The sequence below is a fragment of the Pelobates fuscus genome, chromosome 1 (genome assembly GCF_036172605.1).
Source record: "Pelobates fuscus isolate aPelFus1 chromosome 1, aPelFus1.pri, whole genome shotgun sequence".
Classification (NCBI taxonomy): Eukaryota; Metazoa; Chordata; class Amphibia; order Anura; family Pelobatidae; genus Pelobates; species Pelobates fuscus.
In genome coordinates this window covers 36,142,634-36,196,348 of record NC_086317.1, presented here as the reverse complement: position 1 = coordinate 36,196,348, position 53,715 = coordinate 36,142,634, and the positions used below count along the sequence as shown (strand labels likewise).

Sequence of the window (53,715 nt, the reverse complement as noted above, 5' to 3'; positions counted from 1 at the left end):
ACCTTCTCCTCTTTCTTCCTACCTCTCCTCTACTCCTCCTCCTACTCCTCCCTCTACTCCACCTTCTCCTCTCTCCTCTTCCTACTCCTCCCTCTATTCCTCCCACTTTCTCCTCCTACTCCTCCCTCTACTCCACCTTCTCCTCTCTCCTCCTACTTCTCCTCCTCCTACTCCTCCCTCTACTCCACCTTCTCCTCTTTCCTCCTACTTCTCATCTACTCCTTCCTCCTGCTCTTACTCCTCCCTCCTCTTCCTACTCCTCCCTCTATTCCTCCTTCTCCTCCTCCTACTCCTCCCTCTACTCCACTTTCTCCTTCTACTCCACCTTCTCCTCTCTCCTCCTACTTCTCCTCTATTCCTCCTTCTCCTCCTCCTACTCCTCCCTCTACTCCACTTTCTCCTTCTACTCCACCTTCTCCTCTCTCCTCCTACTTCTCCTCTATTCCTCCTTCTCCTTCTCCTCCTCCTACTCCTCCCTCTACTCCACCTTCTCCTCCTCCTACTCCACCTTCTTCCCCTCTCGCTCTATCCACTACTCATTCTTCCATCTCCCCACTACCATATCTATATCTATATCCTTTATATGCTTCCTCCCTTCTTATTCCTTACCAATTTCCTCCGCTCATAGACAACTCTGCCTCTACCTGACAACATTATATTTTGAAGAAAAGTTGCTCTGGCCACTCTTCCGCCACTTCCCAGGGGGGAATACCACACTACCACACATTATTCAGACTGGTGGAGGTGCACTTCATCATGAAAGAACTGTTTTGGGCACTCTCAAGGAAATAGTGCGGTCCTGACCCAGATTCCCATGGAAGTAAGACACCTGTAAGGGAGGTGGCTGTCCCTCCCCAGAAATCTCATGAAAGGAACCTGACTCATTAGAACAAAACATGAACAATCAATTTACAACTCTCTACAGAGGGGGGTCAGCAGGAGAACTGTAAATAGAAAGACAAATACCCCCCAATCTCACACAGAAATAGGTGAGGAAACCTCTTCTACTGCTCTGCATGGTTGCTTTGAACAGATGAAAGAAGAAACAAGACACCTTTCAACAGAGCATGCAGTAGCTTTACCAGATCCTGACTCCACTCTGTTTGCGGATAAAGAGGAAAGGTACCATACTGGATTTGCTGTTGCTACAGTAGATCAGGTACGTCAAGCATCTTCACTTTCCTCACCCACATCTGCTCAAGACGCTGAATTGACAGCCTTCTCAGTGGCATACAAAATGCCTGAAGGAAGACATGCCAATACCTACACTGACTCAAGATATGCCCTGGGTGCAGCACATTATTTCGGATCAATCTGGAAGATAAGAAGCACCACTCAGCTGACCAAAAGCTGCCAACCAAGCCACAAGTGCACCAAGGGAAGTGGACAGAAGGGTGTCCGCTAAAGAAACTTCTATACTCACCATGTAGGCCCTACCCACAGATCAAGCTTCTGAAAGAATGACCATGAAGAAATACAAAGCTGGAAAAACAGAAAGGGGCAACCCTTGAAGACGGGCTGTACTCCAACACTCTCAAGTTCTGTTTACCCAAAAACATGTACTGGGAAGTGGGCCCATGGAACTTTATACCTATCCAAGACCCTCATGAACTCTTTGATCCCTAAATACTCTGGAGCACCTAGAATTACTCCTCTAATCATCAGTTACTGCCGATCCTGTGTTATTTGTGCCAAGGACAGCTCAGGCAGAAGAGGAGGAGAATCTTAAGCACCTAGCTAACTCTCACCATCCCTTTCAAGAATCCAGGTGACAAAGAGCTGCTGGGTCAAATATGCACTAGTTATAATAGACATTTTGTCAGGATGGCCAGAAGCCTAGCCGGTCATCAATGTGACAACCAAGACCATATACCCAATAGTGCATTGTGAAAGTTGCAGAGATCACTCAGTGGATTCATTGTTGCAGATTCAAGACTCTCTCTCTCTCTCTCTGCAACATGAGAAGTAACATTTGTTGATTTTGACACACCTTTGACTCTAAAGAAAAAAATTACTTAAAAAAAAAAAGAAAATTCAAAAAATAAAAAGATACCAACAAGTAGGTGTTTGATGGCCATAATAATGCCTGACCACCTGCCATCGATGGAAAGCCGAGGACCCCAAAAGGAGACCTCGTGAAGCTAAGGAGATCCAAACGCCAAGCTTCCTCAGGATTATTTGCCCATCCTGAGTTTGTGGTGATATTAATATTGACTAAATGATCCGAGTCCACCTACGCTGATGTAGTGTGGGACAGGTTTAATACTACAATGCATAAGCAAATGTGCCCTAGCCAAGGTTATTATGTCCATACACATAATACATGACAAGGTACTCCTGACACACCACATTCATGCTTCAGAACATAAAGAGGAGCACCCCTCTAAAGGGAAAGTTTGACACATATATATATTGATGCCATAGGTGTGCCAAGGGGGGTACCAGATGATTTTGCAGTAAAAGGAAAGTTTGAGTCCATTTTCCCAACCGTCACTGCTAATAATAATATTTTGATTTGCATTTATTATATCTATTGCAACCAACAACGTTTACCTGTCACCATGACTTGTTGTGCCTATACTCCAGATAACACAGGTCCATATGGTAATGTAAGCTTGTCTATTTATGATGTCCCTCTGAAGAACTAAGAAGACTTTAAGAACCGTTACTTCATAGGGTTTTGTGCCTTTGGGCTAACCTGTCTTCTGAAACTAACCAATAAAGTTTATCTCTTAGAATCTAACATTTCATAGGGGGGACTGATGTAGAATTATTAAAAAATCTTTATTGAACTTGTACTGAATTATTGTACTAACTCCATTTTAACCTCACACTGTGACAAACCCTCCATTTTGTCCTCATTACCTGACAGATCCTCCATTTTAATCCATTTTAAACTACATTACATGACAGGATTTCCCAGCAACATTTAACACAATGAACAGAGACTGTATTTTCTATAAAGACATGACTAACCCAGGAACTGCTGAATTTCCTTTAACTTGCAACATAGTATAATTTGAAGGCCATGAGAACACTGTACTAATGAAATGTTCTATTCATAAGAGAACCTTGCACCTGACCACAAGACCTGACATCACTAACTGTGTAAAATGACGCTCAAGCCCCCCTTTCCACCGAGTAAACCTCATGCTGGGAAAGATGGCGCTTGAGCCTTCTGTCCACACCCGTGTCCAGAACAATACCACCTCCCGGTGGGAGGACACCTAGCTAGTCACTCAAATCCCTGAGCCAATTAATAATATTGATGGGTGGACACTGATATAGTCACTTAACATTTAATCCAATTAATGATGTTTATTTGTTATTATCTGATATTCAATGATGATGTAATTTTGCCTTTAAAAGGGTCTGCATACCCGTTTTCTAACCAGATGCCATTAAATTTTTTGAAGTGCTTTTAACCTGAACTCCATGTGTCAGTGTGAACTTACTTCTGCGTATACGCAATTTAATCATCTCAGATTTGGACAGGAACAGATAGACATTTAAACATATTTGTTTATTTCTAAATTAATCTACATCACTCTCAAGAGGTATAAAAAAACATGGCATTCCAATATCTGAACATCTCTGTTTCTATCACTACTCAATGCTATTCAGTGAGTTACTTCTAAGTTTAAAAAGTTTGCAAACTTTTTTAATTAAACATTCATTAATTCGGGGGCAGGGCCTGACTGTCATGGAGGGAAGATGTGCCTAGCTGGAGCTCCACACTAATCTTGCCAAAAATGTCTCTAAAGGCACCCCTATACCACTACAAACCACACCACAGGACCCCAAGCTAGTCCTCTACCCTCATGGTAAACCGGTGATGCGGCCCGTGAGTGGACGACAGACAGCAGAATGCACCTGCGAGGGCAAGCGGCCTGGCAAGCAGCGGGCGGGAGAGGCGGCCGATCTCCCAGCCTGGAACCAAACTGAGACCAACTGCCATGAGCGTACACCCCGCAACCCCCCCCCCCCCTTTGGACCGGTGGGGGTGATCCCAGGCCACACATGGTGGTCCCCTCCAACATGACGGAAACCACCGTGAAGAGGGCCGGAGAGCTGAGAGGCCAACCTAAAATGGCGGAGACCAAGCAGCCAGCCGAGAGATACCACTGAACCCCCTGTCCAGCATAGACAGGATTTTCCAAAACTTCTGGCTCAAGCTCGAACTCCGGCTACAACAAGGTGTTCCGCGACTACTCACGTACGCCGCCCACCTCGACCACCGCCACCCGACCCTCAGCACCAGCCCGCAGCCTCTACAGGGCCCAGAACCACGCGACGGCGAAGTAAGCATGCACCTTGCTCGCGCAGAGCGGCGAGCGGGAGGAAACCGCGCAAAACAAGCAAGTACTCACCCCCTCATGGGCGACCCTATCCAGGCCAAGTGGCACGACCAACCGACCCCAAACACACCCGCTCAATCACCGCACCACAACAAAGCTCCACAGGCGCCCACAGCAGGGCTGTGCACAGCCCCAACGCGGCATAGGGTGAACCACCTTACACGCTACGGTAAGCAGATCCCAAGATAGAGCTAGAAAGAGAGCCTGGATATGGCACGCCCGAAAAGGGACTTACACCTGGGAGACCCCAGGGGACTTTCTTAGGCTAGTTCGCTCAATCGAATATACTCTCACGTAATAGTTTTTGCCGGCTCAAAGCGAAAGGGTACAGGCAACTTGCATATTTAGGACAACACAGCTTCAACCCACACATAACATTCTAATGCAAGTCTTAACTTACTAAATGACACATAAATGTTTATCCTTCTGAAGAACGTATTGTCATATACATCTAACCCTTAGCATAACCACATCTTGTCATTTACATGTATAGCCTAGCCACTTTATTATAAACAATAGAGGAATCATTAACCTGTTATTCTCATGATACTTAAAAAAAAAAAAAAAAGTGCTGTTTTAACTGCCACACTGTGAAATGCTACAAATTGCTTGCGGCTGCGGTCGTGGCTCTGCACGCTTGTTTGTTACTATGTGCACAAGTAAAATAAAGAATTTAAAAAAAACATTCATTAATTCAGAACCTCATTGGTAATCAAATGGAAAGTTGATTGTAACAAAGCTTTCTTTGATAAAGCACTCTGTCAATACACCACCACTACCCAAAATTAGTATTTGATCAAGATAGAATCTTTATTGGGCAGACCAGATGGGCCGAATGGTTCTTATCTGCCATCACATTCTATGTTTCTCAAATACTCACATTGACTGTGCTGAAATTTCACAAAAATTCTAACCAATTAAAAAAGATATATTGAGACAAAGTACTAAAGGAGGAGTTACTTTTTGTCAACCTTGTCATCATTTCCCCAGCTGTCAACAGAAACGATTGTAGGGTTGGGGGGAGGAGGGGGCAAAGCTCTGTGTATGGAGCATTGAGGTTCTTTGCAAATTGTGCCAAGTCCCCAGAGATGCTTTAAGCTATATAATCTGTACTAGAATGTTGATCTACAATCATTGCTTGACAAGGAATAAAAAGAGCAGACATTTGGTGAAAAAAAGCAGCTGACGACAAAAAAAAAAGTTACAAACCGGGATTTCTGGAAATAGATTATTTTTCCCAACAGGTGTACAAGAATATATATATTTTTTGGTGGGGGCGGAGCCAGCACTCAACCTGAGAAGTCGCATGCCCGCATCGCTCCGACAATCGGCAGCGTTAATACAGCGACTACCGGTCGAAACCGGCTACCCACAGCCTCAGAACATCACCAAGGCACCCCAACAACAATGGGGGAAAAAAACCAAAAAACTGCGCCCGGATCGGCCGCGGCAATCCGCCGATATCGGCGATCTATTGAGGAGAACACATGGCGCAACAGGGCCCAAGATGGCGGCCGACTCAGAGGAATACTCGGACAGCTCGGACTACTTCCACCTGCACTGCCCGGAGACTCTTGGTTCTCAAGCGCCGGCAAGGCAAGTACAGCCGACAGGGGGCCAACCGGTGACCACAGAGATACTCACCTCCCTCCTAACAGGCCTGCGCCAGTCACTCGACGGAGATCTCCCAAGTGAGGGAGGATGTCAGGGAGTTTACCGCCCGCTTAACCACCGTGGAGCAACTCACTCAAACACAGACAACCCAGGTGACAGCCCTCCAGACACAGGTGAGGGTACAGCCCACACTGCACTGTCCCACCAACTGGCTGCCATGGAGGATAAGCGCAGATGGAAGCACATAAAAATCCGGGGTATCCCTGACACGGTGACCCCTGCAGAGCTACCCCATCTCCTCCACAGGCTTTTTGCAACCTTGCTGCCACCTACACAAGCAAAAGGGGTACAGCTAGACGGCATGTTTCGCCTACCCAAACCACCGCAGCTCACTGGCACCACTACCGGGGACCTCCAGTTTAACATGGACAATAAGTCACATGTTTTTATTTTCTCACGTTTCAATTTTCTGTTCGTAGGGCCCGTGGGCTTCTACTATAGACACCGGGTTAGACCCGGGACGCTGGCTCCAGTATACCCCCCAACCCCCCCAACTCCAATTGGCTCCCAGCCTTAGTTTAACGACCAGGAGTTGTATCACACGCCATTTAAATGCTATGCAACTCTCTACATAATTTACTTACTGGCCCCTCTGACGGTCAATCCATGTTGTTTCCCCAACTCCCCAACGACATACGCACACCTGCCCTACCTTGTTAACGCAGTAAAGAATAGCGTAGTAGTGGCATGCGCTAGGCTTCCTCCTAGGCACCTACAGCACCCCCAGTGCCACTACCCTCGTTAACGGCACCGACCAAGTGGAAACTAATCTCTTTTTTACATATTTACAAGCTACTGCCTTACCCTAGATTTAGCTATTTTCACTTAGCAAAATGCAACATTTATAATTGCCATACCGACGCTCTACTAATACCTGTTGCACTTGCCATAGCTGCCGAGGTTTCGTATATTTGCAAGCGGTGGTTATCTTTTATGCTTAACTATTACCACTAAAAAATGTGCAGTAAATACAATTGCCATACTGTTGTTATACATGTTACGCATGCGCTTGACCTAGCTGTTGTGGCTAACCAAGCAAGATGTACAACTCACACAACAAAAATAAAGAATTTAAAAAAAAAAAAAAAAAAAAAAAAAGAATATATATATTTTTTTTTTATTACTGAGAAACAACATAAGTTGAAATTGTGATTTTATTTTTACACTGCTCCCAGTATAGTTTTAATAAACACATTTTTGCAAATACTGTTTAACAATATTGCTAAATGTACACACCATGATCTATTGACACGTGCTAATTACTTTTTACAAGACACCAGTTTGTTTGCCACTGTGCCATTTGCATTAAAAAGAACACTTCAGGCACCATAAAAACGTAACTGTGATTAATTTGGTATGGAAGGAGGTTAAAAATAAATACATATATTTTTCACACAGTTTTGTGAATGGCAAGCTACTGATAGGCTATTCAGCCAACACTCTCAGCGGGTCAAAGGTCAAGGTCTCTCGATTCAAACCTCGGACTGCAATAGGAGAAGCTTTGCAAAACGGACAGGCACCAGATTTAAGACTGTGGGGTTTCGATTTTTCGATAACCTTAAGGTAAGTCGGCGCCTGGGAACCGCTTTATACCATAACAACTTAATTCAGAAGAAATGGTTATGGCGCCCGGAGTGTCCCTTTAAAAACACACATTTTGTTCCTTTATGGCCCATGGTTTCAGTCCACAGCTGCACAAAGCATGATGTACAAATGCAACATACAGTACACAAATATTTAATAACATTTGTCATGTTACAGGACATGTGCATAATATGAAATTGAAGAAAAACATTTCTGAGAGTCTTAGGACTTTTAGTGCCATAGCTAGTCCATTATATGAAGAAGCAATAAGGCTGTATACAGACTCCTATACAGAGTCGGTGGGCAGCCATTGCATACAGCTTTTTCAGCGAACCATTACATTTATTATTAAAATGCACCCCTTAGGTGCAGGGTCAAAATTTACAACCCCTAACAACAGAACTATAAAATAGTTATTACAACATAAAAAGAAAATATAAAATTCATTATAAACCATCCAATGTACATCATTTAGTGCAAAATCTGTAGTCATAATTCATGCTTCCAAAAGCCACAGAACATCTGCTCATTTTCGGACTAGTAACCAAGTACAAAAATATGAATATAGTGGTGTAATTATAAATAATTGAAGATGCCTAAAAAGCAGCTCTGTCACCAGAGGTTTCAGAAAGAAATAATCTTGTAATACTCCTGTTGACTGGGCTGAAATTTCAAAAAAAATTCCAAAGGAATCAGAACAAATAAGACAAAGTAGGGAGTCTTTTGCTCAACAGGACGTTGTCTAAACTTAATAAAAGTTGTAACTTCTGCAGATAATTTTGTCAATTCCTACAGTCGAGGCTAGTGATATTTGTATCAAATAGGCATCTTCTTGCACATTGCGAGATTTGGTACCGCTATCATGCGTGCACAAGAGTACAGCAGCGATGCAGGCTCCTAGTGGACGAAATAAGACCAGCACCCAAGGAAGAACTTCATGCAATTATAACCTTTAACCTCACCCCCACACCATTGCACACTCAGGAGGGATTTCACCATGACAGGCTTAGGGTTTGTTTGTTTGTTTATTTTGGCCATTCAATTTTTTGTAATCCTTCAAGTACCCACTCTAGTTGTTTGGCAACTGGTCCCCAGTTTTTACCTTTAAAATTGCCTTTGATTTCAGTGCTAGACGTGTCGCCTCTGCATTGTTCTGACCTTTCTCCGCTAATACTCGCTGGCCAACGATGAAACATTGAGAAATTTGAGAACATTGAGGAACGATTCAACATTCACTATCCTTACCTTTTTGTGTTATTTTACCCCACTCCCTCTAGCATGTAAGCTCATTGAGCAGGGCCCTCAACCCCTCTGTTCCTGTGTGTCCAACTTGTCTGGTTACAACTAAATGTCTGTTCGTCCACCCATTGTAAAGCGCTGCGGAATTTGATGGCGCTATATAAATATCATAATAATAACAACAACATTAAGAAGCTACGGGCAGGTAAGTATGCAGAGAAAATTTGAACTTGACAAAGGATGTGGAACTTGCCTTAAAGCAACACTACTGTATAGTGTTAAAAAATAGTATGTATTCCTAATGCTCTAGTGTCCTGAGACCTATGTGAATATTTGAATATGTGAAATGTATTATTGACTTCTCAGGCCTCGCTGTGCTGCTCTCCTCATTGTCGCTCTGCCTCTTTGGGTGAGATCATCAATGTTCATGTTTTCAGTCAATCACTAGGCTAGGGTACTTGTGCAGCAAAATGCTGCTCCAGACAAGTTCTGCTCTAGGAGGAGCATTTGATCTATAACAAAGTTTTACTCGTTCACAGCAGAAGAAGCGCCTCTAGTGGCTGTCATCCTGACAGCCACTAAAGGCATTTTAAACCTGCAATATAAACATTATTACTACCAAATGGTAATGTTTGACACTGCAGCCTTCAAAAGACAGGGGGCACTACACCCAGAACACGCCATTAAGATTAAGATGTTTGGGTGCCTTTAGTGTCCCTTTAAGCTTCATCGTTTGCCATTTGTGTTTTTCCTCAGCTTGACAAAGTAGCCCCAACTTTTCCTTATATATTTTGAGAAAGAAAAAAAAAAGAACAGAATTGTGGACAGGAAGAGAAGAAGAATCGAAGGAAAGTTAAGTTTGGGTAACAGAGCTTCTTTAAAATGCCTGCATAGCGACGGAAATGTTGACCATATTGCACTTTATAAATATAAAAAGCTCATATGTCTGCGGAAAGTCGGGGGTTATTTCTACAGGATGATATATTTTTTATAAAAAGCATAAAAACCGGGCGTATTTCCTCAGGCACACCGTATTTCCTCAGGCACATGGTGCTAAGTGATCCAGACTTTGGTTAGCCAATGGTAGAAGGATACATTTTGCAAAACTCAACTGAACACAGACAAGAAAAGTGGCACTGTCATATCATTTCTATGAATAATCCCATTCAAAACTGCCTACCCCTTGTATTAATGATAAAACCAACAAAAACACATACACAAAAAAACATAATGAATGGTTCATACGCAGAGATGTACCTTAGCTACATGGGGGCAGAAGTAAATCTCACCCCCCCCCAACTAGAATTTTGTCTCGCAATGCATTCCCCACCCCCAAACACCCTTTTGTTAGAAAAATTACACACACACATACTCACAATCATATAGACAAGGCCACACACAGACTCACAAATACACAGACACACATTGGTAAAAATTCACACAGACTCATACACAAACACATATGGACACATACATATACACACACATCATTTTCATTTTTTCCTCTCTTTTCTTATCTTGACAAGGATAGCTGGGAGGAACCTCATCCCTGTGGTCCAGTGGGACTATACCGATAGCCCAGCTCCAGCATCATTACAGGGTGCGCAAGAGAGATGAGAAGTCACTGCAGAGAGATCCCAGCAGACCTCTTGGTGTCCACACCACAGCCACTGACAGCACAGCGGCAGAGCAGGCCACCCCCATCAGCAATGTGCTGGTAGTCAGGTGCTTGCTTTGGCAGGAATGGGGCACTCTGTGCACCCCTTATCCCCTGGGGCTGACAGTGCCTCCTTCTTTGCCAACTTGTTCATACAGCTTTACCTTTAAATAATTAAAATATTCTCATTGACTGTTGGCACATGCTACCATCATCCTTTTAAACCTGTAACCGTCCCTTACGGTTTAAAGGCTGTGATGCAATTCCAAGGTGTCTGCCTCCATTCATGATAATCATCTGAAGTCAGAACCATTGTCTGACTTTCTCTCTTGCAGACCTAAGTTCTTTCTCACACTGATCTGTCTGTTCTGGGAGCTCAAACTGTTTGGTGTTTATGGGTGCATCAGAGATCCACAGAATGAACACGTAAACCGTAATGTGCAGTATTTGTGAGTGAGGGCCACAGTAATTAACCTAGAGTATACAGTTCTAGAGGGAAGGTTTTGGGGGGGGGGGGGGGGAGAGAGTTTCCAAAAAAAACCAAAACACTTTGGTTGAAAAAATAAATAAGGTAAGTGCATGAATAACCACCAGTGAGTGATAATGCCACTTAAAAAGTCACTCCAGTCAAACCCTCTAAAACAGACACCGTATGCATCTAGGTGCATTCAGAAGATGTCAGGTAACATTCACCTAGTGGTGTTTGAAGCAGTCTCACAGCAGGATGTTTTTCACACTGCTCCAGGCAGTCACAAGGTTAAAACAAGCACTGCTGGTCTTTTTACAAGGACAGTGGAAGAGTCTCGTCTGAGACTAGTCCAAATATACATAAACAAAATGCTTCCCTCCTTAGGTATTAGAGGTTATGTCAATCCCTCTCCAGATCAAGTGTGGCAAGTCATTCATCCTCAAAGGGATGCAAAACAGGTTCTCTACAGTCAGTTATGAACTGTAATGGTGTGCAGGATAATATTTGTAGAGCAGAGTTCAGCTAGTGCACAGATCTGGTTTCCAGTGGTTTCCTTCCTCATTCGAATAGTTTCCCGAATCTCTACAGCTCTCATCAGATATCTTTTCATATTTGTCAAACTCTTCGACCTCTTCTTCTTGTGCAGTTATGAAGCATATGTCTGTTATCTCTTCTTCATGCAATAATAAAACATTGTTCGTTGTGTTGAATGGCGAGTCAGGGATATCCTAGAAGGATACACAATTTAGCCAAGATTAAACTGTGTACATTAAACTAAACACTCTCTCAAGGTCAAGGCTGGGCAATCTTTGAAACTACAGGTAAAGCCAACTGCAACTCCCTTTAAGCCTACTCAGCCAAACGGTATCTGTAGTCCGTTAATGAACCTTTACTTAAGTGTGGTGTGAGTAACACTTCATAGGAACAAGACTTGTAGATATCTAATCTTGTACTTTAAAGGGACACTGCAGACCTCTAAGGCACCTTAGCTTGCTTTTACAAAAAGTGTAGATTTCAAAAGAAATTAAAACTTTTATAGATTAACATGGTTAAACCCCTTGACAGTCAGACAACCTGTCTAGTTACTTACTGGTTTGGATAGCTCAGTGGAGATAAACTCAAGAGGCAGGAAATTCCACAGAGCACCCGCCATGCAAAGACTTCTCATTGAGCTGTATTGGAATGTCTGTGATTGGACAGCCACAGAAAGTCTGGGCAGATAAGAAACTGCAACTTCTTGGTAGATATACCACGAATGATAAATGCATGCATATTTTCATTGAGGGTATACCTACTAAACAGTAGTTTTCATTTTTTTTGTATTTGGGCAGTGCAGTGTCCCTTTAAGTAAACTCATTTATTGTATCTGTACAGATAAATATAACCCCTTTTAATTTTTGGCATAGGTTAGCGAAGAATTATGGGAGCTGTAGTCCAAAAGCCTTGGGAAGGGACGAGTCGAATACCCCTACATTAACCACCCCTGTACTCACTACTGCTCCTGAAGTGGATGAATCACTGGAGTGAACACAAAATGCTAGTCATACAAATCAAGGCAAAATGGCTGCCACTGCTAGAAATGTCTGTAATTGGACAACCACAGAAAGTCTGGGCAGGGTTAGAAGGGGAGGGCTTGCAAAAGCAGCAGATGAGAACTGCACATTTTGCAAGCCGTTTTATATTTATCTCCCAATGAAATAAAATGCATGCAAGTTATACTTTAGCGTAAAGCTACTAAACAGTTATTTTGATTTATTTTGTATTGTGGCAGTAGAGAAGCCCTTTAAATGTGTGGACTTTTTATGCCCTTTTTTTTTTCTCTTATTTTATGTCTTTTCTTAAAGCGATTCTCTAGTGCCAGGAAAACATACCCCTTTGCCTGTCACTGTAGAATCCCACCCACCCCCTCCCCCCATCCCACATCGCTGAAGGGGTTAAAACCCCTTCAGTCACTTACCTGAATCCCTCGCTGATGTCCCTCGGCGCTGGGTAAGCCTCTGCCAACGCTCATGCCCCGCCAACATGGCGGGAAGACCTAAAGTGCATGTGCGGCAATGGCAGCGCGTGCGCATTAGACCTACCCAAAGGAAAGCATTAATCAATGCTTTCCTATAGGGATTCCGGCGACGCTGGAGGTCCTCATGCATAGCGTGAGGATGTCCAGCGTCATTTAGATGACCAAAAGTTGTCTAAGAACCCGGAAGTCCCTCTAGTGGCTGTCTAGTAGCCGTCTAGTAGACAGCCACTAGAGGAGGACTTAACCCTGCAATAAAAAAAACCTGCAATAATTACACTTGCAGGGTTAAGGGTAATGGCCACCAAGATCACTTCAATGGGCTGAAGTGGTCTGGATGCCTACAGTATCCCTTTAAATATTTGAGCTGTCAAGGTTTTGGGAGGAATTTACAGACAAATGGAGAAAGGTGGGTTTTTTGGGGGGGTGTTTTCCCTCTGTTTCTCACTGGTAGTTTATACACATTTTCCTTGGTGGGGTCTATACTTTAATTTTTTAACAAAGCATTAATAATTGTTAAAGAACTTAAAAATAAAATCCAACAGAAATATCTTAATATATAAAGCGATTTAAAATGAAGAAGGTTTTGGAATTCCCTGAAAGCTATAAAAGTTGTGATGGGTGATTGTGTTGGTCCTAAGGGGAAATTGTGTGCATTTATCAGACTTTCGTGATTTCCAAAGTCTACTCACCTTTCCAATACACAAAGGAAGTTTGCCTGAAGGGTAGAATGTATACTTAATGTATCTTTGGAAAGGGCAAATACAGACGTAAACTAAGACTGAAATGATTATTAATCCCAGGAGGATAAACAATATTCCCCACGTTTTCCAAAAAGCCAAGTAATCTAAGAAACAAAGAGATAAAACGAATGGCTTCTTTAAAATAAAATATAAAACAATAAAGTCAACATGACATGAATATCTATGAACATGTTTGTTTATTTGTTTTCAAATTACAAACAATCAAATAAAAGTCTAAAATAGTTGATTTCAAATATGCAAAACTGGGACACGTCAAACCATAATAAAAACATTATTTATACATTATTAGTATGTCCTTTTTTTCTCTATTTTGAGGGGAAAGAAAATGTAAAGCGTATAAAGGCATTGACAGGCGAATCCACCAACCTCGGTCAGATTTCCCAGTCGAGCTTTCAACTAAACACCAAATATCAAACAGTAGCTAACAGCCATTAGATTGTTACAATGTGTCTGTTTTAACTGAAGGGAACACATTTTGGAATTTACAAAAGGCAAATTAGTTAGCAATTAATTCAACCAAATGTATGCTTCTTCAAATACAGAGCAGGGGGGATTAGCTTGTCACAGATGTTAGCTAAGTCACCCTAACGGTACCCAAAACTCTTCTTAAATCTGTAATCCTATAAAGGTACCTCAAGCTAGTCTTTTCTTCCAGCAGTGACATTTGGCTGCAATTCTGTGAAGCTAGAGTAAAATAAATCTTACTGTACTAAACCAGGTGTACTGTGAAATAGAGATCCATTCGATCCACTTCAGTTATTTGGTTGATGAATGAAAAGAATACAGATAGGGGGCGCTCTAAAAAAATTATGTGATACCGAAAGTATAGCAAATATAATACATATTGATACTTGTTCTTCATATCACATATGCTCCACCTAAATATAAAAGATAATGCATAGCAGAATACTGTTTAGTGCATTCACTCTATTGGTGGTTTAAAATTGCCAACTCACAATTTTCAGAGCCACGTATAGTAGGCTCTGACTACAACACCATATTCAGATTTCCTTTCGCATGCACATCCACTCCTTCCGCTAATGCAATTTTCCCCGACTGGTACCAGGAGTCAGGAAAAGAATAATATGCAGATCCGGAGTTCCAAGATATAAAAATAAGTTTAAAGGACCACTCTAGGCACCCAGACCACTTCAGCTTAATGAAGTGGTCTAGGTGCCAGGTCCAGCTAGGGTTAACCCATTTTTTTTTTATAAACATAGCAGTTTCAGAGAAACTGCTATGTTTATTAATGGGTTAAGCCTTCCCCCTAATCCTCTAGTGGCTGTCTCATTGACAGCCGCGAGAGGCGCTTGCGTGATTCTCACTGTGAAAATCACAGTGAGAGCACGAAAGCGTCCATAGGAAAGCATTGTAAATGCTTTCCTATGCGGCCGGCTGAATGCGCGCGCAGCTCTTGCCGCGCGTGCGCATTCAGCCGACCCGGCGGAGAGGAGGAGGAGAGCTCCCCGCCCAGCGCTGGAAAAAGGTAAGTTTTAACCCTTTTCCCCTTTCCAGAGCCGGGCGGGAGGGGGTCCCTGAGGGTGGGGGCACCCTCAGTGCACTCTAGTGCCAGGAAAACGAGTATGTTTTCCTGGCACTAGAGTGGTCCTTTAATCAAACTCAATAAAAAATAAATATAACAATAAAAAGGTAACTAACACTAACGCGTTTCAACCCTATGGTCTTTTTCAAAGTGTGTCTTGTAATTGTCCATACATTCTTTAAATACCCCATCCGATCACTCCTTTTAGGCGCCAACCGGTCCTTTGCCGCCCACTTTTTTCTCGCGTCTCTTTTCATTTCCGTCTCGGATTGATGACGTGTTTCGTTTTCCGTCCGACGTCATCTCCTACATACATCCGGGACGCAGTTAATGGCAGCGCCATTTTTGAAAGTCCGGATTTGGGTTTTACTTTTACACATTAATACTCGCAAATGTCCTTCATATTAAAGTTCCAAATCATATTTGAACTATTATATATAAAAATCTTATCCATATACAAGTTACCCATATAAAAAAAAAAAAATACTTAGATCCATTCAAAACATTTTCAAACAAATTATATGATATCTAAAATAATTTCTTACGGTTATATACCTCTCAATAATTCTATTAAAAAATTATTAAGGGGCGGAGCCAGCTGCCTAAGTGAACGGACACGTCCTGCGGGAGCTCCGACTTCACAAACAGCCAAAAGAGACAAAAAAAAAAAAAAACTAGTTTTGCCCTGAAAATCTTGACCACAGACGGGCTACAGTTTGTAACCACGATTGGGCACAAGTCGAAAAAATATCGGGCAGATAAGCCCCTGACAATCGCCAATCTCCTTTGGAGGCCCCAGGGCTCCATGAGGCCTGACATGGCGCCTCTCACAGATGAGCAGTCGTGCTCATCCAGCGAAACTTCCCTCACCGATTTGAGAGACCTGGAGGCACCGGCACACAGCAAAAGACCTGACAAACGGTCTGAGCGACGACCTGGGGAACCTGTGACAGAGGACACCCTAAAGGCCCTCCTAGACGAACTACGTCGTAACATTGCCACAGACATCTCCACATTTCGGGTTGAAATTAGAGGAGTCTCAGCCCGCCTCCATAACACGGAGGTAACTACAGCATGCCACGAGACAAGACTCGCAACACTTGAGCGAGAACTCACCGACCTGAAGGGCGAACAAGCTAAGATTCAACACCGCATGGCCGCAGCAGAAGACAGGAAGCGGTGGAAGAATATAAAGATCCGCGGCCTACCTGATACAGTCACCACAGCGGAACTGCCGCATCTAATCCGGAGGCTCCTGACCCTATTTTCAGCCAAACAAGCCAAAACAATGCACTTAGACGGCAGCTACAGACTCCCAGCGCCACAGGAGGGTATAGGGACGTCATAATCCGCTTTAGAAACAGCCCTGACAAACAGGCGTTCATGGCAGCCACTCGTAACACATCAACCTACTCTTTTGAGGAACACCAACTGACTTTCTTCCCGGACCTCTCTAGAGCGACCTTAGAGTGGAGAAGATCCCTGAAACCACTAATGACAATGCTCACAAAATTCCAGGTGCCTTACAGATGGGGAACGCCAAGGAGCCTTCTGATCGCCCAAGAATTCGGGACACTGAAAGTACTGGAGGCGGAAGAAATACCCAGCGCTCTGCGGACCCTTGGGCTTCCAACCACCCTGGAGGGATCGCAGACATCCGCTCCGGTTACACGGCCGAGCATCTGGGACCCCGAGAGGGTCCGCCCGTTTGTTCCTGCTGCTCTGCGGGATGATCCTGCCACAACTGCTGTGCCCTGAACGGCCACGAACTGAAACCAGTGACTATACCTTATACTTATATATGTTGTTGCCTGCTATATGGCTTACACTGCTTTCTCCCTTTTTGTTCTATGTTTTTTGATGTTTACCTTACACACTGACGCAAATACCATACCCCTAATTACCTTCAGATGCATGCTGGCATAGGGAGTACACTCCCTCTATCACCCCTCCACTCACCTACTTCTGTCTAGCAGCACTAATATATAATTGAAGTGAGTGTCAACCTCTTGCCACTCAGACACGCAAGTATACTTACATATACCGCAAGAGGATCGAGACCCGCAATACCCCCTAGCTACTAACCATACATTCCACAGGGATCGCGAGTTCAGTCTCCACTACTCTCTGACTCCTTACCAAAATCATTCATTATATTAAACCCTCATCCACAAACACACATGACCGTCCACACATAGGATTTCGATATCCATTGAACATCCCAGCTAGAGCACTCTCATTCCTGAACACCATAGTGGATTAACCTGCTGATAACGATATCACAAAATAATAATAAAATTGTGCCAATGTATGCTACAGTATGCCACTCCAATGTTATAATCTGTTATGTTGTGCAACGCAATGATGTTTAAACCTGCACTTCTAAAATAAAGAATTAAAAAAAAAAAATACTAAACATATATTTTTTGAATTACAAAGGAGTTTCTAACAAAGGAGAAAGATAGTTAGCATAAATATAAATCTCACATATATTCTTCTAAATTCCCACATCACATATTATATTGGTGCACTCATCTCAAAGTCACAGTTTAACCCTTTGGGTGATAAAGTATCTAAATTAAAGATCCAGCTCATTTCACATGAACTTAGGGCTGAGGTTACATCACCTCCTCTCCAATGGCAGGTGATATTTTGAATTCCATCACATTTTATCCCTTTTGGATCTCTCCCATGACATTCCAAAAAAATGTAGGAAAACAGTATGGGTTTTAAACCCTCTCTTAATGATATATATATATATATATTAATTTCTTTATTTCCAATTTCGTGGGTAAGTTTTATATTCCATTGATTAGTATTAAGGTAGGTTATAAACTCTAGGGCTGACGTTTTATTACCCTTCCAAATAAAAAATATGTTGTCGATATATTTTCTATATAAGAAAATACACCTGTATAGAACATACAAGAGGGTGTGAGGCGGTTAGACACTTCTTGGAGAAATCTTAAAGACATCATATGGACTAAATTGATTTTATCATAGAATCTATCCAATTAATCCTCACAAACATTTTTTTTTGGTTTGAGGGAGAGTTCTTCCTTCAATGTCGTGGAACTGCTATGGGGACCAGGTTCGCCTCCAGTTATGCCAACTTATTTATGGCTTATTGGGAGGATCAATTTGTCTTCTCTCAACATTACTGGGTGGCGAACCTGGTCTTATATAGAAAATATATCGACGACATATTTTTTTTATTTGGAAGGGTAATAAAACGTCAGCCCTAGAGTTTATAACCTACCTTAATACTAATCAATGGAATATAAAAAACGAAAATTGGAAATAAAGAAATTAATTTCCTGGATTTACACATATATATAGTAATGGTCATAACATCGAAACCTGTACATTTTTTAAGAAGGTGGATGTTAATAGTTTCATCGAAAAGGATAGTTGTCATTTCCAGCCTTGGTTAGATAACATCCCGAGAGGGCTATTCCTAAGATTAAGGAGAAATTGTTCACAAATTGAAAAGTATGACCGTCAAGTGGACATATTGAAACAACAATTTTTGGAAAAAGGTTATGTAGATGCAGATTTAAATGGATCAATAGACCAAGTGAGGCAGATGAATAGGGATCAACTATTAGAGTATAAACAACCAAAAGAGGAGAACGCAGAAATAGTTCCATTGATTTTTGATTTTAATAGAAATAATGCGCAGATAAAGAGGATTCTTGGAAAAAAATTGGCATTTGTTACAACAGGATAATGAAATGATACCATATATAGGTGATAAACCTAAAATAATAAATAGGGGAGCACAAAATTTAACACAAGTCTTGACAACAAGTTTTTTAGAAAAACCAGATAAGGACTTTATAAATATCAATAGAGAATCACTAAAGGGTTGTAACTATTGTAAAAATTGTATGGGGTGTAAAATCTTGGAGAATAGGCAAAAGAAAATGATAACCTTTACTTCACATTCCAATTTGAGGCAATATACAATAAGGTCATTTATGACATGTAAAACTAAAAATGTTATATATGTGCTCGAGTGCCCGTGTGGGCTACAATATGTGGGTAAAATCACTAGATGTGTGGCCACTAGGGTACGAGAGCACATATATAACATTAAGAGAGGGTTTAAAAACCAGTGTGTGTTTCCCTACATTTTTTGGAATGTCATAGGAAAGATCCAAAAGGGATAACATTTTATGGAATTCGAAATATCACCTGCCTTTGGAGAGGAGGTGATGTAACCTCAGCCCTAAGTTCATGTGAAATGAGCTGGATCTTTAATTTAGATACTTTATTACCCAAAGGGTTAAACTGTGATTTTGAGATGAGTGCACTAATATAATATGTGATGTGGGAATTTAGAAGAATATATGTGAGATTTATATTTATGCGAACTATCTTCCTCCTTTTTTAGAAAATCCTTTGTAATTCAAAAAAATATATGTTTAGTATTTTTTTTTTCAATTCTTTATTTTTATTGTGCACAGGTATACAAGTTCTCCTGCCTCGTCACAACAACGAGAGCAAGAACATGCGATGATTACAATGAAACAGGTTACATAAAGCATGAGTCCTCAGGAATTAATACTTTGCTTCATTTTGTTGCGTCGGCATATTTTTTGAAATTATAGGAAAGTACAAGAAGTATCCGTACACATCTGACATGATATAAAAAGTGCCCTATTGTCATCAATATGACCTGTGTGTTCGGGCGTGTATGTGTGACAGCGTTTATGTATCGCTCAGGTGTGTAAGGTGACAAGTTTTCTGTGATATGGTTGAAGGTTAAAGGTTGAAGGTTACTTAAGTGATAAGCCAGTCTCAGTTGTGGAGGCTGTGGTAGGGTCTGGGCAGCGTCCTTAGCAGCAGAGGCAATGTGTAAGGGCCTCTACCCTCTCCTGGGGTGCGGGTTCCCTGTCAGCCTATGCCTCGTTTATAAGAGGGCTTTGTATATGCTTGAGTGTCCCGCAGGGGTCGAGCAGGGTGGGGCGTTGTGGGTGCCGTCGTTTTCCTCGGCCACCCATCTTTACGCAGATCTGTGCTGATGTTGCCGGCATACGGTGTTTTCGTCCGGGTTGATGGGGCGCTCTTTGGCAGTGGCTGTGCTCGATGCAGTGTGGTAGGCCCGCTTGCTGGTGGTAGCGTTGTGGTTCTCTGCCATGCATTGGGTCCGGTGAGGGCCCTTGGGCCTTTTCGGGCTGGCCTCACTGTATGCCTCTGTTGTGTTGGTTTGCGTGCGCGCGGGTGAGGCCTCTGTCTGCGGCGCCATCTTTGAGATTGTGCCAGGGGGTTGCCAAAGTGGCTGTAGCAGGGGTCCTTGGGTTTTCTGCCAGGCGAGTTCGCCGGGTCTACGGTCTGTTGCTGTCTGCTCTCCAGGCTCGCCCAGAAGGTGTCGATTATGGCTTCAAGTCGTGCCCAGGTGAGGTGCCATATTGTGCCACTGTGTTCACACGTGGCGTCCGCCATTGTGTGATTCCCTGCTTTTGCGGGCGACCCGCTGGGTGTCGTTTTTTGTGCTTGGATGAGCCTTGGTGCCAGGGGTGGTTGGACCGGGATCACCCCCACCGGTCCTGAGGGGGGGGAAGCGGGTATGCAATAGCTCGGTACCCCCAGCATTTGGGCGAGGAGAGCGGCCATCTCTCCTCAGCTCCATCCGCTGTAGGCTGCAGCCTGCCTTCGTCGGTTCAGGATTGCGGGAGGAACTCGGGTCTGGTATCATCGGGTTCGCCAGGGTGCCCCCATCATGGGTAGCAACTCCCGGCATGATTTCAAGCTTAGTAGCGGTGAGTGTTCTCCTTATAGGTAACATGTATATCGGGAGCTCCTCTGCCATGCGACCGATCGGCTTGCAGGTCAGGCCCCGCCCCCATATTTAGTATTTTTTTTAATAGAATTATTGAGAGGTATAACAGTAAGGAATTATTTTAGATATCATAATTTGTCTGAATTTTTTTTGAAGTGATCCATGTATGTTTTTGTATATGGGTAACTTCTATATGGATAATATTTTTATATATAATAGTTCAAATATGATTTGGAACTTTCAATATGAAGGACATTTGCGAGTATTAATGTGTAAAAGTAAAACCCAAATCCGGACTTTCAAAAAAAATGGCGCTGCCATTAACTGCGTCCAGGATGTATGTAGGAGATGACGTCGGACGGAAAACGAAACACGTCATCAATCCGAGACGGAAATGAAAAGAGACGCGAGAAAAAAAGTGGGCAGCAAAGGACCGGTTGGCGCCAAAAAGAAGTGATCGGATGGGGTATTTAAAGATGTATGGACAATTACAAGACACACTTTGAAAAAGACCATCGGGTCGAAACGCGTTGGTGTTATTGTTACCTTTTTATTGTTATATTTATTTTTTATTGAGTTAGATTAAACCTATTTCTATATCTTGGAACTCCGGATCTGCATATTATTCTTTTCCTGACTCCTGGTACCAGTCGGGAAAATTGCATTAGCGGAAGGAGTGGATGTGCAATCTGAATATGGTGTTGTAGTCAGAGCCTACTATACGTGGCTCTGAAAATTGTGAGTTGGCAATTTTAAACCACCAATAGAGTGAATGCACTAAACAGTATTATGCTATGCATTATCTTTTATATTTAGGTGGAGCATATGTGATATGAAGAACAAGTATCAATATGTATTATATTTGCTATACTTTCGGTATCACATATTTTTTTTAGAGTGCCCCCTATCTGTATTCTTTTCAATTACTTTGTCTGTGTTTTTAAAGTGGTTTTTAAACACTGGGGATGTCGCACTTATAAGGAGAGTTTCTTAGAACACCTCACCTCACTTGCACTGTGTGTGTTAAGAGATTGCTGTACTATTTGGTTAATGATGAATATGGTGAATCTTAGAAGAATGTGGTTATTAACTGAATACTATAGAAGTGACCCGAATGAAAGCCAATTTTGCTTTTTCAAATTTAGAATTTAGTGTCGAGACCCCAATGTTTTTTTTTTTTTTTTTTATGTTTTACCATGCGATGAGAATGTCAGCTAAATATTAGAGAGATGTGTTGCATTACTAGTTTTTAAAGGATCGCCAGCACCACTTTACTGGATATTGCCTTACTGCCCTACTCAGAGATACTCAAGAGAAGTGGAAAGGTCACCCAAGGCTAGAAAGCCTTACAGTACAGTTGGAGGGGTCAGTTGCTTCTAGTTTGGGCTTTCGGTAGGGAAAAACTGTCCACTCACTGAAATAGTTTAGCACTGCGCAAGTATCGTTCGGCAGGTCTACAGAAAGGCTTTTACAACCAATGACAACAAATCATTCCCACCCCAGAATGGAGATGAAACCTGCATTACAAAAACACCAGCAGATTCCCTATCAATACATTTCATTGGGGTAGTTTGACCGTTTTCTATTCATGAGTGTCATGGTGTATAACTTCCTCCTCATTAGAAATGGAAATTCTCTAAATTTACATTTTTATTTATACCTAAAAAGCAATAAAGATATTGTTTACTCCTAACTTTGCAGTCATATTTTAAACAAAATCATAAATTGTTAAGTCATTGGCAAGGAACAATCATCCTACAAGTCTGGCAAACATATGGAAAACTGCAACATGACAACTTGGGCCTAAAGTCATACAATTCTTACCAGGGTCTGTTGTAATACAGTGGGGCTCACTGAACAAGCCTGTTCTATTGTCATAGAAACAAACAACTCGCATTGTAACACAATAGATGGTCGATGGTTCCAAGTTTTCCACTGTAAAAAATGGCATTTCTTCTTTAAAATTTTCTTTCTGAAATATAGAGAATACAGTGTAAGGAAGCACATTTATCCAAATAAATTTTTCATCAAATATGTTTTATTTTTCTCCCACATCAATCAACACTTAAAAACCACACAATGACAAGGTAAAAAAAACAACAGATTTTTGACATTGCAAATGTATTAAACATAACAAAAACTGAATTATAACATTGACAAACATATTCAAAGCCTTAATTCAACTCAAGTACTTAGTTGAATCACCCTTGGCAGATTTGAACACCTGAATTTTGGTAGTTTCTGCCATTCGTCTCTGCAAATCCACTCATGCTCTGCCAATTTGGATGGGGACATTGGTGGACAGCTATTTTCAGGTCTCTTCAGAGATGTTCGATTGGGTACAAGTCTGGGCTCTGGTTGGGCAACTCAAGAACATTCATAGAGTTGTCCCTGAGCTAATCTTGCATTGTCCCGTTGGAAGGTGAACCTTTGGCCCAGTCTGAAATCCTAAGCTTTTGGGACCAGGTTTTAAACAAGGAAATCTCTGTATTTTGCGGTGCTCAGCTTTCCCTCATTTCCTATGCTTCACCGTTGGGCCGCTATTGTGCAGGTGATGAGCAAGGGCCTACTCTCCTTCCAGATCTGTGCCTGGACACCATCCAAATGGTAAACCGGTGTCAGTGTCATGGGTGCCATATGGTCTCAAAGGCAACATAAGCCCAGCAAACTAATCTGGTATATTTAAATGAGAAAGCACTAAATTTGACTTTTGAACCTCATAAAACCTTTACAGAAGAGGTACTGTTGAATGAATGATTTAGTGCAGCCCTTTCAGTAATATAAGTGAAAGGGCAGTTTTTGTGTGAAAAATACAAAAATAAATACCAACTTTGGGCAGACTGGACATACCTCATTTTGAATACCATAAGTTTTTACTTTTGCAAATAAGATGCCATAAAACCTGTACGGGTGGGGTGGAGTACTCTTTTAAACTGGTTCATGGATTGCAGGATAAAACTTACCAGGAAAGGTTAAAGGATCTTAACATGTATAGCTGGGAGGAAAGACGAGACAGGGGGGATATGATAGAAACATTTAAATACATAAAGGGAATCAACACAGTAAAGGAGGAGACTATATTTAAAAGAAGAAAAACTACCACAACAAGAGGACAGTCTTAAATTAGAGGGACAAAGGTTTAAAAATAATATCAGGAAGTATTACTTTACTGAGAGGGTAGTGGATGCATGGAATAGCCTTACAGCTAACGTGGTAGAGGTTAACACAGTGAGGGAGTTTAAGCATGTGTGGGATAGGCATAAGGCTACCCTAGACTTAAAATAAGGCCAGGGACTAATTAGAATGTGACGGCAGATAACCATTCGGCCCATCTAGTCTGCCCAATATTTTTATGTTTCATAAATAAATATTTGATGCGTAATTAAAGCTCTGTTTCTTCTGAACAAAATGATAGATAATAAGTGTCGGTGAAAGTGGTAAATTATGGTTGAACAGACATATTGCTTAAAATCCAGGTTTGGTTTACGTATTGTTTGAACTTGTACATTTGCCTCCGTCCTAAGGGTTTAAAATTCACCTTGAATTATCACTTAAGTGAAGGACCCTGCCAATCTGTACACTGGGATAGTGGAATTCCCAGCTAATGCATATATGAAAATTCTGATCATTGAAAATGATGAACACTGCAGTCTTAAGTCGAGTCTGACATTTTTTACCTGTGTGTCTGATGATTTTTTCCACAGTACAGCGTGGTAGGATGGCTTACATGCCACACGAAGCTCTTCTTTACTAAATCCTTCTGGATCAGATGCCATCATTTTAAGAGTGTAATTTGACAAGTTCAGCTTCAAACGAGTTGGGGGACCAATCACAGCTTTTAGAAAGGAAGAGAATGACGTTTATTTCTAAGTTTAATTGTTTATAAAGAGTTTGATCATTGTAAACAAAAGACGGTAGAGTCTGCCACATTCTTTATCCAATTTAAAAACATAGTGTTTATTCTTGATTTTTCTTTTTGCCACTTTAATTCTATTCTTTACAGTATATGCAGTGTTAACAAAATGCATAATTTTATAATAAAGAGAATTAATGAATAATAGGCATACTAGGATATGTAGTGCCATCGTATATAAAGCTGCAACAAATGCATAAAAAAAAAAAAAATCATAACGTTAGTTCTCTAAAATCTAATTAAAAAAAAAATAAAAAAAATTAATTATATATATATATATATATATATATTCTGTGTTACATTCGCCTTACATTCGTTACATTCGCCTCGCTCAGGGCTATCATTTGAGGAAAAGTAAAGTATACATGACATGCAGAATGCCAGATGAGAGACCAGGCTTTAAATATACACCCCACTATCCAAATAAAAATACATAAAACACAAAATCACTGTTTAGTAGATTTACCCCAAAAGAAAACATGCATGCATTTACTTATTATTTCCATTGGGAGGATACCTAAAGCCAGCTTGCAAAAGCTACAGATCTCGTTTGTACCCCTTGCAAACGCTACTCTTCTACCTCAGTCCAACAAACTAAACCAAATAATTTCACAGCAGGGAAAATGAAAGGGGAAAGGAACAGATAACTGCAGACGCTGTTCGCAGCATACTCAAAGTACCCCATCCAAACACACCGAGCCCAACAAGAGTCAAGCCTGGGAGGTTAGATAATACGATCCCAGCAACACCTTGCCTTAGGCGTCAATCACGGTTTTAACAGAATCTGCTAGGGTGAGGGTACAAGAAATAGTAACTGAAGTGACAGTTCTGCAAAAATAACAAAACACACCACACAGTAAAAATATAATAACACAATGATAGTGAAGCAGTCATTGAGTGAGCAAATGAATAATCTAAATCACACTTAATACCTTACAAGTGTTATATATGGGTCTATTAGGTCCCCTAGCTCATTTATTTTTAAGGACATTGGGGGACCTAAAGGACCCATATATAACACTTGTAAAGTATTATGGTTGATTTATATTTTTATTCACTTGCTCACTCAATAAGTGCTATACTATCATATTATGTTATTGTTAAGGTTGATGAAAAGGGTTAAGTGGACGAAGCCAGAAAAAGTTAACGGTGTATAATCCATTCATTAGACAGACGGCGACAAATCCCTTTCCCTTCCTTCCTATAGCCCACCCACTAAGTCCCATCCTGCTATCTCCTTATACAGATTGTTGGACTTCTAGGTCACATATCGAATATATTAAAGGAAGACAACAGATATTAACTTACTGTGATCTAAGGGTTTAAATGTCAAGGTATTGGATAAATTCCGATTTCCTTTGCCATCATCTACTGATACGCGGAAGTCATAGGTTCCATGCATGCTTAAGCCCAATAACTGACATTCCATCTGGGATATATTTGCACATCCTTCATATACAGACCAGGTGTCTAAACTAGCATGGGGAAAATAAATAAACAAAAACAATTATATAAACACAGTCACAAAGCCACATGCAATAGAAATAAATAAAAACCACAATACAATGTTTAAATGTGCAACGTGCTGCAGAAAACTGCTCTTCCAGATTAGATTTTGTGAAAGGATAAGAAAAAATAAATAAAAAAAATGGCCATTTCATTTGAAGCATAGCGGACAAGAAGTTTAAAATGCATTGTATCTCGAGTATTTCATCAAGATGGGATGTTTATGAATCCTCAAAGACTGCATGAACACGATTCCTCAAGACAAATAAAGTAATACTTATTGCTAAACATTTTCTTGTCCAGAGAACAAAGGGTGATTTATTAGTGACATTTTATGTAATCTCCCATCAGCCATCGCTCAGTATCTCCCCACAAGATGTGCAATAGAGGTCTACAGTATCTCAATGTACATGAGCAAGATCAACTGTGGGGATCTTGTGGTCTTGTAGAATCTGACTCATTTTTTTTTTTGTCATTATTTATTACGTGCAAAGAGGTAACATTGCTTGGTGCGCCACAACAGCTGCAGCAAACAGAGAGATGTACAGGGTTATGGCATTCGCATGCATTTTTAAATTATATATCATACAGGCTAAAACATTATACACATTTTTCTATATATATATTTTTATAGCTTAACTAAAAGGTTATATTGCCAGAGTAAAAGTAAATGAAACAGGTGAAAAAACAGGTGAAAAAACAATTAATGCTTAACTATGTTAGATGTTAGTGTTGGTATAGTGTACTGACAAGCTTATGTGCTTCAGGGCTATGGCATGTGTTGGGCTTGTTGTTATAGGCCGTGAGGTCTTGTCCTGCTTGGCTGTCCCATGGTTTATGTGTTAGCATGTTGTGTGAGGGTAAGGTAGGTAATGCCTTTGGGACTGCTAAGTGCCACTCTCTGGTGAAGCACATATATATACTTGCATAAAGCAAGAGGGTAAGTGATAAGGTAGATAGCTATTCATAGGCTAAACATGCTGAGTGAAGCTACTAACAGGCAAGTCTGAGTAATGCAAGATGAGTTATGTCAGTCACAGTTCAGTAAGGAACTATATTGCGAGGCGAGTATCCGGGCTGACCCATTCCATGGTTGGCGGTGGATAGGCTCTCTGCTGGTATCGTCCGTCGGTCGACGGCCCTGCTGCATCGTGGATAGTGTCGCAGTAGGTGTTAAGGCGTCTTTTGTGCTGGATTGCGCCGTGTTGTTCGACTGTAGCTGTGAACGCTGTGTGTTAGGTAGGTAAGTTGGGGACGCCGGCGGGTCGCATGATAGTGTGAGTGCTGCTGTCCGGGGAACATGGTGCAGTGTCCCACCTCGCCGATCCCTGTCGACATTTCCATCGAGAGGCTGCTCTGGAGACACGAAGGGGATTCCCCCGCAGGCAACGCCGGGTAGCTGGGCGGATCTGCTACAGCCAGTCTGTAGAGCTGTCTCTGGACTTTGAACTGCGTCCAGAGGTGGGTGCATAGCCGGTCAAAGAACTCTTGCGTGTGTCTGGGTGGCTGAGTAAGTGCGTGCTTTGTCCTGGGCTGCTTCAGTGCCGCCATCTTGGCTAGGCCCTAGCTGTCCCGTTTGGCAGTGGATTTTGGCACTTGGGCAGGCATTAATGCGGCGGTATTCGCCCCCAGCGAGGACCAGGATGACCCCCGCCGGTCCAGAGGGGGGGGGGAGGGGAGGGATTAGCAGGGCTGTAGTGTGCTTTCGCTTGTGAGCTCGTCCCGTGCCGGGAGGTCGGCCGTCTCCCCCGGGCCTCAGGCTTTGCTCCAGTTTAGGCCACATGGCCAGTGCAGGCTTTTCCACGGTTCACCGGTGCCGGTCAGGTGTCAATTTGTTGCTCATGTCGTCTTGTGTCACACACACACAGTCACACACACACAGTCACACACACACAGTCACACACACACACCTTACAATTACCAACTAAGACATGTTTGAAAGTATCAAAAGTTAGGCTAAATTAAATAAGCTGCAATTATGGCGGAGTTAGAGACTCAAATCAGCTAATTTTGGAGGAAATTTGTCAGTTCATTTTTAATTTGCTTCTACGCAGTTTAGGAATAAGCCCCAACTGTGTATAAATTCTTAAAAAGACAAGGCAAATATGTTATTGCAATTTTGTGACAAAACAAAGCTGTGCCCGAGTATGTGTGACCAGTTACAAAATCAATTCTGTCATGCTGCCGGGCTCAACCAATGAACAGAATGAGTGTTACCAAGTATTAGAGACTATATATAGTATAGATAAAAACAAATATAGCTCCTCCCTCAGCTGCTATTCCGCAGCACTGCACAGACTGAGTTCCTATTTGGATAAAAATGATATTGCTATCGCAGAAGTATAACTTCCACAACAGCAACATGCAGAATGAAGGTCTGGGTTGCAGGCCCCTTGGGTACACTTTGTCTGCGTTAAGCACAAAAATAGCTTATAACCAGAAGACAGTTACAGGGACATGCTGGCACCACAGCCACTATAGTAGTTATGTTTAGTGTGTCCCTTTCATACCAATGTTGAAATCAATCTAATATTAGGGGTACAGGGAGAGGAGAGTGAGTGGGGGGGGGGGATTGTAGACTCACCCTGTATTTTAGAAGACAGACATTCATATGCCCCATCTATACTGGATTCTTCACGGACTGGAGGAATATACAATGCATATTGCACCAAAACTGAGCATTTAAACTTACCGCCTGATTAGTACTGAAAAAGTGACATTTGGATCCTCTTTGCAATTGTAGTCCCATTTTAATGTGAAGTTTGTGTCCAATGCCTGCATTCTCAACATAACAATTTGTGCTGTAAAACAGAACACATTGTCTCAGGAATAGGCATCATTTTGTCTTTTCCAAAATGGGGATCATGGGAGTTGGATGGAAGCTGAAGAGTAACACATGTAGTACTATAAAGTTATGAAGGTAAAATACAAAATCTACCGAGCATATTAGTCTATATTTCCATCAGAAAGGACAGTGGTGTAATTTACAACCACTTGGGGCAATAGGATTTGATTATCATTGTGCAGAGTATTAACAAGCAATCCTTTTTTTTTTTTTTTTTTACTTAGACAACTTAAAGGGTCGCTATTGTGTCAAGAAAACAAAAACGTTTTCCTGACACTATAGTGCCCTAAGGGTGCCCCCAAACTCAGGGCCCCCCTTACCTTTATCCAGCACCGGGTTCCCTCATCGCTGGTGACCTCTCCTCCCCCGCGGATGTCAGCTCCCGAGTGGAGCGGAATGCGCATCCGCAGCAAGTGATTCTCAATGCTTTCCTATGGACGCTCTGCATGCTGGATGCGAAAATCACATCCAGCGTCGCAGAAGTGCCCCTAGCGGCTGGACAGCCACTAGAGGCTGGATTAACCCTGCAATGTAAACATAGCAGTTTCTCCGAAATTGTGAGTCAGTCACAATAGAAACCAATGAAAATGGAAAGAACGTTGCATTGATAATTGTTCTGCTTTTATAACTTTACAATGCTGTTCTGTTCAGAGCATTTAATAATTCTCCCCTCCCATAAAACGTCTCTTATATAGTGACCATTTCCTACACAGCCACTTTAGGTATTAAAGGTGAACGAGAATCACAACTTACATTTTTCGGTTTCAAAACATTTCTCATGGCTGAAAGTTCCAGATGTACTTCGCTGGGTGTCAATCAACAGTACTTTCAAACAATAGGGAGTGCTAGGAGCAAGATCCTTAACTTCAAATTCAGGATAAGAAAACGTATGAGTCTGAAAGGTGACACAAAGCAAACCGTTATACGTTTCAACATTAGATTGAAAGGTGGATCTCATAAAAAGTGATGTAAAAAATGAATGACCTACTATGAGAATAAGGCTGTTTTAGTTTGGGTAGCCCAGAGTCTGAGATGCCTTATTTGATATTTAAACCTCTGTCCAATGAAATTCTGCCATTGTATTCAGCCAATCCCTGAACGGATGAGGATTTTTATTGGTATATTACCATTTTAAGAACCACGATAAATTTAGTTTCATGTTTACTGACTTGTTAATAAAGTCTTAAAGGATAACAGTAAAAAATTTTTATTATTTTTTTTAAATAGCATAACAAAAATTATATACATCTCTATATCTTAAAATAATTTTTATTTTATACTATTATGTTTTTATTCTTATATACGGTCATATTTGATAGAAAATATAAAAAAATAAATAAAAAATAAATAAAAATCATTTGCCCATTTATTCCATTTCCCAGTTTCTGTCAGCCATTTTTCTACACCTTGGGTCTAACTGTCAATAATCCCAGCCAATGCTCACTGGTTTGGAAAATGGTGCGGTCTTCCTGCCTGCATCATTTTCTGTCAGGAGATTTCGTTTATATTTTATTAGACTGCAGTTTTGGTTGGTTTCTCAAGATTCCTTCCTCTTTATGTCAGTCATTCTCAGCCATACGGTTGTATTGTGTAATTAAGCTCTCATATTAAGTAGCCCTGAACATGTCTGTGTGTGTCGATCCCTTTATGCATTTTGTAGAAACTGGGGCGTTTCAGCAGAACCCTTACGTAATATCTGTATCACGTACTGCTTCCCAATTTCAGTTTTTGTCTTTCCCTGCCCCCTCAGCTCGGTCGTTCCTTAACAGGAAATATAAAATAAATCCAATCTGGATAACGCTCCCTCCCCCACACTGACTTTTCTGTTGGTGAGAGAGGAGGCTTGCCTCTAGCGATCCAGAAAATACAACGTCAAGCAATTTTCTTCATTATGTCTTACTCTGCTCCCCTACTCACCCCTCACCCCTACTTTGTATTATGGAACCTTTTGACTGCTTTGGAATTTCATTGAAATCCAAACACAGTCAAAGTGAGTGTTTCATAAAGATGTTATCTTTATGAAAAACCTATTGGGGGGATGACAGCTATGCTTAAAATAAAATACAAAAAAATCATTTTAAAAAAAAGTGCACTCACAGGACTCTGTAGATGATTTTCCAATTATTTTATTATTCAATACAAATACACCTCATTTGCGTCAAAGTTTCAGTCCTCTACGGGACTTTTGTCAAGTCTTGAAAAAAGTCCCATAGAGCAGTGTTCCCCAACCCCCGGGCCGCGGACCGGTACCGGTCCGTGGATCAAACGGTACCGGGCCGCCCAGGGGTGTGGGGTGTGCGAGCCTGCCGGCTAATGCAGGGCTGGCATTGCCCAAGTGCCAGCCCTGCAATGTGCCTGCGGACCGGAGGGGAGATCAGAGATCTCCCTCCCCGGTCTGCAGGCACTGTGCTGACAGCCGGCAGGGGAGGGAGTGAGAGAGGACCCGGGAGCTCTTACCTGCAGCTCCTCCGGGTCCTGCTCTCGCGAGATTTAGAGCGTTGCCGCGGTAACCACGGCAACGCTCCAAATCTCGCGAGAGTGAACTCTAGCCCTGTAACTGGGCTAGAGTTCATCTCACCACCACTGGGACCACCAGGGAATCCCCACCGGACCACCAGGGACTCCCCACCGGACCACCAGGGACTAAGAAATGTCCCCCCTCCTCCCAGTAAAGGTAAGAAGGGAGGGGGGACATTAATATATTAATTTTAATTAAATAAAAAAAATATATAAAAGCCTCCCTACCCCCCATACACACACTGCCCCCATGCACACACTACACACATTGCCCCACAATCACTGCCCCCATGCACACACTACACACATTGCCCCACAATCACTGCCCCCATGCACACACTACACACACTGCCCCATACACACACTACACACACTGCCCCACAAACACTGCCCCCATGCACACACTACACACACTGCCCCATACACACACTACACACATTGCCCCACAAACACTGCCCCCATACACACACTGCCCCATACACACACTACACACACTGCCCCACAAACACTGCCCCACAAACACTGCCCCACAAACACTGCCCCCATGCACACACTACACACACTGCCCCACAATCACTGCCCCCATACACACACTACACACACTGCCCCACAAACACTGCCCCTATACACACACTACACACACTGCCCCACAAACACTGCCCCCATACACACACTGCCCCATACACACACTACACACACTGCCCCACAAACACTGCCCCCATGCACACACTACACACACTGCCCCACAATCACTGCCCCTATACACACACTACACACACTGCCCCACAAACACTGCCCACATGCACACACTACACACACTGCCCCACAATCACTGCCCCCATGCACACACTACACACATTGCCCCACAATCACTGCCCCCATGCACACACTACACACATTGCCCCACAATCACTGCCCCCATACACACACTACACACACTGCCCCACAAACACTGCCCCTATACACACACTACACACACTGCCCCACAAACACTGCCCCCATGCACACACTACTGGCGCCATAACAGAGGGCAGAGGAGACTTGTGATCGGGCACCAGAGAGAAGGGGCACTGCATGGAAGCAGAGGCAGCTTGGGACAAGGTAGGTAGGAGACTGAAATACAGCCTTGAGTTCCCAGCCACAGAAACTCCCCCAGTCTGTGACTGGGAAAGAAGCTGCTGAGTATAGGTGGTGTTACATCAGCATTAGTCTGTCACATACCCTCATATGTACCCCATTTTTATTAACTCTCACATGAACATGCTATATACATTCAGTCTGAGTATGTGTGGGACCCTGAACCAACAATTTTGAGTCTATGTCTTTATGTGACTGTGTTTGTGATTTTCTCACTATGTATGTGTCTGTGTGTTTTTTTAATATATGTGACTTTTTTTTTTTTGTCTTATTAAATCAAAACAAGCGGGCCACGGAAAAATTATCAAACGTTTACCGGTCCGCGGCGATAAAAAGGTTGGGGAGCACTGCCATAGAGGACTGAAACGTTGACACAAATGAGGTGTATTTATATTGCACAATAAAAGAATTGGGAAATCATCTACAGAGTCCTGCAAGTGCTCTTTTCTTGGGTACATTTTGGCTGAAGTAAGCACCCAGGCAAGTACAAGACCGTGAGAGAGAGTGTTGGGCCTACGTGGATATATATATTATATAAAATCACACAATTATCCTGTTATACTTCACAGAATGGCACAGGAAAGCCCAGATCGATCATATAAAATTACCCAGAATTGTCATTTTTCTAAAGTACAAACCTATGCCAGTAAGTAACTGTGCCATCAATGTGACAAAATAAGCACCAGATCAGAGTCTAACCTTCACTTCTTTGGAATTCATTTTCCAGATGCTCAGGTTAAAAATGATGTCCTCATTGTCAGCCAGTGATTTGTAGACACTTGATGGATCGGACACGGTGACCATTACCCTTCCATGAATTAATGTCACAGATACAGCAAATGGAGAATCTAAAATAATATTTGAAACAGAAGAAAATAAAATGAATCTGCCTCCTTTCTGGATAAATGAAAAAAACATTATGGTGTTGATATTGGAACACAATATGGTAAGTAATCGCTTACTATTATATTATATATATTTCACAGAGGCTGCTGGGGTATTATTAGGCTTGTTGTAGAGGTCATTAATCACCATTATAACTGCACTGTATATAGGCCATAGTCAGATAAGAAGATATCTTAATGCTATAACAAGTTTAAAACATTATCACCAAATCATCATTACTCCTTGAAAATAGACAGCCCCCACATTAGAACACAGTACCCACCTGACACCAATAAAAAAATTCTATGGTTTATGGGATATCCACAACACATGCTACACCATACAGCATCCATAACACTCATAAGGTATCTACAACACGTCAGGAGACACAACCAATGTACAATATTTAGATATAGTCATAGTCCTGCAATGCTTCTCACCTTAGCCGACTGGTATTAGAGGGAAGACATGGAGATAAAGAGGTATCGAAGTACTTGTCAGTGTTTGGCTTACCCAGCCACAAATAGCTCTCTCATGCACCGTTAGTACAATACCACTTTAATAGTTTTCTGCCAGTAAATCAGGGGTAACCGTTACCAATTTCTTATGGCTTTGTTGACATAGGAACTGGGGTTTGTCGATTCTTGAATGTCTGCTGCTGCTGCCGCCATCATACAAAAGTCTATTTCTCAATTAAACTCCTTATTTACAGAGTACCATATGACACAGAAAGAATATCCCCGGCATCACCCAGGTTTGATCATCCCAGCCTGCCTGAAGGTTTGCATACAAAATGTAGCAAAGAACAAAAAAAAAAAATGAAGACAACAGTTTATACTAAGCCCAGAGCACTATTTTCAGCAATACGGCTTGGATCGGTCTCTGTGTAGGAGAGCTTGGCCAGTCCAAGATGTGCATTCGGTGTGCACATTCAAATCTACACACAGAAAATATATAGGCAGGTGGGAGCCTGACCGCATGGCTGACTAGACGTGGGGGACGTGAGCTCCTGCTAAGCGAGCAGAATAACGGGCATAATCGACGGCTATTTTGCCCCAAGATTCACCGGAGTGCACTACCCACGTCGGGGGTGCGCTCCTGAACAGAAGGGTACTTTTCTGGTACCCGTCGGAGCAGGGGGAGTGAGACGCCAGGTGCGGCCTACTGGAGTTGGAGCTGGGGAGAGGCGGCCGTTCTCTCCGGCACCAGATTCCCCCCCACCGAACTCGCTGATTTATCATTCCTCCCCCCCCCCCCCCGGACCGATGGGGGTTATCTCGGTCCCCCATTAATCAGGCGGAACGAGCTGGCACACGAGCTGCGGAGACTGCAAGGGTACTGAGCGGCTAAGGCACATTCAAGATGGCCACTCCACAGAGACCAAAGGGACAGAGCAAAGGCACCCAAGCAACTACTCATCCCCTGGAAGCCCTCGACAGACTCTGTCTGGGCCTCTGCTCGGCGCTGTGTGAGCGAGGATTTCCCTACAGTTGAGCAGCGCGAGTGGTGGCCTCGTGGGTCCGCCCTGCAACACGCCGACGCCATTATGGGCTTTCGCTTCAGGCCTTTAAAGCGACCATCTGACCACGCAGACACCAAAACCCGCGGTGGCGGGAAACCAAACCAGGCTACCTGGGCGCACGCATCCGCTCCCACCTACATAGGAGCCGGGTCACCAAGCGACCCCTAAACTACAGTGACTCACCTCAGCAAAGATCCTTGGATCAGCGCACAGCTCTTCTCTCCAAGGGGGTGGCTGAGCACCGTGCCGTTGCTCTGAGGCATGCCCAGGGGGACACCAGACAAGCAAAGTGGCACCTGCTCGGAGCAAGCAAGCCGTGGGGTGACAATGGAGAGGGACTGAAGCATCCACCCGCAAGCAACCCCCCTTCCCAGGGCATTGGCTGAACTTTCTAACTTTTGGACTGCATCAGAGCTGCAGGTTTATTAGACCCAACAGCTTCTATATGCTCCCTAATGCCACTTTACTTACCTATAATCTGCAGCCATTATGCCTTTAGCATCTCCCCTCTGTTGTTGCAGACACTGCACACCATCCTTCTTATTTTGTTTAGTTATTCTGCTCATTATTTAATCTATTATTTAGGCCTATGCCTTGCTCAATCAGCTCCTATTATTGTGAATGCCCTCTGCAAGCATGGTCTACCTACCCTTGATGCGGTTGGGGGGTCAATACAATCTACGCTGTTGTGGGGTGTGTTAAAACATTGCGGTTTTATTTTATTTTACTTCATTAGAGATAAACATATTTTGACGACATAACCAATTAGTCATGCATGATATACAACGTAAAATGTGCGAATTTCTATGCCGCTACGTAACTACTGTTAATCTTGAAATACGCTGTTGTGGCGTCTATTAATAACCTGTAACCATATGCACAACCAAAATAAAGAATTTAAAAAAAAAAAAAAAAAAAAGAAAATATATAGGCAGCTTGGAATTGTTCTGAACAAACCCAACGCTTAAGGAAAAAAGTATGAGAGAATGTGTCAGGCTGCTCCGAAATGCTGGGGGTTAACCACTGTAAATTAAAAAAAAAAATAAAAAAAATAACCCTTAGTAAAAAAAAAGCAGTCCAATAAATAAAACAACTTTATTATGAAATCTTTATTAAAACCCATCTTGAAATAAGTGTGCAAACATAATTTATTCATTAAAGGGACACTATAGTCACAAAAACAACTTTAGCTTAATGAAGCAGTTTTGGTGTATAGATCATGTTCATGAAGTCTCACTGCTCAATTATCTGCCATTTAGGAGTTAAATCCCTTTGTTTATGAACCCTAGTCACACCTCCCTGCATGTGACTTGCACAGCCTTCCTAAACTCTTCCTGTAAAGAGTCATCTAAAGTTTAGCCTTCCTTTATTGCAAGTTCTGTTTAATTTAGATTTTCTTATTCCCTGCTATGTTAATAGCTTGCTAGACTTTGCAAGAGCCTCCTGTATGTGACTAAAGTTAAATTTACAGAGAAAGATACAATTGTTTAAGGTAAATTACATCTGATTGAAAGTGAAACCATTTTTTTTCATGCAGGCTCTGTCAGAGTCAGAGGAGGTGTGACAAGGGCTGCATAAACAGAAACAAAGTGATTTAACTCCCAAATTGCAGTAAAATTGAGCAGTGAAACCTGAGAAGCATGATCTATACACTAAATCTGCGTCATTAAGCTAAATTTGTTTAGGTGACTATAGTGTTCCTTTAATTCCTATCCCTACACGTGTAGAACAAATCCTTAGAATCAGTAATCACCAGACCGTATAGCTTGGTCTATTTATCAACTAACCAATTACAGAAATTAACAACTCTCAACAGAGAGATAATGGCTGAATGTAAGAGTTAAATTGTCTAAAAAAAAAAAAATGGATACTATATAGCCAAACTAGAAGAACTTAACCCCATAGACGTACACTTGACAGCTTATACATTTGCAATTTACCCCTGTGTGTCTCGCTAGTTCTTGTATTGTGTTTTACCAATACGGATACCTAGACTCTACCCCATACAACATAGATTATTGATTATTATTTATTTTTAAGCAATTTCTAAATGTTGGCGGTTTTTGAAAATTGCAACATTTAGTCAATATAACCCTTGTCATTTCCTTGCAGCTGCTATTACCAAGTCTTTAAGTTTGTCTATTTAGCATCCATTTTTTTCAGACAGGTTTAACTCTTACATTCAAACATTACCTCTCTATTGAGACAGTTATTTTAGTTTCTATAATTGTATACTTGCCAAAAAGGACCAAGCTATGATGATTACTGATTCTAAGGATTTGTTTTACATGTGTAGGCATAGGAATTAATGAATAAATTATGTTTACACAGTTATTTCAAGATAGGTTTTAATAAAGAATTCTTAATAAAAGTTATGTTTTATTTATCATGCTGCTTTTTTACAAAGGATTTTCTCATTTCATTTCCCCTTATTTTCTTCTTTTTTCCTTGTTCTGAACAAAAAACAAAAAAACAGCACAAACATTAACAGCACGAGAATCGCATTATGAACATGGGTTTAAAAACAAATACAGCTTGCTTACCAATTGAGCTTGGTGAAAGCGGCACTATGCTCGACCATGCAGAATGTTTTCCAGCAATTTCAGATCGGACACGCACGCTATAATTCAAGAGTGGATTCAAATTGATGTCGCAACGTTGCACCTTAATGTGAAGGCATCCAGGAACATTTCTCCACTGTATGCCTGGGAGTCTACCAAACCTTAAATGCGACAAATTCAAGGATGCATCTACAATTCTTTTGTAATGTAATACAAACTCTTCAGCTGCCTTAGGAGACAAATTAATCATTGGTCCTCCAAGGAAGTTATATTTATGACAAAACACATTGGGAAGAGAAAGGTTGGCACCCAAAGGGTCATCAAGCATAAGGATCAGAACTTGCAGAGCAAGCCCCTTGTGTTGTACTTGTGCGATAAACCACAGGTAATACTATGAGTCTTAAAGGAGCACTATAGGGTCAGGAACACAAACATGTATTCCTGACCCTATAGGGTTAAAACCACCATCAAGCCACCGTGAGCTCCTCTTGCCTCCCTAAATATAGTAAATCTTACTTTGTATTCAAGCCTGAAGCTGCTAGCTCTGGCTCTGTTTCCTTTAGACCTGCCCACTCCCTGCTGACATCATCAGAAGTGATAGCCTGATCCAATCACAGTTTTTCCCCATAGGATTGGCTGAGACTGACAAGGAGGCAGATCAGGGGAAGAGCCAGCCCAATTCAAACACAGCCCTGGCCAATCAGCATCTCCTCACATAGATACATAGAATCAATGACTCTCTATGAGGAAAGTTCAGTGTCTGCATGCAGAGGGTGGAGACACTGAATGTTTGGATGCATTTTAGGCAGCCATGACCCAGGAAGAATCTCTAACAGCCATCCGAGGAGTGTCCAATGAAGTTATCACTAGGCTGTAATGTAAACACTGCATTTTCTCTGAAAAGACAGTGTTTACAGCAAAAAGCCTAAAGGTAATGATTCTATTCACCAGAACAAATTCAATAAGCTGTAGTTGTTCTGGTGACTATAGTGTCCCTTTAAGCTTAAAAGCGGAGATTGAACATGTTTGTACGGGTGCTTTAAGATGCGAGTGCACATTGATGTTTTGTAAAAAAAGTCTACATTTTTTGCAAAATTAAACTGTGCATTTTTTCCTTCACTGGAGCATTTCAGCACCTAATAGCAATATCAAAAATCCTGTGTGAGTTACCGTATTTTTCGCTCCATAAGACGCACTTTTTTTCCCCTCAAAAGTGAGGGGAAATGTCTGTGCGTCTTATGGAGCGAATATGAAGCTTTACTTACCTGTCTTGCAGCGTTGGCCGGCAGCACAGGGCGCACCGCGGTAGTGGAACTTGAATTTCATGTTCCGGTTTCCGGCGGGACTGAAAGGAAGTGCGCACAAGCTGAGTGCGCACTTCCTTTCAGTCCCGCCGGAAACCGGAACATGAAATTCAAGTTCCACTACCGCGGTGCGCCCTGTGCTGCCGGCCAACGCTGCAAGACAGGTAAGTAATTATGGGACAAGGGGAGGGGGACAGTATGGGAGATAAGGCTATGGGGAGGGGGGGAGGAGATGAAGTCTATGGGGAGGGGGGGAGGAGATGAAGTCTATGGGGAGGGGGGGGAGGAGATGAAGTCTATGGGGAGGGGGGGGAGGAGATGAAGTCTATGGGGAGGGGGGGAGGGAGATGAAGTCTATGGGGAGGGGGGGAGGGAGATGAAGTCTATGGGGAGGGGGGGAGGGAGATGAAGTCTATGGGGAGGGGGGGAGGGAGATGAAGTCTATGGGGAGGGGGGGAGGGAGATGAAGTCTATGGGGAGGGGGGGAGGGAGATGAAGTCTATGGGGAGGGGGGGAGGGAGATGAAGTCTATGGGGAGGGGGGGAGGGAGATGAAGTCTATGGGGAGGGGGGGAGGGAGATGAAGTCTATTGGGAGGGGGGGAGGGAGATGAAGTCTATTGGGAGGGGGGGAGGGAGATGAAGTCTATTGGGAGGGGGGGAGGGAGATGAAGTCTATGGGGGGGGGAGATGAAGTCTATGGGGGGGAGATGAAGTCTATGGGGAGGGGGGGGAGATGAAGTCTATGGGGAGGGGGTGAGTGAAGACTATGGGGAGGGGGTGAGTGAAGACTATGGGGAGGGGGTGAGTGAAGACTATGGGGAGGGGGTGAGTGAAGACTATGGGGAGGGGGTGAGTGAAGACTATGGGGAGGGGGTGAGTGAAGACTATGGGGAGGGGGTGAGTGAAGACTATGGGAGGGGGGGACACTATGGGACAGGGGAGAAAAAAAATATTCTGTACAAACTGTCCCATAGTAAGAAACACTATGGGACAGTTTGTTCAGAATATTTTTTTTCTGGGTTTCTTCCTCTAAAAACTAGGTGCGTCTTATGGTGAGGTGCGTCTTATGGAGCGAAAAATACGGTAGATAAGAATCCTGCACTAGCCCATGTTTACTCCCCTAACTTGTGCCTCCTAGATTGGCTTGCCCAAGTTTTAAAAGCATACATCTTTTTAAGAAAGTGTGCAAAGGGACTGACTGTGAGAGTCATAGGCAGTGGAGGTGTCACTTGAGCTGCATAAACAAAGTGATTTAACTCCTTAATGGCAGAGAATTGAGCAGTTAGACTGGCAGGGACATGATCTATACACCAAAACGGCTTCATTAAGCTAAAGTTGCTTTGGTGCTTAGAGTGTCCCTTTAGGAATTAGCCATAAACTCAAAGCTGAGCAAATCACAATTTAAAAATGAATACATTTTTTTTTATTTTATTTTTTAAACGGGATTAGCACTACATAACATTTAATTCATACCTCACCTCTCATATTCGCTTCCCTGTTCCGGTATCCCGGATAATAACTGCAGGTATTTGTAAGTCTTGGCAGGTACAAACCGACCGCTGGTTTTCTTTATAGAAGCTGATGCATCATGTGAAGCTAAAAAAGTAAGCTATCAGCCATGTAGTTTGGGCAGCATTTAAATTCATGCTTCCTTCTGAATGGAATTGCTTCTGAACTACATATTCCATAAACCCACACTGAACCATAATTAATGAAATATGGTCAGCACTCAAATAAAAATGGAGTGACTAGGATTACAACAATTCTCTAACAAAGCTCACAACAGTAAACTGTGTATACTAAGAGATGTATTTAATTGATAAACCCTAAATTGTCATTTTAAAGAGCTTGCATATGTGGATGACTGGACACCCCAAAACACATCAAAAGGCATCAGATTGTTTTGGTTAAAGGACCACTCTAGTGCCAGGAAAGCATACTCGTTTTCCCGGCACTAGAGTGCCCTGAGGGTGCCCCCACCCTCAGGGACCCACTCCCGCCCGGCTCTGGAAAGGGGAAAGGGGTAAAAACTTACCTTTTTCCAGCGCTGGGCGGGGAGCTCTCCGCCTCCGTTCCTCCCCGTCGGCTGAATGCGCACGCGCGGCAAGAGCTGCGCGCGCATTCAGCCGGTCACATAGGAAAGCATTCATAATGCTTTCCTATGGACGCTTGCGTGCTCTCACTGTGATTTTCACAGTGAGAATCACGCAAGCGCCTCTAGCGGCTGTCAGTGAGACAGCCACTAGAGAATTAGGGGGAAGGCTTAACTAATTGATAAACATAGCAGTTTCTCTGAAACTGCTATGTTTATAAAAAAAATGGGTTAACCCTAGCTGGACCTGGCACCCAGACCACTTCATTAAGCTGAAGTGGTCTGGGTGCCTAGAGTGGTCCTTTAAGCATTTAAAAATCCTGACAAATAGCTGTAAAAACATACTTTAGGGAAAAGACAGAGAAGGTCACATCAGATCCATCCTCATTTCTGAAACTGCTCCAGTCCCAAGCCATATTAAAGTTGTTGCCAGTTTTAGTGATCCAAATATTTGAAGGGGGTTCCAGACTTTCCTGACCTACGGATAAGGAAAAATCAACTATATTAATCAGATAAATCAGAGAAGGATACCTTTAGAATGTACATAATTTGTGAATAGTCCATAGAAAAGATTAATCGGGCGAGGGGGGCTTCAAGACCCGGGATTGAAAACGCTCCCCCAAGTATCACTGGTCAAAAGAAATGCCCTCCCTGTCCCATATAACAGAACGTATAATATTTCAGAGAAGATGCAGCTTAATAAATGTATTCACAGGAACCAAAGCTCAGTCAGGCTGATACAAGACATGACAGCTTTTAGGTCTTCAACGTCAAAAGTAACCTTGAGCTTAAATATGCAGCTCAGATTGGAGAATCTGCCACAACCATTTTGGCCACAGGTGGAGCAATATGTACTAAAAGCAGTGTTTCTCAAAGAAGTCAGAGCCATTATAGGAAAACTAATCTTATCATAATCTCTAAACATATACATTCTAATTTATTTTTTAATTCGTGTTTTTTTAACATTTTTGAAGAAATCACTTGCCTGCCTTCCACATCCCACCTTGTTCAGATTGTCAGTTACCTGACCCAATGTTCACTGTTGCTTTTCAAAACGGAGCACTTTTTCTGCCTGTAACATATTCACTAAGGCTGTATGTCAGAGAAGGATTCGGAAAAATGGTTGCAAAACAGCAAGTATAGGGTCAGATAACATCCGACTGAGGGAGCAAGAAGATGGCCATTCATTAAGAACTAGAAAGGTTGGCAAGTGATTTCTTCAAGATTTTAAATAGAAAAAGAAATTAAAAAGATCCTATAGTGCCAGGAAAACATTTAGTGCCCCGCCCCCCCCACCCCCTTCAGCCACTTACCTGAATCCAGCACAGATGTCCCTCAGCTCTGGGTCAGGCTCCTCCCCCCGCCATCAATCGGCGGGGGAGACCTATGGGGAAAACAGATAACGGACTAAAAGTCCGTTTGGACTCCTCCGGAAGTGCCCTCAGTTCTCTGGAACTGCAATGTTTAACATTGCAGCACTAAGCGCAAAAGGGTCACAGCACCCAGACCACTTCAATGAGCTGAAGTGGTCTGGGTGCCTACAGTGTCCCTTTAAAATAAAAGATTATAGATATAGCAAAGATTATATTAAGATATTAAAATATGTTAAAATCAGTATCAGTATCAATAAACGTATTTCTTTTAAAAACTTGATGAAAGGATAATAATGGTAAAAAAAATAGTGTTGAGGTGACAGTTGTCCTTTAAGGAACAATTGTCCTACGAATGAGTAATTTCCGACAACACCTCTAAACTTTCCATGTTCCACAGCCACATTTTTTTCAGTGTTCAATATATTGCTTTTTCTTCTGTAGCTTTGCAGTACTATGTTACTGTGATTCTAAGATGTTAGTTTCATTGTATTTTACAGGGTTATTCAGTAAAGTGAGAATGCAGGGTGAATTTCAAATTTAAGGTGAAAATAGCCAAACTGGAAAATTTCTCCAACTCAGCTATGGTTTCCGTTCAGCTACTCTGGCCTTAAACTTGAAATTCACTTTGAAAGCTTGCTTTAGTAAATAACTCTGTTAAGGTCAAAATAGGCAAAAAAAAGTCGGCCAGGCTTTCAGTTCGGTAACCTAGAATTCGAAATTTACTTTGAATTCTCTTTTTAGTGAAATACCCTGTAGGTTGCGCGTATGATCACAAACTGCATTCACAGTTTATCTAATTGTATTTTTAACTACCATTTAACTGGAAATATATATATAAACCACAACGCTGCTGGGCGTGAATCTCTACCTATAGGACTCAGCCATGAAGTGCAAGTGACAGTTAATGTTTATATATCTAGCTTGTTACACTGTGAGAATGAAGGATGAAATCCGAAACCAAAACCAGGAACTGGGGATTTCCAGATACAAACTATCCATATATTACAAAAGGTACGCAGATGGAATTTGGCGTCTTCTTCTGTTTTGCTTTTTTGTGGTTTTCATTATTTTTTGGCTTCATCAGCGATGCTGGGAAACCATCTCTGTGTATTGCATAACTACAAATGAACCATCAGCACATTTAAAAAGACATACTGACAATACATCAGTGAATTAACAAATCTTGTTTGGGAAAACACATCCATGAAAGACATTCATTTTCCCGGTTGTTTTTTTTTTTTTTGTTTAGTTTTTAACACACAAAATTACTACTACTCTTGGACAGCAGCTACGACAATATTATTCATCAATGGAGTTTGAGCGCATGGCTTAAAGGTACACTGTACTCATAACAACTTCATCTATATTAAGTTTTTATAGTGCCTACGGTACATTTGTTCCTCACTTCTTAGTGGCCCCAAATGATATCATGTATCTAAAGTGTGGTTTCAAGCCATGCCTCCGAGCCCTCTAGGTATGAGAGACGGGACTGTTACTTCCTGACTCTCATAATCTGGCATACAGTGACGTCATGTGCAGTGTTGTTACGGTCTGCCATAGAGAATCATTGCATGCAAGCAAATGAACATCCCAATGAGTGCCTGTAGTCCCTAACACTGCTCTATCAGGAGCACTAGATTGGTCCAACATCAGGTGTGGAGGAGACTTAGCTCTGGAGAAAAATTAAGTAAATTATTTATTTTTATCTTGAAGGCCGGGGGGGGGGGGATCTAAAACTAACTAGAGTCATTTAGACTGTACCGTGTCCTTGTAACACTATGTGTTTTAATTTGCTTCTGTATTACGCAATCATGTTTTAGTGCTGCCACCCACACATGTATTTTATTAAGGGATAATACATGTATGGAGAGAGAACATGAGAATTCTCCTGTTACCATAGAGATGTTGGTGACTTGTTAATGTAGGACTCACCTACTACTACTTAGGACAGAAGCCACCCCTCACTGACTTTTATACACACAGGGCTAAAGCCCCATGCCACTAGCTAGGCCTCAAAAGTTACTCGATCCTGCAAGCTATAGCATACACACCAGGGCTAGAATTTATTTAAAATATTATATATGTGGAGGAATGTAGAGGAGACTGAACACTTTCTGTCTCGTTACTGCGCAGCTACGCTACAGTATGTGGTAATGCAATGCTAGAAGAAGGGCATGCATGCCCCTCCAGGCTGTCACCAGGGGTGAAACAACCCCCATTAGTATTCTACTTCTCAGATGTCGGGGCCTAATGTGAGCTGCCAGTCAAGACTCAGCGAGCAGCATGTGGCATTGCGAGCTATGCAGTGAGGAAGTAGGTAAAAATTACCTTTAAAGTTAATAAGTTAACCTGGTTGTTCACGTATTTGTGAAGGGAATGGGAAAACAATACACTAGGTATTTGAAAGTATTTTAAGCAAAACATTTTTGAAAAAAAAAGCAAGTACGATGAAGTAATGGAAAATAGGGGGTGAAAAGGCCAGGGGAGAAACCACAACCAGGCCTGATTTTCCAATAATGGGTTATGATGAAGTCAATACTGCATGTATAATTACACAAACACCACATACTTCATACATAATAGAACCAACCCACAGATAACTGAATGAAAAAGGGGGGGGGGGAAAAAGAGATTTACATAAAACATATGATCCACAACTTGAAACTAGTTGATGGTTTCTCACAATCATGTAGAAAATATGCTTTAGTGGTCTTGATGAGCGTGGGCACTTTCAAATTGAGTAATCTCTAACAATTTTAGATGTTATAAACATTAGTGGAAAAGGTCAGTAATGTACCAGTGAAAAAAGAGACAATATTACATATAACAAGTTATACGCTACAGATTACATCAACCTGTATCATAAAGCCATGACTATACAAGAACAAATAAGTACACAATCAGTACACAAGTATACCATATGTGAGAAACCAACCACTAATGAATAGTTATTAAGCAACAAACTGTAGAGAATAGAAAGATGAATTGCAACATTTAGGCTGGAATAGCCAAGCTATGGGCTAAAGCTATGTAGTTTCTGTTCACCTCCATTTGTCTGCCATAACCCCTTTAATTTAATTTTGAATACTTCTTGTACAGGCATATAACATGGCATATGGGTCATGGCTGTGGCTAGATTTCTATTTTTAAAGCCCATATTGGGCTAATGAAACTGGTTTACAATAATATAATGTTGTAGTAGCCAGGTACAATATGTTAGCAGGTACAGCATACACTGAGAGGCACAGCTAAGGTGCTCGGATTATATACTAAAACATTGGCACAAAAACATGTTCTGGATCTGCCTAAATCCAGGAAGAAGGTGCCACACCAGGGTAGTAAAGAATGACAGGGCTTAGATCCTGTTGGATGCCCATGTCCACACAGACAAGCAACTACTGACTGCCCAACCCGGTACTGTGGTGATAAGACACAGAACGGAAGCGGTGGTGGTGGTGGATGTAGCAATCAGATTCTATCTAGAAAACTGCAGTTCTAGGAACAGCTAATATACTATGGAGAACACACAGACACATAAGCCCCTGGTAAAGGACCTTAAAATGAGGAACAGTCATAGAAACATAGAATGTGACGGCAGATAAGAACCATTCGGCCCATCTAGTCTGCCCAATTTTCTAAATACCGTATTTATTCGAGTATAACGCGCACCCCTAATTTTCGATTAAAAATCGGTATAAAATTTTGTACCGATTTTTAATCGAAAATTAGGGGTGCTCGTTATACTCGAATAAATATTAGCCCAGCAGAAGAGGGAGGGAGTGGGTGCTCCGATAATACCTCCCAGGACCGCCGGGCAGCAAGCGTTTACTCACCTCCCTGCAGCTCCTCCAGCTCCCCAGTGTAAATCTTGCGAGACCCGCGGCCGTCAGAGCTGGCCGCGGGTCTCGCAAGATTTACACTGGGGAGCTGGAGGAGCTGCAGGGAGGTGAGTAAACGCTTGCTGCCCGCCCCCCCAGGACCACCGGGCTTGTAATGAGCCCGGCGGTCCTGGGAGGTATTATCGGAGCACCCACTCCCTCCCTCTTCTGCTGGGCTAATATTTATTCGGGTATAATGCGCACCCCTAATTTTAGATTAAAAATCGGTACAAAATTTTGCACGTTATACTCGAATAAATACGGTACTTTCATTAGTCCCTGGCCTTATCTTATAGTTAGGATAGCCTTATGCCTATCCCACGCATGCTTAAACTCCCTCACTGTGTTAACCTCTACCACTTCAGCTGGAAGGCTATTCCATGCATCCACTACCCTCTCAGTAAAGTAATACTTTCTGATATTTTTAAACCTTTGTCCCTCTAATTTAAGACTATGTCCTCTTGCTGTGGTAGTTCTTCTTTTAAATATAGTCTCTGCTTTTACTGTGTTGATTCCCTTTACGTATTTAAATGTTTCTATCATATCCCCCTGTCTCATCTTTCCTCCAAGTGATATATTATAACATACATTGTGTTTATATATATATATATATATATATATATATATATCATTGAAAATGTTATTTTTTTTATTCTTCAATAAAACATATTTGGAGGAAAAAACAAACAAACACAATACCCAGAGTAGTGACTGAGAAATAAATCTCTATCTACGTGCATACATGCTTCAGACTAAAAAGAATATGCACTCAAAAATAAAACAAACTGTGGAGAATTTAAAAGGGAATCGCAACTTGCAAAGGTGTAAAGGAGAAATCTATTTTGATTAGGATTCTGAAGCCACTCAAGTGTTCTGTAAATAATGAAGAATGACAACAGTAGGTTCATATGCACCAGTTTCAAATTTCCGTAGCTGCTGGATAGTGTATTGCCCTGTTCTAGACACTTGTCAAAACTTGTTTAAAATAAGACATTAGCCTTCAGGGTATGATACCGCGTGAATATTACAAAACCACCAGGTGGATGTGACTGTTTGAACCCATACCCAGATAGAATGTTGAGTAGGCTGTTCCTTGTAATACTGTTAATACTTACTTATTGGAAATCCATTATAAAAAGTCTATGAGAATCCCTTATGAACCGACCGTATGTGATATTTGCACGTATGCAACACACCTCTATTATAAAGTTTGCCTCATGGATTTTCTGGGCAGAGATTTGAGGCTAAATCTATCGCCTGGGGCCCCATGAAGTATATTACAGTACTTGAACATGCCACTATTATATCGCTGTTATCTTTCCATCTTTTCGTGCTATCAGCCCTTGTTTATGGTTATTGAAAAACAATGCTGATCTACCACTTGTATAAGGGCTATGACTGTATATAAGAGTTTTTTTTTTTTTTTTTTTTAAAGGACCACTATAGTGCCAGGAAAAAACATACTCGTTTTCCTGGCACTATAGTGCCCTGAGGGTGCCCCCACCCTCAGGGTCCCCCTCCCGCCCGGGGGGAAAAGGGGTAAAACTTACCTTTTTCCAGCGCTGGGCGGGGAGCTCTCTGCCTCCGATCCTCCTCCGTTCCGCCCCGTCGGCTGAATGCGCACGCGCGGCAAGAGTTGCGCGCGCATTCAGCCGGTCGCATAGGAAAGCATTTACAATGCTTTCCTATGGACGCTTGCGTGCTCTCACTGTGATTTTCACAGTGAGAATCACGCAAGCGCCTCTAGCGGCTGTCAGTGAGACAGCCACTAGAGGATTTGGGGGAAGGCTTAACCCATTAATAAACATAGCAGTTTCTCTGAAACTGCCATGTTTATAAAAAAATGGGTTAACCCTAGCTGGACCTGGCACCCAGACCACTTCATTAAGCTGAAGTGGTCTGGGGGCCTAGAGTGGTCCTTTAAATAAGACATCAGCGTGTTTTTCCCTTAACGCTCACCATCAAGATATTAAAAAATCTTCATTGATTCATGTTTATGTAAATGTACATGTTTTGCTAGGCAGTAGAGAAAAGCATGCAAACTAGTTACACCTGAAGAAATGAACCTCCATAGGCATGCACAGTACACTAAGGTACATTTGCACCCAGAGAAAATTACCATGAAATCTTTAAGTTAAAAAAATTCTAAGTTACAAATACACAATTTTGCTCTAGGATTTGTTTATATTAAACACAAACTCTAGCGAACCTGCTCACATAGAACTATGCAGGGGTCAGGGAATACAAGATGACCACAATTTAGGGGGTCTCTGTGTACATCCCCTGTTCATTTCAATGTTCACCTCATACATCAGTTAACAGTGTAAAATGAACGACCTTGGCAAAACTTTGTCAATGCAGCTAATAATATTACTGTCCTCTAGAACAGGGCCGTCTTTAACACAGGGCAAAAGAGGCAGCTGCCCCGGGCCCAGTTACTCCTGGGGGGCCCAAAGCAGCTGCCCTGTGGGCCCACACTGCCCACAACAATTTGGAGGGGCCTATCAAGTGGCTCATGCATTTAGGGCCACCCGATGGGTATCTCTGAACAGGGACCCGGTGGGGTGCCATGGCCCTTTAAGAGCCGACCGGGCCCCTGTAGTATTAGCTGGCTGGGTGGAAGTGACAGCCGATCACTTCCTCCCAGCTTCAGAAGAGAGCACCGCGGGAGGAAGGAGGCAGCAGCAGGTAGCAGCATGGGGAGGAGAGGCAGGAATGAGCTGCTGCTCATCCCCACTCCCATCAGCCTCAGCCAGCACTAAGCTGAGTTGAAGGTAAGTGTATCCAGTCCCTGATCCTCTCCTTCTGGGTGAATGGCTGCAGCTAGGATAGTTTTTAGAAAAACCACCCCACTCAATGCCCCTGCTTTCCCCACTCAATTTTCTCTTCTCTGTGCCCCCACTCTCTGCACCTGCCCTGCCTTCCCCACTCACTTTTTCTCTCCTCTCTGCCCCTGCCCTGCCTTCCCCACTCACTTCTCTTCTCTGTGCCCCCACTCGCTGCCCCTGCCCTGCCTTCCCCCACTCACTTCTTCTCTTCTCTGTGCCCCCACTCTCTGCCCCTGCCCTGCCTTCCCCCACTCACTTCTTCTCTTCTCTGTGCCCCCGCTCTCTGGCCCTGCCCTGCCTTCCCCACTCACTTTTTCTCTTCTCTCTGCCCCTGCCCTGCCTTCCCCCACTCACTTCTTCTCTTCTCTATGCCCCCACTCTCTGCCCCTGCCCTGCCTTCCCCACTCACTTCTTCTCTTCTCTGTGCCCCCACTCTCTGCCCCTGCCCTGCCTTCCCCCACTCACTTCTTCTCTTCTCTATGCCCCCACTCTCTGCCCCTGCCCTGCTTTCCCCCACTTACTGCTTCTCGGTGCCCCCACTCACTGCTCCTGCCTTCCCCCCTCACTGCTTTTTTTTACCCTGTGCCCCCACTCACTGCCTTTCTACTATGTGCCCCCACTCACTGCTTTTTTTTTGTTTAGATGAGTTTAATTATTGCTGCAGTTGCATTTAAGCACAGTGTTTATTTTATGTTTTAATTATTTTTTTTGTTGTGCATTACATATAACAGTACCAGCTTGCCTTGCCACAGCAGCATCAGCATTTACCAGCTTTGTGCCTCCTCCAACTCTTTGCTTCTGCCCTGCTGCAAACATAAAAATGATCACATGTATGTCAGAGTGTGTATCTGTGTGTATGTGTGTGCCAGTGTGTAACTGTGTCGGTGTGTATCTGAGTGTTTATGTGCCAGTGTGCATATCAGTGTGCATTTGTGTGCACACTGTGCATTTGTGTGCATGTGCCAGTGTGTGTATCTGTATGTCAAGGTATGTGCATGTGTCAGTATGTTTATATGTGTGTTGATGTGTATGTAACTGTGTATGTGTATACATCCCAGCAATCAAAAACAACATGCAAACACATCCCTGATAACACAAATATTACAGACAAACACACCCCTGATTTCAAACTCCAAAATTATATATAAAACACACCCTTTACTCAAACACCAATACTATACACAAATGTTTAGAAGACAACACTACATCCTATAACAACCCTGAAGGCAAATATTACATACTAACAAAACCCAGTATTAAAATGCCAAAATGATATGCATACACCAATTCACAGTTGCACACCTGCATTTAAAAGTCAACCATACATTCAAAAACACACCACTGCATTCAAACGCAAACACTACACACAAGTACACCTCTGCATTCCAATTGTAATAGTACATACAAATACACCTCTACATGCACACATATACTCTATACAAAAACAGGCTTACATTCAAATGCACAAACACTGCACACAAATACAACCCTACAAGAATGGGCAAAGTATAGATCCCCAGCTAGCATAGCATTGTGGGAGTTGTATGACAGATGGGGATGTATCTTCTCGCCACTCTTGTGCTAGAGGGGGAGGCCCAAACAACTTTCTTGTACCAGGGCTTCTCTGCATTAGTTCCGCCACTGGGTTGGAGTGTAAGGCATGATTGCATGCCAGGGAGTGGGAGGGCAGCAGGGTCCAGGGGGCCCAAGCAAATGCTTGCCCAGGGTCCAATCACTATTAAAGACGGCCCTGCTCTAGAAGTCTAGATATTGTCAGAGCTTTTGGCTAAACACTAATTCATAGCAAAATGAACTCCAGGTAGGTTTTAGGGAAACATGGTTAAAGGGACACTAGTCACCTGAACAACTTTAGCTTAATGAAGCAGTTTTGGTGTATAGGACATGCCCCTGCAGCCTCACTGCTCAATCCTCTGCCATTTAGGAGTTAAATCCCTTTGTTTATGAACCCTAGTCACACCTCCCTGCATGTGACTTGCACAGCCTTCCATAAACACTTCCTGTAAAGAGAGCCCTATTTAGGCTTTCGTTATTGCAAGTTCTGTTTAATTAAGATTTTCTTATCCCCTGCTATGTTAATAGCTTGCTAGACCCTGCAAGAGCCTCCTGTATGTGATTAAAGTTCAATTTAGAGATTGAGATACAATTATTTAAGGTAAATTACATCTGTTTGAAAGTGAAACCAGTTTTTTTTCATGCAGGCTCTGTCAATCATAGCCAGGGGAGGTGTGGCTAGGGCTGCATAAACAGAAACAAAGTGATTTAACTCCTAAATGACAGTGAATTGAGCAGTGAAATTGCAGGGGAATGATCTATACACTAAAACTGCTTTATTTAGCTGAAGTAATTTAGGTGACTATAATTTTGGAGAAATTCTTCAACTTGGCTGCAATCACAACGTGGCTATTTTAGCTTTAATTTTTCTATTCACAAATCAACCTCATATTTCAAGTTTTACAAATGTCAATCCATCCAACATAACTTTCATGCGATGCAAGTGTTCTAAAAAGTCAGTTTTCGATAAAATGTATTAGCAGAGTGCTTTTGTTGATTTAATTCACAATACACACAACAAAACATACAACACAGCACATTGACAGAGTGTGGGGGAGAGAGACACACGTACAGCACAGAGACAGCACAGTGACAAACAAACCACAGGGACAGTCAGAGAGAGCACACCGACAGACACAGAAAACCGTGACAGTCAGAGAGAGCACACCGACAGACACAGAAAACAGTGACAGTCAGAGAGAGCACACCGACAGACACAGAAAACAGTGACAGTCAGAGAGAGCACACCGACAGACACAGAAAACAGTGACAGTCAGAGAGAGCACACCGACAGACACAGAAAACAGTGACAGTCAGAGAGAGCACACCGACAGACACAGAAAACCGTGACAGTCAGAGAAATCACACCGACAGACACAGATCAAATGGACAGTCCGGGAGAGCACAGTGACAGTCCGGGAGAGCGCACAGTGACAGTCAGGGAGAGCGCACAGTGACAGTCAGGGAGAGCGCACAGTGACAGTCAGGGAGAGCGCACAGTGACAGTCAGGGAGAGCGCACAGTGACAGTCAGGGAGAGCGCACAGTGACAGTCAGGGAGAGCGCACAGTGACAGTCACGGAGCACAGTGACAGTCAGGGAGAGCGCACAGTGACAGTCAGGGAGCACAGCCTGTCCTGCTGATGGTAAAGTTGTGATAGTTGGTCGCCCTGCCTCCAGCACACTGACCTGTTACCCCCACAGCGAGCACGGCCAGCAGCAGCCCGAGCAGTAATAATCGGGAGAGCCCGACCCCCGGTCCGTCCTGCTCCCCCATGCCCGGTGCCGGTCCGGCCTGCTCCCCCATGCCCGGTGCCGGTCCGGCCTGTTTGGAACTGTCCAGCACCCGCCGTATCCTCAGCGCACACACTCGGACACTGGACTGCGTGCTTACGTCATCGCGCTGCAAGCCCCTCCTACTGGTTCCTAGAAACCACAGCCTGCCTGCGATGGACTACGTTTCCCTTCATACTCACTGAACGACATAAGCCTGATGGGAAATGTAGTCCTCCAGAGCTACAACTGCTCTCAGTCAAAGTGCTATAAAGGCAGAGTGTGAGTCACTAAACAAACTGTGCTGTACAATGTGGATAAAACACAGCCAAGTCTGAGAATAGTCCCCAATCCACACATATTACTTCAACTCCCTGCCATTCAGTTAATTTGTAATTCAATTACAATTTGTTTTAATTGGACAGAATAAAGGATTATTCAGTTATTACCAGATACATTCTAAATGCCAATATTTATGCTGCCACGGCTGATCTGGAGATATTCACATAACAAGAGAAGTGAAGTGGAGCACTATTTATTATTATTATTTTATTATTTATATAGCGCCATCACATTCCGTAGCGCTGTACAATGGGTGGACTAACAGACATGTAGTTTTAACCAGACAAGTTGGACGCACAGGAACAGAGAGGTGGAGGGCCCTGCCCAATGAGCTTACATGCTAGAGGGAGTATGGTAAAGTGACACCAAGGGTAAACATAGGTGTACGAAGTAGGTTGTTAAAAAAGTATTCATTGAGGGCTTAGTAGGTAATTTTGACAGTTGCAGGAGAGGAGTCATGGAGGGTGGAGACTGGGTGAAAGTCTAACGGAGAAGGGTAGGGAGTTCCACAGAAGAGGTGCAGCCCTGGAAAAGTCTTGGAGGCGAGCGTTAGAGGTGGGAGTACGAACAGAGCATATAC

General features: G+C 42.6%; 1 protein-coding gene across 1 annotated transcript; it reads right to left on the bottom strand.

Annotated features, from left to right (window-relative positions):
- Nucleotides 1–11,042: 11,042 nt before the first annotated feature.
- LOC134612021 (interferon alpha/beta receptor 1-like) lies at nucleotides 11,043–52,866 on the bottom strand. The gene is made up of 12 exons (XM_063456579.1): nucleotides 52,857–52,866; nucleotides 52,710–52,815; nucleotides 41,716–41,848; nucleotides 37,902–38,134; nucleotides 33,705–33,853; nucleotides 30,105–30,246; nucleotides 29,199–29,307; nucleotides 26,309–26,475; nucleotides 24,765–24,922; nucleotides 22,912–23,059; nucleotides 13,688–13,842; nucleotides 11,043–11,709 (listed from the first exon to the last, which is right to left on the bottom strand). Exons 2-12 carry the CDS (start codon nucleotides 52,795–52,797, stop codon nucleotides 11,500–11,502), a joined length of 1,692 nt encoding a protein of 563 aa, XP_063312649.1. The 5' UTR covers nucleotides 52,798–52,815; nucleotides 52,857–52,866; the 3' UTR covers nucleotides 11,043–11,499.
- Between the last annotated feature and the right edge of the window lie 849 nt (nucleotides 52,867–53,715).

What these genes read in the sequence shown, in the direction of transcription:
- LOC134612021 (XM_063456579.1), bottom strand. Translation starts at nt 52,797, where the DNA reads ATGGGGGAGCAGGACGGACCGGGGGTCGGGCTCTCCCGATTATTACTG. An exon ending in GCTCGCTGTGGGGGTAACAG is followed by an intron (nt 41,849 to 52,709) that starts GTCAGTGTGCTG and finishes CCTTATCCGTAG; the next exon opens with GTCAGGAAAGTCTGGAACCC. An exon ending in ATGTTTTGAAACCGAAAAAT is followed by an intron (nt 29,308 to 30,104) that starts GTAAGTTGTGAT and finishes TCTGTTTTACAG; the next exon opens with CACAAATTGTTATGTTGAGA.